Here is a 72,089-nt window from a genome sequence, read left to right on the forward strand (position 1 = left end):
AGTTTACATCCACATGGACTTTTGCATGACCTTTAAATTATCTTTAAAGCAGATTCATGATAAAAAATCTTCTTGTCCTTAGTGTCCATGCTGAGAATTTTACACAAATCTTCAAAATATAAAATTCTAAGAAGTCTTTTATAATAGTCACTATACATATGGCAGAAAAACTAAACATTAAATATTTGAGTCACTTAATCAGTCAGTGTAGTGACAGTGTCAGTATGTAGTTGTCCGTAACAGTTGACAAACTTTTTGTTGCAATATCAAAATGGTGTTAAATGATTAAGCTTTGACACTAGCAAATACGTTACACTGATAAAATATAGAAACTGAAACCAATAGTTGTTTTATTGAGAAAGCATATTGTTTTTACACTTTTTTGCTGATGTGAAATGTACCCTTCGCTGGCTTTAAACTATTGGGTTTCCCTCAGGAAATGTTTTTAGTGGGTTTCATTATTTGGTTATTTTGCTTCGTAGAAATGATTGTTCTGCTTTTTTTGGTCAAATCAAAACAGCAACAACATATTAAAGAGACAAGACAACTTTACTTAAATAAACAATTTATATCTCACATTCAAAGTTGTCATATAATTTTTTCTTAAAAAAATACCCATCCATGCAACAACAATAAAGATAAAAGGATCGTTTTCAGGATGAGGGGTAATAATATTCTTTCTTTTTATGCCAAATCTATGAATCTGTGTTCCTCTCTCATGGTTCGGCACAAAAGAAAGGTTTAGATACACAAACCAGCTACACTTTAATCATGTTAGTAATGATGTATTCTAAATTGCTCATTTATTGTGAGAGAACACATCACATCACGCATGTGGCATTTGTTCTTCAAACGTTTCCCTTCAACGATTACAGAAATGACCTGATGTGCTGCGATGACTCTGTTAAACATTAATGTACGCGATACACTCCTGGACGTCCCAGTTATGGCTATTGACCAAAATCACACGTCTAAATACAGACACATCCCTACGGCACAACTCCGCATAGATGCCATGTTGATTTATAATTTACACACCACATGTGACCAAAGTCAATAAATGTAGGACAAGACGAACGAACGAACAGTTATTACAGTATATTTGCTCGACTGCTACTACAGGCGGATGTGATGTCTGTTTCCCAGAGAATGCAGAAAAGTGTCCATGTTTCAGCAAAAGGTTGACACTATAGTGCAATAAATGATTCATCTAGACAGAGAACATGCTGAACGTGTCATTCTCACGAGGACCGACCTAGGGACGAATCTTGCTACATTTGCTGATGGCAAATGGTCACTGTGTATCGGTGTAGTTTAAAGACAACCCTTCAAAATGAATCCAAAACAAAAACAAAATGAAAAGACATGCTCTCGTAATGGTTTATAATAATTTACAGTGCAGATGTAAGTGAGCACTAAATAAAGCAAAGATAAGTTTCTTAATCAGCCGTCTGTTTTTCAGCAAAAATAGCGAAAAATGCCTGAAACAATAAATGGAGAAGAAGCAAAACAGTTTCAAATATTATTATTTTTTGCTTAAATCAAGATTTGCCAATGAGGTGAGATTTTTTTCTGTAATCGAATCTTAATACCTTACGCAATTTTGCTTTTCAATGCTTTAAGGATGTTTAAAAATTTCGACAGATTAAGAAAATTATGTTTTTTTGCGGTGAGGTTTTCACCTCGTTGCTGACAGGGAAAGACTTTGTAACACAAGGGTCATCTAAATTCAAGACTACAAATATACTATCCCAACAAATATGTAAAAACTGTCAAATTTAATGATTGCTCTAAATGTACAGAGTAAGATAGCTACCAAAAAAAAACAAAAAACATCACCTGACTGGTTAAATAGATGAACATAACTAAGCTGTCCATTCAACTATTGCCATAAGGCCAGATCCATCATCCTGTCATCAGAGAAGAGTGGTTTAAAACCAGCAACTCCTACAATAAAGCTTTAACCAGCGACTCCCTTTAAAACTCCTGGAGAAATGCTGGGAACTACAGCTCATATTTCACCCCAAAAACACCACAAGAAAACAACATTACTGCATGAACATATTTGTAAAACCAGTAAGATTTTGTTTGCATTGTGACATTATTTTCATAATTAAGCATAATTATAATATATTAATAAATGGAAAACAAAATCAGTGTTTCTGGAAGATTTGGGTAGAAATGCTCTCATGCTTAATTTATCATGAAAATAATAGCACAAAAATCTTAAAGGTCCTAAAATAGGCTTCATGATTTCTTGTGAACTTTGGGTAAAATGTGACCTGGGCATTTCGTCTTGTGATTCACCACACACACACACACACACACACTCACTCACACCCACACACTCTCACACACACTTTAAGAGAGACCCTGACAGCGGACGTGCCCTGAGCTCCTGGTTCATGACTGCAGTTCTTCAGCCGGTCACATGATGGCGATGAATCACACTGAAACATCTCCTGTCGAGGAGAGGCAGACTAGTGGCCGTCAAGAACCTGCCTCCATTTCTGGTGGACATGAATCCCTCATGGCTCAAATACTAACTGAGAAACAGAAAACACACCTTTAGGTTTGCGTAATGTGCAATCTTTATAAACATCGTTGCTTTTCTATGAAAATGTCAACAGTCTGGAGGGAGTAGCTTTGCATGTCGGACTGCAACTGAAGGGCCGACTGGTTGGCTACTGGTTCTCCTCGCGGATCTGCTGCAAAATGTTGACGAGGCTCTCGAGTCCGAGCACGTATCCGCGGTCCGGGCCGTCGTGGACGGTTTGGTCGTCCCGGAAACCCTTGAAGGTGCTGTGGGCGAAGTCTATCATGCGCACGTCCACGCTCAGCGCCTGAGGCTTGTCCTGAGAGGCCTGGCTCTCCTCCGAGGGGTCCGCACACTCCGGGTCCTTGCCCTCGTAGATGATGAGCAGAGAGCTGGAGTAGAAGCGGTACGAGGCCTGGCGCTCCAGCACGCTCTTCAGGCTGCACAGTTTGCTCAGGATGGGCTCAAAAAGGTCTTTGCGCAGCTGCGTCCCGTTGTGCATGAACTGAAAGAGTGCGTGTCGAAAGCCCTCGGTGGAAAGGCCCCGGCCGTAGTACTTGTTCCTGCATAGATAGTGACCCGTGTCCATCTGGTACACCTGCAGAATGAGCACAGGAGACAAGGACAGGTGGGTCAGGCTATCATAGTCAATGTGGCCTGTGATTCAGGAGACAGAAATCATGCGTTATATTCAGTCAAGGCTTCATCATACGGTCTTCCATTGGCTTTTGCCTTCCACCACTGTGCTCTTTGCTCAGGCCAACGTTCTAAGATACAATATGGGACTTTCTTTAACAAAAAAATATATACAAAATGTTATTAATGAGAGAGTGCAAAAACCTTCCAAACCATGTCTTATAACTCAGATACACTTGGATAAACCTATAAATGAAAACAGTAGAGTCTACAAGCAAAAAGGGAACAGAAGCCGAGTCAACCTGAATCAATATTGGCTTGCCTTTCAGAGGTTAGGAAGGATTTCAAGCAACACAGAGACTGCTTTAATCTTACTTAACTGGTGAGATATTTATTGAACCGACAGATAGACATATTCATCATCATGTTTGACCTTATCAGACTAGCAATCAACAGTGTCAACTTTTGTCACATCATTTATTTAAAAACGTCAGTGTTTCCAGTAAGTCAGAAGGACGGCATTAGATACGGCAGCCGCTCAGCCACATCTTTCTTTGATTTTTCAATTGCATTTGTCACGTACAGACAGCGTTGTCAAAACGATCCTCGTTCACAACCGATCCGTTAAAATGACTGAAAACGCGGTGTTATTCATGTCAGGCCAGTAGATGGCGATGTCACTTTGTAAAGAAAGACTACGCGTCTATAGACTGAACATGTAATACGCATGACATCACCGTTTTCACAAATTCATGTTTTTGTAGTTTACACGGAGACGATAACGGCATCGGTTTCAAAAACGTGAACACTGAAACCCGTTTTCAAAAGTTGCCGTATTCAGGCCTCCAGAACGCCATTGTCGTGTAAATGAACAGACAAAACGCATATTTTTTTTCCCATTTTTAATTGGACACAGTGTCGTGTAATCAGACCCTAAATCAAACATGCTCTCTAAAGAACCAGCGTTGATCCTCATAGGTCGATCAGTAACTGTTCTTCAGCTGCTTCAGTCTGACTGTTCGACATACATATTCATATTTACAAATTACTACAGTGACATCTGCTCTCCAGCTTCTGTGCCATCTTGAGATTCAGACTTGGGTGCCATTGTACGAATACCATGACTCAATGTGTCAACTACTAGAGTTTAATCCTGAACTAATTCAAATCCACTGCATTGTCTTAAAACCCCATTAGCATTTCCCGTTAACTAAACGCAACAATTATTGCTATATTATTGCCTTAGTCAGGGTAGAAGCCATACTGAATTTTACACGGATAAAAATGAGGCTGTGAGGGACAGACTTTCACACCAATAGATCGTTTTTTTTGTTCCGAAACACGGACTTAATTTGTTACAATGCTGCATTTTCTTGATTCGGTTCGCTTTCACAAGGAAACCTTTCAAAGGACACCAAACTGTGTTCACACAAGTCACATGTGAGTACAACTGTCTTCTTATTGGTCAGAGTTTCCTCTGCATCAATCATATTCTTGATGGATGACAAGTTCGCTTCTTGAGCTTATTGTGGCTTTATTTGTAACTGTCGAGACACACGCAAACACTACGAATGTAGCCGTCATTCCCGCTGTTATTATATACTACATTCATATTAATACTGCAGCAAATTCAAACGCGCTCTCTCTGGATCTCCCAGCGCTGTCTGGTGGTTAACAGGGAACTGTTGGTGGTTGTCTGGTGGTTCACAACACTATACGAGTGCTATAAGCAGCTAGAGCAGGAATCAAGGCTTCATCGGGACAGAGAAGAGCATACACACAACATTAGATGAAGAGCTGCTCTTTTGCTTTTCAGCTGTGATAACTAATGTGCTCACTCACAGAATCAGACACTAATGCTATTTATAAAGCGTATCAGAGCCGTACACACCTGCATGCCACACACACACTCCTAATGTGACGCGTGTCGGGTCAGAGCCGTACACACCTGCATGCCACACACACACTCCTAATGTGACGCGTGTCGGGTCAGAGCCGTACACACCTGCATGCCACACATACACACTCCTAATGTGACGCGTGTCGGGTCAGAGCCGTACACACCTGCATGCCACACACACACTCCTAATGTGACGTGTGTCGGGTCAGAGCCGTACACACCTGCATGCCAAACATACACACTCCTAATGTGACGCGTGTCGGGTCAGAGCCGTACACACCTGCATGCCACACACACACACTCCTAATGTGACGTGTGTCGGGTCAGAGCCGTACACACCTGCATGCCACACACACACTCCTAATGTGAAGCGTGTCGGGTCAGAGCCGTACACACCTGCATGCCACACATACACACTCCTAATGTGACGTGTGTCGGGTCAGAGCCGTACACACCTGCATGCCACACATACACACTCCTAATGTGACGCGTGTCGGGTCAGAGCCGTACACACCTGCATGCCACACACACACACTCCTAATGTGACGTGTGTCGGGTCAGAGCCGTACACACCTGCATGCCACACATACACACTCCTAATGTGACGCGTGTCGGGTCAGAGCCGTACACACCTGCATGCCACACACACACTCCTAATGTGACGCGTGTCGGGTCAGAGCCGTACACACCTGCATGCCACACACACACTCCTAATGTGACGTGTGTCGGGTCAGAGCCGTACACACCTGCATGCCACACACACACTCCTAATGTGACGTGTCGGGTCAGAGCCGTACACACCTGCATGCCACACACACACTCCTAATGTGACGCGTGTCGGGTCAGAGCCGTACACACCTGCATGCCACACACACACACTCCTAATGTGACGTGTGTCGGGTCAGAGCCGTACACACCTGCATGCCACACATACACACTCCTAATGTGACGTGTGTCGGGTCAGAGCCGTACACACCTGCATGCCACACACACACACTCCTAATGTGACGTGTCGGGTCAGAGCCGTACACACCTGCATGCCACACACACACTCCTAATGTGACGCGTGTCGGGTCAGAGCCGTACACACCTGCATGCCACACACACACACTCCTAATGTGACGTGTGTCGGGTCAGAGCCGTACACACCTGCATGCCACACATACACACTCCTAATGTGACGTGTGTCGGGTCAGAGCCGTACACACCTGCATGCCACACACACACACTCCTAATGTGACGTGTCGGGTCAGAGCCGTACACACCTGCATGCCACACACACACTCCTAATGTGACACGTGTCGGGTCAGAGCCGTACACACCTGCATGCCACACATACACACTCCTAATGTGACACGTGTCGGGTCAGAGCCGTACACACCTGCATGCCACACACACACTCCTAATGTGACGCGTGTCGGGTCAGAGCCATACACACCTGCATGCCACACACACACTCCTAATGTGACGCGTGTCGGGTCAGAGCCGTACACACCTGCATGCCACACATACACACTCCTAATGTGACGTGTGTCGGGTCAGAGCCGTACACACCTGCATGCCACACACACACACTCCTAATGTGACGCGTGTCGGGTCAGAGCCGTACACACCTGCATGCCACACACACACACTCCTAATGTGACGTGTGTCGGGTCAGAGCCGTACACACCTGCATGCCACACACACACACTCCTAATGTGACGCGTGTCGGGTCAGAGCCGTACACACCTGCATGCCACACACACACTCCTAATGTGACGCGTGTCGGGTCAGAGCCGTACACACCTGCATGCCACACACACACTCCTAATGTGACGCGTGTCGGGTCAGAGCCGTACACACCTGCATGCCACACACACACTCCTAATGTGACGTGTCGGGTCAGAGCCGTACACACCTGCATGCCACACACACACTCCTAATGTGACGCGTGTCGGGTCAGAGCCGTACACACCTGCATGCCACACACACACACTCCTAATGTGACGCGTGTCGGGTCAGAGCCGTACACACCTGCATGCCACACACACACACTCCTAATGTGACGTGTGTCGGGTCAGAGCCGTACACACCTGCATGCCACACACACACACTCCTAATGTGACGCGTGTCAGGTCAGAGCCGTACACACCTGCATGCCACACACACACACTCCTAATGTGACGTGTCGGGTCAGAGCCGTACACACCTGCATGCCACACACACACTCCTAATGTGACGTGTCGGGTCAGAGCCGTACACACCTGCATGCCACACACACACTCCTAATGTGACGTGTCGGGTCAGAGCCGTACACACCTGCATGCCACACACACACTCCTAATGTGACGTGTCGGGTCAGAGCCGTACACACCTGCATGCCACACACACACACTCCTAATGTGACGTGTCGGGTCAGAGCCGTACACACCTGCATGCCACACACACACTCCTAATGTGACGTGTGTCGGGTCAGAGCCGTACACACCTGCATGCCACACACACACACTCCTAATGTGACGTGTCGGGTCAGAGCCGTACACACCTGCATGCCACACACACACACACTCCTAATGTGACGCGTGTCGGGTCAGAGCCGTACACACCTGCATGCCACACACACACTCCTAATGTGACGCGTGTCGGGTCAGAGCCGTACACACCTGCATGCCACACACACACTCCTAATGTGACGTGTCGGGTCAGAGCCGTACACACCTGCATGCCACACACACACACTCCTAATGTGACGTGTCGGGTCAGAGCCGTACACACCTGCATGCCACACACACACTCCTAATGTGACGCGTGTCGGGTCAGAGCCGTACACACCTGCATGCCACACACACACTCCTAATGTGACGCGTGTCGGGTCAGAGCCGTACACACCTGCATGCCACACACACACACTCCTAATGTGACGTGTCGGGTCAGAGCCGTACACACCTGCATGCCACACACACACTCCTAATGTGACGCGTGTCGGGTCAGAGCCGTACACACCTGCATGCCACACACACACTCCTAATGTGACGCGTGTCGGGTCAGAGCCGTACACACCTGCATGCCACACACACACACTCCTAATGTGACGTGTCGGGTCAGAGCCGTACACACCTGCATGCCACACACACACTCCTAATGTGACGCGTGTCGGGTCAGAGCCGTACACACCTGCATGCCACACACACACACTCCTAATGTGACGTGTCGGGTCAGAGCCGTACACACCTGCATGCCACACACACACACACTCCTAATGTGACGCGTGTCGGGTCAGAGCCGTACACACCTGCATGCCACACACACACACTCCTAATGTGACGTGTCGGGTCAGAGCCGTACACACCTGCATGCCACACACACACTCCTAATGTGACACGTGTCGGGTCAGAGCCGTACACACCTGCATGCCACACACACACACACTCCTAATGTGACACGCGTGTCGGGTCAGAGCCGTACGCACCTGCATGCCACATACACACACTCCTAATGTGACACGTGTCGGGTCAGAGCCGTACGCACCTGCATGCCACACACACACACTTCTAGGGCCGTATTTTAACGATCTGAAATGCAAGTATCAAACGTGAAACGCAAGTGACTTTGTGGGCGGGTCTCGGGCGCTGTTGCTATTATACCGGCGGGATAAATGACTCTTGCGCCCGACGCAAATCTAAAATGTGTTGGTCTGAAGTCGCTTCATCACTCATAGGTGTGGTTTGGGCGTAATGTGAAATAAACCAATCAGAGCGTCATCTCACATTCCCTTTAAGAGCAGGCGCGCTTGTTCCATGGCGGATCGCTATTATAGCGGCGGATTTGCCAGGAGCGGTTCACAGCCGAGGAGACCGACGTTCTCGTCAGGGCCGTAAAACACAGAGAAGTGACATTGGGGATGGAGAAACACCCAAATTAGCTTCGGTTAAACAGGCGTATGATAATTTGGGTAAATGTGTAAGCTTGATTTATGCCTATTTTCACATCTTCATGGACACCACAATGATTTCCCTCGTGTGGAATATTTTTCCTTGTAATAATGTATGATTTGCAAAAATGTGAACTGCTGCATCTGTGTGTAGATGAGAGAGGCAAAGTGTGTGTGTGTTGTGCACACGCTACATTATGGCCAAGCATGCGCCCTTAAAATAGCATCTGAACGCGCCACTGACTCTAGACTAGGTTTCTCCTGGTCTGTGGCGGAATTGTTTTCTGGAACTGCAAAATAGCATCAGGGAACGTTTGCGCCGGATCACGCCTCCTCTTTTCGCTGAACTGCCCCCGGGAGCGCACGTTCATTCCCTAATTTACCGACGTGCGTCTGTGGAGGGAAAAGTCCGCTGTGCGCGGGTGCAAAATAGGAATGAAACATGCGTCGGTGTACAAAGTCAATTGCGCTGGGTGCAAGATAGGGCCCCTAATGTGACACGTGTGTCGGGTCAGAGCCGTACGCACCTGCATGCCGCACACACGCACTCCTAGCGTGGCAGACGTGCTCTGCTCGCACTTCTTCATCTGGCGGGCGGCCTTCTCCTCGGAGGCGTCGTCCCCGTGCTGCCGCGTGCCCATCTTCAGGTCCAGGATACAGGGGCAGCTGAAGTGGTGGACCACGTTCTCCAGCAGCAGGAACTCTGGAGGAGGCTCAGGTCAAGGAGCGTGACAGGGGAAACACACACACATGCACACAGTGGGTTTACCACCGCCCGTCTGAATACTCCATTCTGACTGGCTGGAATGTGTGATAAAATGGTTTAGCTCTGGATTGTGTTTCCCATCATTCCATTAACAATATTCTGCCTCTCTCAGAAACTAGTTCTCTCCTCTTAGCACCCGATCTGAATCACTGGTGATTAATGATGACTTCTGGAGCATTTCAAATGAGTGTCAGAAAGAGATGAGCATCTGCTTCCTACAGCTCAGCTTGAGGAAATGAAGAGGAAAGCTGTTTTTACAGCACTTTCCTCCTTCTCTTTGATGCTTCTGCTGTGCGCAGAAAATTTACTGTTTTGGGATAATATTTGCCTATTGTTTGGGATAATGTTTGCCTAATGTTGGGGGGGGGGGGGGGGGGTAATAATGTCACAGTCATAGTCAATGCACCTCAAGGAAGCATGACAACAGAACAGCGACTGCTAACCACAAAATTATTTTTAGTGCTGATGCATGGAGTTTCGTGTTCATTGAATTGAATGCAACAGTTTACATAGAAATGATTTTGACTTTAATTCGCTTGTGATTTGTGAATAAAGCCAGAGGCAGACTTGTTCCTGTCTGTCGGTGTGGCGGTACAGTGGTCAACAGGAGAGTCGAGAGTTTCCTTCATGGCCATCAATGGGGGAAATCAGGCACAAAATAAAGTCTCAAATGTTTCCAAGCAGCTCATGTCCTAAATGTTTAAACTAGCAGATACTTTGACCTCATTTATAAAGTGCTAATTTAAAATATAATGTATAAGGAATGTACGGAGCCCCTAAAGGGACCTTTGCAAAAATAAAAATATACAGACTTTCACATGCTCACAAGATACGTTTCTCGTGAGCACGTGAACGTCTGTATATTTTTATTTTTGTAAAGGTCCCTTTAGGGGCTCCGTAGGAGTGAATGAAGGCAAACAAGCTGTAGAGGATTAGAACATGATTACACTGATAGATAAATAGGTTCATGATTCAGAGGTCCTACTTTAAAGTAAAGTATTAAACCTACATAAAGCTTTTCAGAACACCTGTAAAGAGCAGTTTTACACCGGCCCTTTCATTACTCCTCTGCCAATGGAAACACAGTACTTTTATTGACCAACTTCATACTTCACACGAGTGGAGAGCTGTAAGTGTAGTTGGTGTGAGGATACTGTAGAGCCTCCTGTCCTTGGACTCGGAGCGCATGCGGCTGAGCTGCTGTCGGTGGCAGCGCAGACTCCAGGGGTTGTGGCTGATCTTCTCGGAGCTCAGGCCACTGTTGCTGTCCAGCATCTGGAACGGCACATCCGAATGCATCTGGAGATCCAGAAGAGGACTCTTCAACTCCTGCAGACTGCACACACACACTGTTACCCACAATGCAATGCAAGAGGGACACTTGAGCATGTTTTCTGACTGCAAACTCTTAGAAGTAATATATTTTACATGGGGATTTTTGCTTGGTAAGTCTGTTGATTAACACAGATCTACTTGATAGGAAGAACCGTGTTATTACCACATTTCAATTGTTCAAAATGGTAAATAAGTTCATACTGGTATGAACATTTCCTCATTATGACATCCCTAGTTCATAATGAATGTTAAAATATTAAACTACAAAATGTTTAAATAGTATTTCCACGTATTTTCAAATATGTATATGTTTTTTTGTTGACTAAAATTGACCAAATAAATACGACATGAAGAAATATCGGCTAAATTTAAAGGATATTAACATGACTATACAATAGTTTTATGTACAGAACAACTGTAAAATTACAATACTAATATTTATAAGTGTCTTAATTTCTTTGTGATAGAGCTTGTATTTTGGCGGAAAACCACAGAGATTTAAAGGTGTGCGTTGTGTTTTCAGCGCGTTTACTGTGAACCGAGATCCTTCAAGATGCATGTAAAGAACACTCTGAAACATGTCATGCATATCAGACTATATATGTATATTATTACATCTGAGCCTTTGTGCTTTGATGATCACATTCACGCATCCATGCATGGTTCGAATTTTTTCAAAGTTATCAGCCAATTGGCAAGTCTCACATTTGGCACTTGGCGAGTGTTACCTGGATGATCCACACACACATAAAAGCTTCTGTTGGAAGCTACCGTATACATACATTAATTAAATACATATTAGATTTACTTGAAAACCCAGCAATTTCCCCCATGGATTCCTGAAATTTCATATGTGTCAGGTTGGAAAAATCTCCTCCCTGAAGCTGTGTTTGTGTGTGGTGTTGTATGTTTGTGTACCTGTCGGTGCCGTCGCTGTCGTGCGCGGGCCGGTCCTCTTTAACCTCGCTGCTGGAGCGGTGGAGGCTCCGGCGAGAGTGTTTCCGGCGAGGCTGATCTCTCTCCGACAGCTCCTCGTGATCCAGACCCTCGCTCTCTTCATACGGGTACGCCACCAGATTAATGTAGCCGTCAGAGTCGCCCTCGAAGCACACCAGCACCACACCTGGACAACACAACACTCACAGGTCAACTACTGACAGCTGGCGTGTGCTAGGAACACAATCAAGAAGAAATCACACATTATGACTCCAGTTATAGCAGGGTTTGGACTAAATCAATGTTTCAGAGGTGATTCTCCATTAATAAACACTTGCTAAATGCACAACAAGCAAAAGAGGACACATTATTATTCAAGTCCGAAGCCACAGTCACGTGATTTTATGACACATCAACTGCTGGTACCAAAAATGTAATTGTACATTTCTACTTTGTTCATGTACACACTTCAGTTAAATATAGGACAGTTATTAAATATAGTTACATTCTGTACAAATTCAAGTACAAGCTTCAAATTTAGGCCCGAAAAATTCATGTAGCGACAACCGAATTTACCTAAAAATGGCACAGCGTACAGAACTAAGAGCGTGTGATGTCACACTGACAGCTCTTATGAGGTTCAGCCAATCAGAAACCACGGCACGCACTGACACATTCACAGATTTGATGATAGTTTATTAAGGGTAAGAAGGATGTAAATTGCTGAGTAACTAAAGAGAAAGTCCAGACGTATAAACATTGATGATTTTGAATATTGAACGAGTTTACAGAAGTGCCACGCAGAGAACCGCTAATGTAATGAAGAAGCTCAAAGCAGTGTGAGTTAGTGTGGTATGATGAATAAAGGAGCTGAGATAGATGTACAGAACGAGTCTGAACAATCCCAGCATGCCTCAGTCGTGAAGCTCATCTTTAGCTCCAGGAGACTGAGACGAGGAGCTCATTCAGGAGGAACTGTTCAACAGCTTGTTTAGCAGAAGACCTGCTGATCTAGTGTCATGCTCTCTGATATAAGATCCACCGAGATCAGACTTTCATATTTTGCATAATTAGGTCATTATTATCTGGCTGCTTCCAAAGATGTTTTGTTCAGGCAGAAGCAATTGATCTGTGACAGTGATACAGTGCAGTCAGACAAGATCTGTGTTTAGACGCTGGCCACTGGCAGACATTACGTGTGCGGCTGCTACTGTGCCTGGGGTGTGATATCTGCGATGAGATAACAAGACTGGCTACTTTAAATCAACACAAACACAGTAAGCATCTTTTCATTTCATTGTCTTCCCAACACACGACACAGGCTAGGGCTGCGGAGCTCAGTGAACTTGCACTGGAGTGAGAGGAAGAACTAAGCTACACACTGCAAAGTTTCTGGATTGAAACAATATTTGAATGACGGAAACGTGACGATTGACAGTAATAACCGTAGCAATGGACGAGACCAGAAATCTGATACTGTATGTCAGTGTGCAAAGATCTTTGCATCACGTCTTGGAGTGTAAATGCGTAAAACTCTTGTTTTATGTAAAGTCAAGTCAAGTCACCTTTCTATCTAAAACACTTTATACGGTGCATATTGTTTCAAAGCAGCTTTACAGGGATAAACTGTAAAATAATTATTCAATGATGCAAACTGAGTTCAACTGCGGCAAACCAGCTCTAAAAAGACAGCAGTAAACGATCATTATTATAGTCATTATAATGTGTTTCTTTGCTCTTCATCTGTTCTTCAAACTACTTGCTTGTAGGAAGACTGCACTTTTTCTATAATTTTCATATTTTTATTTTGGCACCTTAAAGTACATATGATTTTTACATATTTTGTGTTAATTTAGTTGAAAGCATCAATTGTGACTAAGTCTTGATTTTAGTTTTTTAACTAGTAATGATTTTGTAATACAAAAAATTGTATGTACATTATAACAATAGCTGTTTAATCCAGATCAGGGGGCTTTTTTTATTAAAAAAAGAAAGCAAATTAAAAAAAAATATCGCAAGTTTAGAAAAATCAATGAGTGTTTTCTGTGAAGGAAGGCAGGAGGCTTGGCCTGAGATGCTGGGATAGACTCCAGCACTTCCCTGACCCTGCATCCCATAAAGACAGCAGAAGAGGGATGGAGGGATGTGAAGAAGAGAGGAAGATCAGCAGCTCTATCTGAAACCACACTGTGGCTATGTTAGCTAGTTTTCAGTAAATTAGTGCCAGGATAGCATAACACAAAAATATAATAATATAAATATACTTCATTTCATACAAATTACAAATCATATGCATAATTTTCTCAAAGCTTTGTGTGCAGAGTTCTTGAATGTGTACAAGACTCAAGATTGATGTTTAGTTGGCTGTGTGTTGACCTGAGTCTGGAGAAATGTGTCAAATCCAATTAGAAAAACGGTCATTTTTTTTAATAAATGAAAAAAAAAAAAAACATTCACTAGATTTACAAATATAATAAAATATGACATATAAAAAGATTAATTAAATTGTTAATATTTTATGCCTTTATTTGATCACCACCATTTTTGATAATAAATTTGTATTAGATCATAAATCCAGAATAATTAAAACAGACAACGCAGACCCTGTTATTGTAAAACTTTAAATAAATTATTAAATTGTTAAAAAAGTGTTATGAATTTATTAGACAAGCTTTTTGATTAATACAATTGAATTAAACCATTCAAGTGCAATCCAGAAAAATGAACACAGGAAACATGGAATTTGGGGGAAAATAAACCTGATTTCACAGGGTTTCACTAATTAGAGTTGTATTTTGAAATGTCCTGGATTTCAGCATCGATGGTCACAATTATAGACAAACACAAATATGACTAAACAAATAACACACACACATTTGCTTGGAAGACAAATGGTTAATAGTGAAATGAGTGGAAAACATGTTGCCTTCTGTAAATCTCTTTGTTTGCCAGCTAAAGAGGTGATATGATTTTGTAAGCCCTAAAACTTCAGTAAAACTACCCTGCGCCAGTGTAATTTATAACACTCATCCCTCTCTGGTGTGTTGACATTTGAAAACAATGCCATGTGATTCATTAGGACAGGCCTATTAATAACCCCTGCTGTGACTCTATGAGGACACAACAAGCCTCAGTGTGTCTCTAGCATGGCCTGGAATAGTCAGTGGATGCTGCAGATGTATGGCATGCGTTTAGCCCATCGCAGGGTTCATGTGGAAGGTATGCTGTGAATCTAGAATGTGAGATGTTTTGGTGATGGGGACAGGACAGATGATAAAAGACGTGAGAGTCAGGAGTGTATTCATGTGCTGGCAGGAGTATTAAAAACTTGACTAAGACACTTTCATTGCTTTATTTTGGGGAATCTGCACTTCTTTGGCTTTTTCCCACTCAATTTAGTTAAGTATACATTACATTACGTGAACGCGATCATCTCTTCCTCTTTAATACTAGTTACAGAATAAACATGAACATCTGAAGGTGTGTTGAAAGATACAGTACAACTTACTGAAACGTTTTATATTATATGTCCAAAAGGCGTGAGTTAAATAATAACAACAAGTTACAATGTGCAATGTGTAACAACAATAACAATGGATCAGTCTGTGTCAGTTTCTGTTTTGCGTGGATTTGTCATGTTTTAGTTCAGTTTCCTTTGTTTCAGTTTTGTTTCCATGGTTTCTCTTTGATTTGATGATCATGTGCACCTGTTATTCATTTAGTTGATTCGTTTGGCTTGTGTTTTTAAACCCTGTCTAAGTTCAGTCCATTGTGCATTCCCCAATACAGTTACCCAAACTTGATAACACATACACCTCCAGTGATTCAATCCAAGCGATACAATCCACTTGTATGATGAACCGAGTAAATATGTCAGTGCCAAATGTTCAATAAACAAACACATATTGTCACAGTTATGTTCAGCTTGTCTTAGTTATCATGGACTTTTAGTTAGCTTTCATCCACATCATGTGTTCCTTTTTTCCCGCCACTCCTTTGTTTCTATGGTTACTGTTATTAGTTGATTCTGTTCAGGTGCATGTCATCAATTATCTTGTTTGAGTCACTACTTAACCCTTTATTGTACGGCGCTGCCATATGGCAAAAAATATTTTTTACTCATTTCCTTGTTTTTCAGAAAAAATACAACATATTTCACTATTGAAATTAAAAGGGCAGGCCTTAAGGTAGCCAAGGATGTGCTGTTTAAGTCACATGACATCTGAATGTCCCTCCAGAACCCTCTATCACCCTCACACTGAAGACACCGTTGAGGTGCTCCAGAAATTGCTCCATTAACCTCATTTCTAAACAACTCTTCTCAAGCGGGATTTTTGGCAGCATCTTTGATAAGTAAATTAGATATTTTTATTCACAAATCAGCTTTGTCTAACACAGCTTTACTGTAAATTGAGAAAATATCCATGTTTCCATAAGGCAACGCTGTACCACAGTGGAATTGCAGTAATATATTTCCCTATTGGGATTTTTTGTGGATAGTAGCATCAACAATATGATTGCAGTTATTTATTTATTTGAAGCGTTTATTGTAGTATATTTTAGGGATGCACCGAATATTCGGCCACCGAAATTTTTTCATCAGACTGAAAGACTTTTATCACCGAAACAATACGGCCGAAATGTTGTGATGGCGCAAACAGCAGATACCGCGACCTGCACGTGCTTGTCTGATGCAACATATCTGCGGTGTGGACATATTTCAGTATATCTTAGAGTGACCCACGGACAGCGATTTTCAAAACACAGACATCCCAAGTCTTCCGGGAGTTCCGGGAGTCTCCCGCGTATTGATAGCGGCTCCCTGATGCCCGCAAATTAGTTAGAGAGAGGGAGCGAGAGACCTTGTGTGTGTGTGCAGAGCAGCCGTCATTTCTCAGAGGTGTGTGTGTTTACCTTAGCTGTTTATGGTTTTTGCAACTCACGTCCATGAGCATATAGCTGCAGATATTATTATGGGCTATGGCAGTATTGACCTAAATGCAGTTTGTTTTTATGAGAGAACATTTCATTTTTAAACCTTTCTGCAGGCCAGTAGGCTTTTACATTATTATTTAATGTGCACATAAGTGGGGTCAAGTGAAACATTTAATTTTATACTTTGCAATGTGCTAAATAAATATTTGCATAAAATTTTAATTGATTTATTCTTTGAAACTTTAATATTAATTTATGCAATTGCAATGCCTTGATTTTAGTAAAGTTAGTACGCAGTCATAGCCATAAATGCAATGGTACTAATAATTGGCATAATTTCCTCTTTCGGTTTTCGGCCTTGGTTTCCTCTTTTTCGGTTTTCGGTTTCGGCCAAGAATTTTCATTTCGGTGCATCCCTAGTATATTTGTATTTATGTATAAATAAATTGATTTCTTCTTTTCAGAAAATGAATACAGCAATATTCAACGGGAAGGGCAATAGGACGAGTGCAGAGTTAGCTCTTCCATGGGATGAGAGTGAGGATGAGTTGGCCAAATGATTGGGAATGATAGGGATTAAATGATAGGGATCTACTTATTTTTGGTTTGCATGAGTTCCAAGTGTATAAATCTATCAATTTCTAAAAGAAATGTGCAATTAAATGGAACATAAAATCAGAAATTTATAGAAAAATTACGTTTTGGACCATGTAATAAAAACTGATTTGAAAAAATAGTTCATGGTTAGAAGAACATAATGCTCATAACCATAGAGGGTTAAGTTCTTCCCTCACAGTCCTTCAGTGTTCGGTCTACGTAACATTTAGTGTGTGTTGCCCTGCCTGTCTGAGTATTATCTGTATTACCCTTATTAAACTTCACATTGGAACTTTATTCTTCATCTTCGTCTGCTTTTCTGCAACCACACATTTCACAAGATTTTTTTAAACCTTGGGTGTGGAAATCTGCAGAACTTTCTGCGAATGGCGATTGCGCATGAGCCAGTCAAAGAGGATGATGTGACTTCTTAAAGCTGGACATCTCAAGAGAAGACAGACTGGAACAGAGCTCTAGCCAGGCTGGACTCTGGCTTTCCTCTGACATGACACTGGATGTCATAACACCACACTTCACTGCACCTGCTTTCATCAGAGCAACTCTAATATTATGATATTAAGAAAAAGGAGCTGTCTCTCATGACAGTTCACATCCCGTCTCAGACCGGGTTCTGTACAGCAGACAGACCTCACCATCTGACAGCAGACAGCTGTTACACTGAACAAGTGAGAACAGAGACTGAGAGTCACAGAGCTGGACGTGATACAGGGACATACGGATGACAGAACAGGAGATGAGAAGTCGGACGGTTTAAAGATGCAGTATCCTCCTCCCACAAAATGCTCAAACACACAATGCAAGAGTGGATGTCTCTTTATCAGAGATGACGAACAAACAACAAGAGCAAAAAATGAACATACAGTACCCTAGTGAAAAATAAAAATACTAAAATGTATTTTAAATACATTTATTTTAAGCTAAGTATACTACAAATACATTTACATATTCATGTACTTGATGTAAATACCCTGCAATTGTTCTGTTGGTATACTAAATTGATATACTTAAAGTCTGCTAAATTGAAACTATTTTTAAACAAAATGTACTTTAGTAATCCAGAATAGTGCTGAAGTTCAACTAAAGTGCAAGATATTTGAAGTGTCACACTCACCAACAATCGGTTTTGCTGTACTTTCGCTAAACACTTTTTAAGTACTTTTTCTAAAGCTGTGCCATTATTTATAAAGATGACTTTGTTGTAGCCTATTTGAAGCACACTATAATGATGGCATTAGCACACTTCAAGTTTACTTGGAATACCATTGCAATGTGTTTTAAAATCACTAAAAATGTGTTATCAGTGTAATATTAATGTATGTTTACACTCTTACAGTGTAATTTAATTGCAATTGTAATGTCACCAAAATACATTTGAAGTTTATGCTGAGCGAATTCTGCATTTCAACACTTAAACACAAGAGTATATTTAAAGTGTACTTGGAATAGTTCCACTTTAGCACAAACAAGTATATTAAATACAACTTTAGTTGAACTTCAGCGCTACTTTTGGACAACTAAAATGCATTTAGTACAAAATTAGCTGTTCCAATTTAACAGACTTTAAGTATACCAAATTATAGTGTGCCACAAATGCATTTAGTTATACTAAAGTCAAAGACTATAGAATAACACAAAGATGCGTCACTCGTATTGTTTGGAATGGGGGAAAATGCAACGCTCAATAATAAGTCCCGACTTCTAAATAAGAGCCGATTGGCGACTGGTAAAGTCACCGCGTCACTGCAGCTGCCGTTAGAAGATCCGCCTCCCATAGAAACAGTCAGATGCGCACTTTCACTGCGCATTAGCTTGATCCAGCCTGAAAAATGACGTTTTCTGTCATGATTCGAGCGTTTATAAAAAATTATTTATGAGACAGTTGTTGTCAGATTTCAAATATGAAATTTAATCGTAAGCTTGGCGAACAGTTTTGGAGAATTTAATGTTTCCCCATTCAAAAAGATAGAAGCTGCATTAGTCTGAGAGGCGTTTCAAAGATGGCCGCTGAGTGAAATGACTTGTACATAGGATTGTGCTTAAGTATACTATTTTTCCACTAGGGTACACAGGAGTATAAAGAAGCAAGAGCTGGTTGTTAGTCAGCAGCAGCAGCACAGCACCTCCAGACAAACAATGGCAGTCAGTTACTAGAGCTAACATCACAACAACAGCATATCTTGGCTCTGTGAAACAGCAAAACCAATGTTAGGCTGTACTCACACTAGGCAGGGTTTTCACCGTTCACACAGAGCAGGTTTCCGAGAATACGGTTGTGAGTCCTGATTCCTGAACACTTACAGGTGTGAGTTCAGATACAGAATGCGGTTGTCACTCCCGTAAATAACTGAACTGTGTGTAAACGTAACTGAATTAAGGGCTCAAATACAGGACTGACAACTGTATTCTGCTGCTGTGTGAACGTGGCCATAATACATTCTGTTATAGTATCAACTGAAAACAGCATAGACTAAAAGATCTTGGTTCATCAAAATGCAGATCGATTAAAATCCATATGGTCCACCCAGCTCTAGCATCCACACAGCTGAAATGTTCTAGTGGCTCATAATAGATCTTAAGACTCTGTCTTGACATAATGGCTGGTATGGGGTTAGAATTGTTGCATTATTCCAAATAAATAGATTGAGATTCACAAATTAATATAAAGTGATTAGGGATGCACCGATATGAAATACGATAACTGATAATTCTTTATATTTGAAAGCTGATAACCGATATATTGGCCAATAAATCTAAATCCAGATTTTTTTAAAATTATTTTTGAGAGCCTGATTACAAAAACAAAAGTCTCACCATTAAAATCCATGTCCTATACACATTACACACAATTATAATGATGTTCTCATTATAATTTTATGTATCCTATATGACAGACTTGCACTGCACATGTTGCACTGAACCATATTTTCCTTTTCAAAGTGATTCTAATCATGTTTCAAGCAGTTCAAACCCATCACGTTGAACAGCGCGCATCTGAAGTGTCTCAGCTCAAGGAAACAATCCAGTATTTATCAGCTTTAATATATCAGCCCAATTTTGACTCATTATTTAAATTTTGTTAATTTCGAGGAAAAAAATGATAACGTACCTTTAAGCGGAGGTGCTTTGAAGTGCATGAATTTGAAGAATCAACTAATTTAGCATGTTGTGTTCAGTGTGCTATTAAAACAGTTTGTGGGCCCTATCTTGCACCCAGCGCAATTGACTTTGTACACCGACGCATGTATCATCCCTATTTTGCACCCGACGCACAGCGGACTTTTCCCTCCACAGACGCACGTCGGTAAATTAGGGAATGAACTTGCGCTCCCGGGGCGGATCAGCGAAAAGAGGAGGCGTGATCCGGCGCAAACGTTCCCTGGTGCTATTTTGCAGTTTCAGAAAACAATTCCGCCACAGACCAGGAGAAACCTAGTCTAAAGTCAGTGGCGCGTTCAGATGCTATTTTGAGGGCGCATGCTTGGCCATAATGTAGCGTGTGCACAACACACACACACTTTGCCTCTCTCATCTACACACAGAAGCATCAGTTTTCATTTTTGCAAATCATACATAATTACAAGGAAAAATATTCCACACGAGGGAAATCATTGTTGTGTCCATGAAGATGTGAAAAATAGGCATAAATCTAGCTTACACATTTACCCAAATTATCATACGCCTGTTTAACCGAAGCTAATCTGGGTGTGTTTCTCCATCCCCAATGTCACTTCTCTGTGTTTTACGACCCTGACGAGAACGTCGGTCTCCTCGGCTGTGAACCGCTCCTGGCAAATCCGCCGTTATAATAGCAATCCGCCATGGAACAAGCGCGCCTGCTCTTAAAGGGAATGTGAGATGTCGCTCTGATTGGTTTATTTCACGTTACGCCCAAACCACACCTATGAGTAATGAAGCTACTTCAGACCAACACATTTTAGATTTGCGTCGGGCGCAAGAGTCATTTATCCCGCCGGTATAATAGCAACAGCGCCCGAGATCCGCCCACAAAGTTACTTGCGTTTCGCGTTTGATACTTGCGTTTCAGATCGTTAAAATAGGGCCCTAGAAGTGTGTGTGGAAAACAGTTACTGTGTCACAGTTTCAGCTCACTAAAACCAACAATAAAAAAACACTCAATCTAAGAAGAGTGCACAAATCCTCCATCTTACCTTTGTACTCCGGGGTGAACTCCTTCATCTCCGGGGGCAGGGACTCGTAAAACCGCTGCTCGCGGGCGATGAGTGGCTTGCAGACGGTGTGGTCATCATAACGCATCATGCTGGTGTGGCCGCCCACCTGGTGTATGAAGGGCTCCAGGGGAACCCCGTCGCGGCTGCCCGGCCCCTGGCTAGCGCTGTGCTTGCCCGCCTCCATCGTGTGCGGGACACACATGGCGTTTGAGCTGGGGGCATGGGCTCGGGCGCGCAGGCCTGGCGAGCGGGGGGTGCAAGGGGGCGGCTGAGAGCGCAGGCTGCCGCCGGGAGGGGGAGGAGCCAGCCCGCTGACACACCTGCCGACAGATCCCGCCTCAGGAGCGCTCGGAGCAGTCCTCCACGCGACCTTCTGGGGGACAGGAAGAGGAAGAACGAAATAAACACTGAGCCAAACATACTGGTGGAATCATCATGGTGAACGGGACTTGCTTGATGTGCGAGAACAGACCTCACTGGTTCCTGAGCAAGATTAAATGTGCTCGCGTGAACACCTTCTGTTTAGCGGTCGACTGATATCGATTTTTTTGATGGCCAATATCTAAAGCCAATATGATATATATGATATCACACTATTTAATTTAAATGTAGCAATAACACATCCATAACAATCGTTGAAATTAAATTTATATTTATTTTACATTATATTTACAAAATTAGAAATATGTCATTTAAAAACTAAATTACAGTACAGGTCAAAAGTTTGGAAACATTACGTTTTTTTATATTTTTGAAAGAAGTCTCTAATGCTTATCAAGGCTGCGTTTATTTGATCAAAAATACAGAAAAAAAACAGTAATATTGTGAAATATTATTACAACTTAAAATAAAAGTTTTCTATTTGAATATACTTTAAAAAATAATTTATTTCTGTGATGCAAAGCTGAATTTTCAGCATCATTACTCCAGTCTTCAGTGTCACATGACATCCAGTCTATCACATGATCCTTTAGAAATCATTCTAATATTCTGATTTATTATGAGTGTTGGAAACAGTTCTGCTGCCTAATATATTTGATGAATAAAAGGTTAAAAAGAACTGCATTTATTCAAAATAAAAAAATATTTTCTAATAATATAAATCTTCTTTACTATCACTTTTTATCAATTTAACACATCCTTGCTGAATAACAGTATTGATTTATTTCAAAAAAAGAAAGAAAGAAAATGACTGACCCCAAATTACTGACCAGTAGTGTATATTGTTGTTACAAAAGATTTCTATTTTTTTTTTAATTTGCTTCTTTTTTTAATTTGTATTTTTTTACTTTTTATTCATCAAAGTATCCTAAAAAAAGTATCACAGGTTATGAAAAAATATTAAGCAGCAGAACTGTTTCCAACTTTGATAATGAATCATCATATTATAATGATTTCTGAAGGATCATGTGATAGACTGGAGTAATGATGCTGAAAATTCAGCTTTGCATCACAGAAATAAATGATAATTTAAAGTATAATAAATTGAAAACCAATTATTTTAAATTGTAATAATATATCACAATATTACTTTTTTTTCTGTATTTTTGATCAAATAAATGCAGGCTTGATGAGCAGAAGAAACTTCTTTCAAAAACATTAAAAATAGTAATGTTTCCAAACTTTTGACCTGTACTGTATATGAAAAAAAACTGATTGAATTTAAAACAATTCTGTAAAATAAACAGATTCATACTTTAGATGACAACTTCTTGATTCTGTAATCCTACTATAGTAGGGCTGCGCAATATATCAAAATAAAAAAGATGTTGCGTAAAATTGGCCGATATATCAGTCTTGCCAATACTACTTCTTGTCTTATCTAATCTTTTAGTAGACAGGGAACTGCATACATTATTTAAATATGAATCAAACCGCACACCAGTCAACCAGCTAAAAAGAAAACAACCGAGGTTAAAACCTTCCATTACTGCACCTTGAGAGCGTTTCCCAGCATGCCGTGTAACACTACAAACACAGCTGGCATCTGCCTTTATTACATTAGTCCCATCAGCGCATAGACAAACACAGAGCGGCATCCATCTCCGACAATGTGTCCAATCTAATCCTCAACACCCCAACATGCCGCAGCACACGCGTTCAGCTCTCATTACAACAACACACACATAAATGCTTCACATGCCCGTTTGAAAATGTCTTTGAAGTCTTGATGGAAAGAGTCTGATGTCTCAGGACGGCTGAGCTGCTTCATTCCCGAATGCCTTCTGAACTAAGTCAAGTTAAACGATCCTCAGCTGAAGGATTGACCCAGCAGAACCCAAAGACGCATTCCAGGCATTAGCGATAAAACCCTGCTGGACATATTTGAGTGTGAATTCAGTATCATTTTGGAAGTGGAGGACAATTTTCTTGCACCTTCTAGAGACGTTCAATATGACATAAAGGGACTTCACCGCTGGCAAAATGGCTTTCAATAAAACCTGGCTTCCTATGTTGTAGAAAAGAGAGAGAAAAACCTGACTAGGGCCATCCTTAAAAATATTTTGGTTTGCAGTAACAGCAAAAAAAAAAGGAAAAAAGGGTCGGTAGGTAGGTCTATATTTTTATATATATAAAAAAGTATAATTTTTTTTCATTTTTCACCGATGTCTAGGGGCTGTTTACACCAGGCCACTTCATGCGTTTTCTCAGATCGGATTGCAATCTGATTTATCAAAACGATTCCATTTACACCTGGTTACATATACAAATGTGTGTTGTTGTTTTTTTGCGGATAAATCCGATCTTCAATTCCCGCTATATGCAGATTTAATGGAGTGCACGTCATCGAAAGCAACAGTTATGAGATACATTATTTTATTGATCATCAGCTAAAATTTCTGAATCAAAGCCCGCAATAAGAGAAAGCGGAAACAGCCCTGGTAAGATCATTTCGTTTCTTTACATTTAATGAAGATGATTGTGTGTTAAGCGTCTGCGACTTACTTTCACTCTGATTTGCGATAGCACGTTGATGCTCAGCTTCATCTGCGGCGATGCGTGTTGCAGTAGTGTCGTCATATCTGACTATAACATGACATATAGCCTATAACACGCTCTCACATGTTTATTTTTTAATAAACCATATTCAACAACATATAAAAATGAAATAATCCGTGAAAATGAAAATAAAAGTAAAGCCGCAGCCATCATTACCAAGCACGAACCATTGACAGTGAATGAAACGAAGCGAACTTAGCCTACAGGCCGTAGTGTGACATGCGTAAACCAATGGTGTAAACATAATCATAGATGACGCGCCACGGGTTTTTATTTAAAAGAAAGAATGTAGCTTATGTTTGTATGTAGGTCTAGGCAATTTATATTCACAATACTTAATAGGCTAACTAATATTATTTTATTGCATTTGTATTAGTTGTTTGAAGAGTTAAAAAAAAATCGGTCGGTCTTAACTTACAACCGGCAAGTCGGTCGGACTAAAAGGGGAAAAAAATAAATAATTGGGTCGGTACTAAATTGACAGGGTCGGTCGGGTTACGGCAAACAAGCATATTTTTAAGGATGGCCTAGAGAAGGTTGAGGTCTTCTCTTTTCCAAGTAGGTAGGAAAACTTCAACACCCATAATGCCCTGGCCATGTTGCCGTCCAAGGCCATTCCCACCAGTCTGCTATGGATACACTCACTAGAGTCCAACACCACCTTGCTTTAGTAGGAAGTTTACTTCTTAGCAAACTTTTTGTATTGTTTCCAGGTGCAAGGATTCAAAGAGTAAACGTTTAGCAGGAGTGAGTTACTGTCAGTCTCCAGTGAAGGATCCATCATACCTCTTAGCAAGTTCGACATTTCATTCGGTAACATTAGGCAGCTGTTTGATGATTGCGTTAGCTTACATGTGCATTAGCAATGCTTCTATCACTTGTTTCTGCTTCCTCTCCTGTGTTTTGATCAGGAGATTCTGTATGTGTAATAGCTCCCCTTCCCGTATAACAGTGAAAACATGGAAAAACATGGATGGCGGGAAAGTGTTGTCTTATAAAGAGTTAAAGAACCAGAGTGGAAGTTCATATATCAATGCTGAGTGATACTAGTATTGATCAATATTGATAATTAAGAAAAATTCTTTGTTTGATAATTAAATAACAATAAGAACACTCCAACAATTCCACCAGCAAACCTAAAAGCATTATCATAAAACAGAGACTCCAGGAATAGAGTCGTTTCTTGCTGGCCTACTAATAAGCTGCTAATTGGAAATGCTAGTCCTCATTACTGACTGAAGCCATGCAAGAAAAGTAGAACAATGCTGTCCGACGCCTCAGGCATCTCAGCAGGACACAAGGGAGAGCGACCCCATTTATAATACCTTTGTCTGGCTGCCACACACACTGAGGACGACAACTACAAGCCTGATCTGTCAGAGAAACACATATCATCTTGAGCCATGTGCTGTTTCAACCTGACTTTTCTCACATAAACTAGGCTAATGCCTCTGCTAGCCAGATTCATGATCAAAACATGCAGTGTAAAGCTTTGGGTTGATGATGTCCATATCTTGTGCTTAGACATGTGTAGGCTACATCTCCTCCTGGCGAGTCTCCTCATAAACACGGCTGTTCATGGGGGACTTCACCGCTGGCAAAATGGGCTTTCATTAAAACTCGGCTCCCTATGCAGTAGAAAACGCACCTCCTAGAGAAAACAGAGGATGAAGCTGCTGTCTTCCCACTCGCCAAATAGGTAGGAAAACTTCAACACCCATAATGCACTGGGCATGTGGGCGTCCAAGGCCATTCCCACCAGTCTACTATGGATACACTTACCAAACACTCTGGTAAAGAGTCTGACGTTGGAAAACACTGCGTCAGGATTGCGACGCGATCGGATTCCGGCATGTTACACATGTTAAGTGTTTTATTTCTCGACTGATTCGGCCCTATCACACTAGTTCTGCTAGTTTCAGCCCGACGCAGTTATCATTTTCACGTCTTACGCCATGTTGTTTAAATAGCAAATGCATTTGCACCAATTTGTGCGTCCATGGGCTGCTGGTCTGAAATGGCACAATATTTTTTTATGTTATTTAAACATTAATCTTTAATCATAAAATATGCATAACAACAAAATGCCAGGACTGGGACTGCGGCGACTGTGGCATATAAGCATAATAAAATCAGCAACATAAAATATCCCAGACTCTCGGCCCGCCCTGCTTCATACCACTGTAATGTTCATAAAACTTTAATACATAAGCTCATCCATGAACATGATTTCTGCCGAGTCCCGTCAGATTGCTTTCCATCAGCTGTGACAATCCCATGATCCTACGCTCATTCACAGCCTCAAGCTACGCCTTTGTTCTTGTTCTGAATAAGAGACATCTAGCAGCAAAACTTACAGTGAGACTTTAGATTAAGGAACAGTATTCACTATTAACTAGTTGCTTATTAGCATGCATATCACTAGCATTGGTTGTTTATTAGTTAAACTCTTAGTTAATACAGACTAATCAAGTGTTACCAAACTTACAATGTGCCTTTAAATGATTGTTCAGTGTGTAATGTGTACAGTAATAGGGGCTGTACTCACTAGTTAAATATTTCAGGGTCAAAGGAGGTCTATAATACCTTTAGATAGCCATCACATCCCGATTTGAAACTAGTTGGCTGTTCATAGGCACTCAGTTTTAAGTTGCATCCCATGTGATTTATTACTCTGGAGCCAGGAGAAAATGACTTTACACATAGTGACATAGTAGGCTAGGCTAAAAGATTACAATGTAAGCTCAGCTCGCACACTTTGAGGGTTTTTTGTTGTTGCACTAATTATTTAGTCCACAAGGTGGCAACACTGAACAAAAACAACAACAAACTACTGGAGACACAACAACAGCAGACACCAGCGTTGAGGAGCACTTGTGTGAGAGGATTAAGAGATTCACGGAACGAGTGCAAAGGCATTTTCACAGTGATAACAGTGATATTTGTGTGCACTATTAAATGTAGTATACTGTGAAAGGCTGTGCATTCGGCTGTGTGCATACTGTACACTAAGTGCTCGCGTCCAAACAGAAGTATAATTTGGGTTTTAAGGGTTATTGTTGGAAATCTCAGAAGCGAAGACCAGGAGACTTGGATGTACTGTATCTACAGTCATCAAGCCTGACTACGGCAGGCAAACACAGTGTGTCATAGGCATTCAGTGGGCAGTCCTTGACCTTACTGGCCTCACAGCCAGAGGTGGAACAGCTGAGAGAAGAGACCGCCAACTGTGAGATCCAACAGACCTTATATCCATCAAATGACCTAAAGCCTTGTGAGCACCACATGCCTGGATTCTGTAGAAGTACCACCTGGTCACCAGTGGCATCATGATCATATTGAATGCCCAATACAATCTATTTTACCTGAGATTAGCAAGTGATGTTTCGTAAGGATCAGCAGATCTTAAACATATTCTTGCATTTGCAATCCCACATTATTTTTAAGCTAGTGTGCTCCTAAACGATGACAAAACTCCCTTTTAGAAGATGTGCATTCAGAATGTACAGAGAGATTCCACCAACACGGATCCAGCATCTAGAAGGCATCAGCTTTCCAGTCCAATCAAATGCTCTCTACAATCCAGTAAACTCACGAAGGCTTGGCTGGAAACTTCCCAAACCTGCAGTTCAACATGGCAAATTATAATTCATTCAGAATTTACATTTTTGGGTGAACTCTCTCTAGCACAAGAAAACCAAACTCAGCAATATTTTCCTTTCAGTACAAGGGAACTCTGCTTGTCATGGCTGATCTGCCACATGTTGTTTAGAAGGAGACTCACAAACAACATTAATCTGCTCTTAAGACGAGCGACGTGCTTGAAAGTGGGCCGTCCCGCAGTAAATGAGATTTGCGCGGCTCGTCCGCTTACATCACTCGTCTCTGCATCAGTACACAAGCATCAGCTTTAGTGGCTATTTTAGGACTGAACTCTCATCTTCTGCTTTATTAGCCAAAACATGACGTTTCAAGGGCTGTGCACAATTCTTTAAATCAGCAAAACATGTCATTAATATAAAAGCATAAAGGTCAATTATACCCTAATTAAGAGATTATTAGACCTAGACATTGATCGGATAACCTTTTCAAGTATAGACTGTTCAAAACAAGTATAAGCTGCAAAACAACCGTCCCTGATCCCCCCCCCCCCCCACCCCCATCCCAAAGCTCGGCGCGGGACATATGATGATGCATTTATCTTTGGGGAAATTGAGTCATTTTATAGCTTTTCATATTCAAGGACTTTGTACTTTTAATGCGTTTTTGTCTAAACAAGTCAAGTGCAATTTGAGCAGTGGTAAAACTGTTGCTATTAGCTCTAGCTATTTGCCCGATGCAATCAATTTAGTTATTTTCGCAAAAATGAAGAGAGGGAAACTATTTTTGTTTGTTTGTTTAAAAGAGATGTTTGTAGAGCTTTATAACCAGACACACAATGCAGTTGAGCACCTTTTTAGCAGATTCAGTGCAGTGGAGGTCTGATGCTGTACAGATTCAGTGAACTATATGCCAGAACTGATGCACTATCTGCTCACACACACACACCTTGTGAGCTGGTGAAGTTGCAGCAGATCTGACCACAGTCTACAGGACGGGGTGGGTAATGTGTCATGCAAAATTCAGCACACATTTTTGGTGATGTTGGTTCCCTGATTTGCATCCAGTGACTCGGGCACTAAAACAAAGAGCGCCTGCAAACAAAAGCGCAATTCAGTCTTAGTGAAGATATATTTCCTTTATTTAGAGAAATAAAATTGACACACAAGTAATGAGCAATATTATCGATTTGACCGCACTGACATCATACGAGGACAACCAGACCGAAGTGAGCTGTATAATGACACATCTTCTGTATTCATATATAAGCTGCTGAACTCTTCTCTGTTGCAGAGCTGCAACATTAACACAGTTATTTCCCTTTATTACCGTGAAGCTGCTTTAACTGGTATTGGATAAAGCGCTACACATAAATGTCACACAGAACGTGCTTTTCCATTCCACTGCGCTACTTTCCCATCGTTTCTCAATGTAAACGCACTAGACAGACGCCTTTGACCATTGCGCTTGTTAAAATAAGTTCAACTTTTAAGAAATGTGTCTTGTTGTTGTTTTTGCTTCACTGACCTGCGTCTCGCATTTTTAAATGGCATATTTGAATGGCCACTTATACTTGCTTATTCTATTTATATTTAAATATTTAAGATGAGGGCATTTTTCACAGAATTCAGCATTAAGCAACCTTAGAGATGAATTATAAATCTTCAGTACCACCAAAAGGGTTTCGAACAAGTTTCCTGAACACAGCCCTGTCTGCCAATGAACATTAGTCGTTCAATCCAATCCAATCACATCTGATCACGCATGTATAACACTAGACACTCTCAGGGAGTAATAATAACATAGTCAGCCACTATTGTTCGATATAGCTTCTACTTACTGAATATGGGACTAGATCCAGAAGAAAAACTGAGGGTGCAGTTGTGTCCATTTAGGATCTGAGTCCAGTTTCGCCCATGCATGCATCGTCCTGCACGCCGTTGTTAAGACGCAATGGGATATTTCAGACAAACATATCACAGTACATCTCATTCCCAAACACACAGCAGCCGTTCAGTGTCTGGAAAAAAGACATCTCAAGGTCGGATCTGTTCTGACACAACGGTGGGAGTGGTTCAGGATGAGGACGCTCAATGGGGAGTCGACTGAGACGGAATGAAAGTGCGAGACAGACACAAGGAAAGACAGGTGACCCTCCTAATCTCCTTTGAATGTCCACCTGGGTGTTTGAGGCAGGGCTGGGCAGATTACACCGACTGCATGCCATCATACGGTTAATTTTAGCCCTCGACATGACTGGATTACAAGGACAAAGTATGAATCAGGGTTGCCATCAAAGGCTGGGAAGATTATTATGGTGCTAAAGGAGGCATGAGGGATCAGATCCAGATTAGATTTGGGAAATATGATGCCAAAGAAGCCACAATTACCATGCAAAGATCTGGTGTTTAATGTGAAGGATCACTGAATGGGCCAGTTGGACCAACTGTGTGCAAGTTACAACTTAGCCTAGTTTTGATGTGAAGGAGCACAAAGTTACAGCTTACGCTCTACTAAATGCGTGGATAATATAAACCAATAAGTACTGGATTATTTCCTTCAGATGCGCACTGTTCAACATGATGGTTTTTAATTGCTTGAAATATGATTGGAATGAATCACTTTGAAAAGGAAAATATGGTTCAGTGCAACATGTGCAGCTCAAGTCCGTCATATAGGCCACATAAAATTATAATGAGAACATTACAGTAAAAGACTGTTGTGAATTACTTGTGTGCCTGTTTTAGCGCGTTGTTGTGAGAATAGTGGATCCACAACGGAGTTACACCTTCATGACTAGCAGAGTCAAGTTGTATTTATCACATATAGGATGCCTTTGGTTAATTAGGCTAATGCGGTAATAAAGCGGTGGGTGATCATCTTTAGCTTCAGCTCAAACAGCAGTGCACAACATTAATAACTATGAGACGGTCAGAAAACATTATAAAGAGAACACTATAGTAATAAAACGCTGTGAATTCTTTGGTTTAGTTTCTGCGTTTCAATGTGTTGTTACGGTAAGAGCGCATCCACAACAGGAGTTACACATTCTGACTCGCACGCAACTTAGCTCAAGTTCACTTGTGCATCGCATCATTTTGTGCAGATATAAGTTGTAATATTAAGTTTATGTTGTATATAAATATATGATTAATCTCATTAGGATGCGTTGCGGAAATCACAGGGCCCTACATAAGGTTATTGCATCACACCAGGGGTCGTTTGCACCGTCTGAGACTAAATCTTACACTTAATCAAAGGTAGTGTAAAGTGAAAAGTCTTGACTTGTTTGGACAAGATTAGTTTTATGTCTGTGAATTTATTTTGAATTAATGTAGACATGAACTTCAATGTTTATGGTTAATTTATGCAACGTATTAAGAATCTGTCATTTGCTGTAGGCTTATTTGTAGCTCGCTCACACTTTTAATAAGCAGGGACAATAAATACTATTTACATGCTGAGGATGTTTGTGTTGTAAGAATGTGAAGAGTTCTGTACTCTGACTTGTAACGTTTACGAATTGAAATCAGATGGCTTCACTTCACATGATGTCATGAGCAGCTCAGTTCTTTATTATTAGCAAAGTTTGTAAGCATTGTGACTGGCAGCTTAAATATAGCGGCGGTAGAGCGTGTCAGCGTGGACGTGCATCACCCAGGCTGGCCGCAGTTGTGCCTGCTGGTAGTTTTAGTAGGTGCAACAGGTGTGCATTTTAATCAGAAGGCACGAGGGAGTGTAGAGCTTACATCCAACTTTAACACATCCGGCTGGAGCAACCGGCCCCAGGGGAGCACTTCCCAAAACACCCCAACCTAAAGTAGATCAGAGAGACCATTGGTGCCAATATTCTCTATAATCTATCTGAACTCATGATAGTTTTGAGGAATGCAGTCGGTAGTGGAATCTGTAGTACCTCTTAAGAAGGCCCTGCATATGAGTGTGTGTAAAAATAGCCCTACGTGTCATTGACATATCGCTGTCTTAAGGCCAAATTACACAGGATGCAGGTCAGGAGTGAATTTGCGGGTGTAGGTGCCACATGCATTTTAATATTTAACTTGTATTATTATATACAAAGTCAATGCTTTGCAAAATTTTCCACCAAAGTAAAAGCTTGACAGTTTTAACTCTTGTTAAACCCTCATGCTTTTTATTTTGGTGGAAAACTGCATGTGATGTGGACTGAGACACTATCACATATACAAAGAGGTTTAAATCCACTTTAAAGTTTAGGTAAAAGTCAATGCAAAGACTGGAGGGCTGGAGCTCTTCATTTTGTGCACCAGACTGATTGGATATAACAAGGTCCATCCCCAATAGTCTGACAGAATCCTGTGGGAAACACTCTTAACCTACATTAGTTGTGGAGTGTACAATGTAGTATGTGAGTTAGCCTACTTAGCTCTAAAGAAGATGGCAGAATGCACTTTTTGTACCTGATGGTACATTTAAATTAGGGCTGTCAAAAATAATGCATTTATGTCATGTAACATGTTAGAAAAATCGTGTTTCGAGCTCCGTCTGACAGCCTGTTTTTGATTCTTTGATTCTGAGTAATGTGCAGAAATGAGTGTTAATACTTGCTATACTGACATTGTATAATGAACAAATTGATACCAAATGTCGTTGGAAACAGTCTGTTAGTGTGTTCAGTTCAGTCTTAGAGTGTTTCAGATAGTCCCCGGCATTAGCAACTAGCTGACACATTTTACAGACGGTTTCCAATGACTGGAGCAGATTTTAAACAACATGAGTCCATGTTTTACTGAGTCCAGTAATATCCAGTTTAAAGTCACTGTCCATTATAACACCCAGGTTTTCAACACTGGGCTTCACATGTGATTTTATAGCACCCCAGATCCAAATAAGGGGCTCACAGGCGTTGCCAGGTCCAAATACCATGACTTCTGTTTCCCTTCATTGAACTTTAAAAAGGTGAGGCCATCCAGGCTCTAACATCCTCAAGCAGTCCAACAGTGGTGCTATGGGGTTTGAATCTTTCCGTTTCAAAGGCACATAAAGTTGAAACGAGATGCCATATTTCCTAAAAATAGACCCTAACGGTAGTAGCATATAATGAGAATAGAATAGGCCCAAGAATGAAACCCTGAGGGACTCCATATGACAGAGATGCCGAGGATGACACAAAATCCCCAAAGCGGACTGATAAACGTCTGTCAGACAGGTAAGATCTAAACCACCCCAACCTTAATGCCAACACAATGCTCCAAAGGAGAAATCAGGATGTTATGGTCTACATAGGGTCAAATGCAGGCGTAAGATCCAGGAGCATGAGAACAACACAATCGCCTGAGTCAGTGGCTCGTAACAGGTCATTAAAAACTTTTAACAGGGCTGTTTCTGTGATTTAAAACCAGATTGAAACACTTTTTTGCAAACCATGTTGATTTAAAAATGATTGCAACTGTGTAAAAACAACTTTCTCTAATATTTTGGAAAGGAATGGAAGTTTTGAGATTTTTTAGCAAGAGTAGAGGTCAATGCAACACTATTGCATGTTTAAATGTTGAGGTAAAACTCCTGAGGCAAGACCATTTATAATTTCTTAAATTTTGGGTTCAAGGGTTTCAAAAACCTAAAATGGGGAGAAACGATGTCTATGCAGCGGGCAGATGATTTCATTTTAACAATGATATCTAAAAAAAGAGACTCAAACTGGTGAAAACAGCAGAGCACACAGTGGTGATAGATGGATCTGCAGAGGGACGAGAGATGTGTGATGCTCTAACTGCAGAAACATTGTCAACAAAAAATTAAGAAGTTTTCACACATCTCAACAGAAAACTCCAGACAAGTTGATTGAGGAGTGTTAAAAGCAGAATAGCACTGAAGAAGAACACAAGGCGTGTGTGAGTTGTTAGAACTAATATCTGAGAAGTACTCAGACTTTTCAGTTTTGACAGTCTTTTGATATTTGAGCAAGCTATCTTTTAAAATGCCAATAGATACCTGTGACCTGTCTTTCAGCTCTCCTACACTCATGTCTTACAGCACGAGTGGTGTCATTCAGCTGTTGATTTACCACCAATAATCCTAAGCGGGGCAACAGAATGTTATGGCAGGTAGAATTAAACAATGAAGTTAACTCCTCAGTATTAAGACAAGGCGAGGACACTGAATAATCCTCATCAATACTATTAAAAGCATCAGAAAACAGTTCAAGGGTTAAAGGGCTAAAGTAACGACAATGACGAGCTGGGACACTTGGTTTAGGATTACAAGAAAGATAAACTTAATAATACAGGCATGTGGTCAGAGAAGGTAGCATCAAATACTTCAATATTACAAACAGGTAGTCCACATAATAAAACCAGATCTAATGTGTGTCCATGCTCATGTGTGTCCATGCTCATGTGTGTCCATGCTCATGTGTGTCCATGCTCACGTGCAGGGCTAGTACAAACTGTACCAAGTTTGCGAGATCTAAAAAATCTTTGACCAATGGCTTAGAGGGACAACAAATCTCCAACTATTAAAACCCTATCATATTTTGGCATAATTCCAGCCAAAAAAAACCCGGAAAAGTCATCAATAAAATCTTTAAGGGTGGAAGATAAATCACACCACTGGATAAAGTCGATCCAGAGTATGAGTAAGACGGCAAATGCCGCAGTTAAACCGTTCTCTGAAGAAAGTCGCAACTCCTCCTCTTCGCCCAGTAGATCTCGGAGAACTGAAACATGTACAGTCCAGCTGTAAAACCTCTGGAAAAGAGCTTGACTCACCAACACTCATCCAGGTTTCAGTCACACATAGTAGATCCGGGCTATTGGAGGTGAAAAAGTCTTTCAAATAAACGTTTTATTGGTTAGCGATCCAGCGTTTACTATGGCTATCCTGACTGGAACCGGGTCTTTTACTGTCGAGGGCTCCTGGTCCAGAGTCCGAATGCAAGAAGCAATCACTCCAACCTTTTCGGGAGGCGAGGTGACCTGGAACTCCTCATCCGAGCCGAGCACCGGTACGTGACACGCAGCAACACGATCCCATTCATTCCAATGGAGCGCTGGCGACTTCCGGCGTCACGAGCGACAGTGATCGTGGGCGACAGAATGTGTGTCAAGCGACGCGAGACGCGCGACAAAAGTTCAGAAATTTAAACTTTAAGCAAATGAGAAGCGATTTTCATGAGCGACAACTAATAGGAAAGAAGACTTTCAGTGGAGCTCACGTCACCGTCTCGAGTGCAGGCGAGAAGAGTTCGAGGGCGATTTCACTGCTTTATATGATTTGACTGTAACCACACACACACTGTAAAAAAAGAAAAGTTGACTTAACTTAAAATTATAAGGCAACTTGCTGCACAGATTTTTTGAGTTGACTCAACTAACAGAGTCAACTCAACTATAGAGATGTTTTAGTTGAGTCAACTCAAAAAAATCTGTGCAGCAAGTTGCCTTATAATTTTAAGTTAAGTCAACTTTTCTTTTTTTACAGTGCATGGATATAATAAAATGATGCATGGAAAAGAAACTGTCCACAGTCTCAGTGAGATAATTCATACATTTATAGTTCGAGTGTTGTAATTTTATGATGCAAGTTTAGCACTGCTGCAGTTCATTTTACAGTTTCCCCTGCATTATGTTGACTATTAGGGACAAGAAAATGTATTGTTTGTCAAATTTGAATGACGTTTTAGTGATTTATGACAGTATGAGTGAGTTTAATTTGTTGATTAATCGATCAGTAATATAGTAAATGATTTAATCCACTGAACACTGCTGTGGTAATATAAAAACACTCTCCCATACTGATTCTTTTAATTCTTTTGAGCCAAATTCCAAGTGAAATTAAAATTATATAGTTGTATATATCACTTGTGATGGCATTTTGTATATAACATGAGAGCGACAGCACTACGAACGCCCACAAGAGACAAGACGATAAAGTCGCTGGCGGTGTGAACGGGGCTTTAGGTTCACCAACCTGAAGTTTGAAAAACTAGCCTACTTCAATTGGGCAACTCTGTAAAAGCGGCTAGAGGCCAGTGGCAGCGATTACTGAAACCCTGATGTAATGACCTGTGGGACGAGTGCCTGCAAACACACACTCCAGACGGCTCTGGAGCCGAGCCATAAAACACAATTAAGCAGAGAGAATGCAAGTCTTGAATATCTGAAAGCTTGTCCACCTGATGCAGAAGCATTGGTCGTTTGATTTCAGGGGCACAGCGGATTAAGCAGATAATCAAACATCATGGTCATGGAAAATACGACACTGTGTAATGCGCTGGCTTCATCTATTCACGGGTCGACACAAACATGTGGGCTGAAGGTACTGCAGTGCTCTACAGGAGGGCCTTCCACCCAGCACGACCAAACCTTTGCAGATGATCCAGAACGAGCACCAAGAGCGATAACTATGCGATTAACTTCTCCGCAATGTCGACTGCCATTTTAAATGCGCGAGCCCTTAAATTAGAATGGATTCTGATTGGCTGTCAGTGTTTTATCGTTCAACAGCTGGGAAATAAATCTTTCCAAAAGTGATCCCAACGATATCGTTTCTCTATATCATTATCGTTATAGCTGTGGTGTGAACTCTGCGATTCTTTAATATTGAGAACGATTTTTTAAACTGTATCTTTATCGTTATCTTTATAGTTATTGTCCTTGGTGTGAACGGGCCTTAAAGGTCCCGTATTATGCCCCTTTTCACAAGATGTAAAATAAGTCTCTGATGTCCCCAGAGTGTGTATGTGAAGTTTCAGCTCAAAATACCCAACAGATCATTTTTTACAGCATGTTTAAATTGTCATTTTTTGGGGCTCAGAAAAACGCGCTGTTTTAGTGTGTGCCCTTTAAATGCAAATGAGCTGCTGCTGGACGACCCAGGGGGCGGAGCTTCATGAGCTCGCGCTCAGTCTCTCAGGACAATTTAATCTCACGGAATGATGATAATATCAGAAACTCTCAGTAACGGTGTTCATTTCGAGTCGGACAATAATGCCTACAGAGTCAGAGTGCTGTATAGAGATGGAACAGGTATAGTTTAGTAGTTTAATTACGGTTATTATAACGTATTTGTCATCTGCTTGTATGTATCCATTATTTATTAATAGCCTACAAGTCTGCTGTCTGAATGATGATCAAACATATACTGATGAGTTTAATAAAGTTTATTGTACATCACACAAAAGATGAAGCGTCAGTTTTACTTCAGAAAATCACCATAAGAGCTGAGTAAACACAGTAAGTTATAAGAAGTGCGCAAGTACATAAATGAATTTCAGTAGAGTTGAGGGAGCATTCCTGTGGGCGGAGGTTAAAAAAACGGTTCTAGTGACGTCATTAAAGAAGGAAGTAGAGGGATGTAGTCCAAACGGGCCGTTCGATGTAGGCGACTTCTGTTAAATAAAATATCTCGCTTGGCATTGAACTTTGAGCTTTATAATTTTACAGATATTATTTATACTCTAACAACAACATTACACACTAACTAAAGTTTGAAACATGGGATCACGAAGAACGGGACCTTTAACCTCACCCCTCCTGATCTCACTCCACTGCCTCCTAGTGGACAGAATCAAATGTAAAGTTCTAAGGCTGGCTTTCAGGACCGCCACTGGAACAGCTCCTCAACCCACTGCTAATGTCTCTCTCTCCAGAACCTTCACTCTCTCTGTTCCTCTCCGGTGAACGAGTGCCAACCTCCACAAGAACTGCTGAGAACATCACATCTGTCAAGAAGCTGAAGGAGCACCTCCTCCACAAGCATTTAATGACCTCACCCTCGCAAAACAATGCACTTACAGCACACACACACACACACACACACACACACACACACACACACACACATCCGCATTTCTTCTCCTCTCTTGCCGGTTTTCGGATCTAGTTGTCTCAAGATTGTTTAACGCTGCTCAAAGGTGGCATTAATGCATTTACACAGCAAAAACAGTTAACTTGATACTAAAGGCTAATTTAACTAATTTAGTCTGGCTTTTATCCGGCACTGCGTCTTTACACTGAATTATGAGCACAGACCAGCCTTAAATCGGCTGTGTAATAAACCTGGCTACCGCGATTGTTGACTCCTTGATGAATGCTTTGTTCTTAGTTGTTCTTAGCTTTGGATAAAAGCGTCTGCTAAATGCATAAATGTAAATGTTGAGCAGCAAATCAGCATACTAGAAAGATTGAAGGACCATGTGACACTGAAGACTGGAGTAATGATGCTGAAAATTCAGCTTTGATCACAGGAATAACGTACAGTTTAATATATTAAATTACAGTTCTTTTCAATTGTGATAATATTTCACGATATTACTGTATTATTTGACCAAATAGCCTAAATGCCGCCTTGGATGAGCAGATACTTTCAAAAATATGAATTAGGCCTATTACAATGTTTTGACCATTAGTATATCATGCTGTATGCTGTACTGTGATAAAGTTTCTGTGAGATCCGATGGGATTTTAGTTAGCCTATACTAACCAGACCCTAACCAGCACATCACCTACTGTACGTTTACATGCAACTAAACTAAACTAAACTAACCACACCTCAACTAGACGAGCCACATCTCAGGTTACAGGTGATGCTGGCCATGTCATGACCTGAAGGTTTAGAATTTTACACTCCACATATCAGATTTCTAGATATTTGACTGATTGTCTTGTATAGGATCAATAATGCAGGACCAATGATAGAAACTGGCTTGTTTCATCTGACGTGCTTTTAACTGAATACAGTAAGATCTCGATTTCTGAGCATCATGTAAATATGTGGCTATTGCGTTCAGTTTTAATAAAACTCAAATGTAACTGTCCAATAGTGACATTATTTCAGGTAAAACAATAATGCAAGGTGTCAACATCAGCACCAGTTTGAAGGTCTTACAGGCTTTATCTGAAATGTCCTTGAAAGACTGCAAAACCAGAAAAAATCAAAACAAACATCTCCAAGGAATTGCGCTCAAAATAGCAAACATTAATCGGCAATTAAGTGTGTGTCGACCGTTAAAAACGACCATCAAGCTAATCCCAGCTCATGTGCATTTAGCAACCTTATATTTGAGACAAACATGACATCAAAACACACACTGACACGCATAAACACACACGCAACTTTACACGCAGAGATGAAGTCACGTTTCTACTCCAATGTGAGGCTTATGTAATGATCCATCTAGTGCTCATATGCCCATCATCAACATAATCATCTATTATTACAGACACAAGGATGATGACATATAACAAAACGACATATAAAAAGAATAGACTATATCCAAAAATAAACTCAAAACCGTTGTATGTTATTATGGCAGTGACCTTTAACAAACAACATGTAATAACATCATCATACATGTGCTAATCACGCATTACATCCATAAATAAGTAATTTACCTAGCCTAAGTTACTCAAAAATCGACAACTGCAATTATAAACCAAACAGATAATGACAGGAAACGAGCATGAGGTCATTATATTTATGTACATACCTGATGTCAATTTCACCTCAAGGAAAGGAAAGCCCTCTTGTTTATAAGTTACCTCTTCCTTCTTTCACGACGATTTGATATATGTCCGTATGAATACACGAGTAAATAAATAGGTAACGTTAGGCTAAATGTTTTGGTTTAAAATCCTCCTGATGTCCTTCGTGTTAGCACAACGGCTAATGTCTTCAGATGTGTTCAACAAGACCGATGTATAATGATCTGACTACACTGTCCACTGATCATCTGTATTTCAAAACAATAAATACATGCCTGACAACAATGTTAAGATTTCAAGTACAGTTTTACTATTTTATCCGCTAAACCCTTTTTCACTCGTCTAGTGTGTGGATGCTAAAGCTAACACACACACAAAAATAGCTCACAAACCTGTTAAAAAAAATAAACAGTATATTTAAAAAATAATAATACTTGAAATAAGGAGCTGAGAAAACATTAACTGGCTTATTTAGTTAAGTTTAAATGCTGAATAAATTGCCAGATATTTATAGCGGTTATGATCTCATGTCGTCCGTGCAGCTCTGATGGCTAATCCTGAGAAATTAAATATTTCATCTAGCAAATAAAACAATAAAAATATCGATTTGCCCCTTAATCTTTATCATACCCTGCTTTATCTGTCACTTACAAATAATTTATATATTAATATTTAAGGGACTCTTTTTTTCTTTTCTATTCAATTATAACAAACCTCATCAAATAAAGGTGCAATATCGTCTTATAAACACTAACTAATTAATATTTCCGACTATCTAGTGCGTTATTCGCACGTTCAGCCTTTTTCTAGCTCAAACACGCAGTGAGTGTGTGCAGCGCCTGAGAGACTGAAATAGCAGAACACACACACACACACACACACACACACACACAGACTCCAGCAACAGCATCATATACTGCCATCTACTGACACACAACCACCTCTGGCAAGAACTTTAGAATTGCCATCGTCATCGTAAATATTTACACATACATACACGTTTACGGACATATACACGCAAAATAAATGAATAGTAATAAGATAACTAAGAGGCTCTAGAGACAAAAGTATGTTAAGTGGGGGAAGCAGTTCTCCTTAATATTTGTGTAATTACAGTCCCTTTCACATGTTTATATAAAATCTGAGGTGTAATTTAGGGTGTGATCTCTGTCTGTGTTATATATGATGAGTCTGAACTCTTAGCTCAGGCTCTGTCACTGTGCTGAGGTGTGTGTGACCCAATACATTCATATTTACTTTGCCAGGATGTTACTTTTATCCGGTGATTTAATTCAAACATTTTGGAGAGTCTGTTTAGAGCTTCAAGTGTGTTCAGTCTTTTACAATTAATGTGCAACATTCTAATAATTTCCTAATGTGCACTTTTTCTCTGACAGCAGAGAAACATTGTTTGCAGAAGAAATGGGAGTGAAAAAAAGTTTTGTTTTTGCACTTTTAAGGGTAACACACATGCTAAAGTTTAAACAACTCATCCTTATTAAGTTACAATAACATATTTTGCCAGTTGACATGGTTTTGTCATAATACAGAAGGGAACAAACAGAAGTGAGTTAAAGGGGTGGTATAATGCCCTTTTCACAAGATGTAAAATAAGTCTCTGATGTCCCCAGAGTGTGTGTGTGAAGTTTTAGCTCAAAACACCCCACAGATATTTTTATATAGCATGTTAAAATTGTAAATTTTTTGGGTGAGCAAAAACGCAGCGTTTTGTGTCTGTTCCTTTAAATGCAAATGAGCTGCTGCTCCCGGCACAGGGGGCGGAGCTTCAACAGCTTGTGTCTTTTTACCTCACATGCACTGAAAATTTCAAAAACTTTAAGCCTTTTTTTGTTCAAACCGGAGTCAGACAACGATGGAGTATGGAAGTTTGAGCATTGACTTATAGATTTAATTATGACAGGTTTATACTGGGTTGATAATGAAAATTAAAAATCAAATCCGAATGAGGAAATGAAATTGCATTTGAGCATTTGATTTATCATTTGTGCAGCCATTTTGAGAGTTTGATTTATTATTTATTATTTAATATTTTGACCATTTTATTTATCATTTGAACAGTTGTTTTGAGACTTTGATTTATTATTTGATTTTTTTTTAGCATTTTCATTTTAATTTTAATAACGTTAGGAAAAAACTTCCATAATGGAGAGACTCTAGAAGAAGTGACAACATGTAGAAGCAACAGGACATTTCTGAATGGTTAGTTGGTGAATTTATGTAGCTTATTTGTAGTCACTGATTAGCATATTCTGTCTTGATAATCTATAAATCGTGTTCAGGGGGCGGGGTTTATGTAAATTCTAGGGTTGGTGATGTCACTAACCCGGGAGGAATGTTGTGTAGTCTCTACCAGCCGTTTGTTGTAGTCCTTAAAAAGCGATTTCTTTAAAAGCAAATATCTCCCTTTGTAACTTTGCAGATGTTGTTTATGCTCAAACAGCAACATTACACACTAACTAAAGTTAGAAAAGTGAAATCATAATCAACCACCCCTTTAAATAAAACAGGAGGAGGAGGTGGGAAGAGGACAGAGGTTCAGTGTGAGGTTTTAGAAGGGATCCGTGAGGATGCTGGAAGACTGAGCAAATTGAGTAAATTGTGTTATCAAGTAGTTGACAGCTGGAACCTCCGAGGGTTCTCCGGACCAGGGGAAGAGAGGATATATATATAATATGGATGTATTTATTAATGATGATGATATATAAATGACATATAAATGATGAGTGGAGCAAGAACCGAACCTTGAGGAACACCCTGTGAAAGTGGAGCAGTGGCAGATCTATATCCTTGTAGTGATATAATACTTTCAATATAATATATTACAACAAAGTAACACAATTTTTTTTTTTCATGATTTGTCATCACAACTTTTATCTTTTGTCAGATCAGCTTAGATAATGAATGTGGTTCAGATAACATGATATTTTGAGTTTCTTTATTAAACCCATCTCCTTCATTGTATTAACAACATTTTAAATGTCAATGAACTCAAAATGTTAAGGCAACCAGGTGACTTTTTAAAGTTGTATAATTTATATACAGAGGCGATGTGTGTGAACATGATGGCTATTGTCGTTCTTAGACCAAAACACTCGCTTGCACAAAAACAGATTCAGTGTTACTCAAAATGAATAGAACCATGAAATGCAAACTCAGAATATTACACAAACCTGCAATAGTTAAATATGTCAAATAACACAATATTTTATGTATTTAATCCTACTTTATTAACCAATGTCAACCATGATGATCCAATTTAACCATACTAATAATTAGAGCTGGAAACGGCTTCCTCTAGATGGGAAGATTTTATTTATTTATTTTTTAGTATTTTTACTTTCAATGACTTTTCAGATATATTTAAATATACAATCTTCCAAAATCTATAATACCATTAAATATATTTCCTCCAAACAATGTTTTCTTGAGTTTCAAGACAGGTCAATGAAACTGTGTGTGGCACAAAGACATTCATTCAACAGAATCTCTGCACATACCAAAGCATCTGCAAAGCGTGTATGTTGAGGGAAAAAACGAAATGCAATAATGCTAATTTATTTATTTATTTATTTATTTATCATAGAAAATAGCCTATTTTGACAAAAATGTCTATCTTTAAAAATGTTTTACTGTGTTGATGACCCCCCCCCCCCCCATCTACATTTTAGATCAACATCTGACTTTGACTGTATGAGGTTTATAGTAATAATAATAATAATAGCAGCAATAATAAATTAATGGTCAATTTATAAGTTATTTTCTTCATTTTCAGTTCTCTTTTTTGTATCTATCCAATTATACTTCTTCTTGATGTCAAAATGATTTCATGCTTATCCATTTAAGCTGCGTTTTTTTAAAAACACAATTACAAATTTTGCAAAAATGACAGCGACAGCGACAGCGTCCGTGACCAGTTCCGCGCGCCTCCTGAGGAGCCGCTGAAGCGCGTCCTCGTGTTTGCTGCCCTGCTGCTCTGCTGTAGAAGAAGAGTCCGCCTCAGCCAATCAGAGGAGCGCTGACTGTTGTTTGCTGCCCTGCTGCTCCGCCTCAGCCAATCAGAGGAGCGCTTACTGGTCGTGAGCAGCAACGGACACGCTTTTCAACAGAACGCAGTGGCACCAAAACATCGGGGGCTCAAAATGATGAATTTGGGGTGAGTGTGATCTTAATGTACGTCGCATGATTTGATAGATTAATAAACTGCTCTCTTTCACCATGTTATGCTGTAATTTGTCTGCGTTTGACGCTGCTTGAGAGCACGGGTGATTAAACGATGCGATATTTTATGACATGCATGCAAAGATATCGGGTAAATCTACTATAATCTTTTTATTTTACATTGACCTTTGCAATAAAGTACAGTCGCGGTAACAAGATACACTGGTGGAATATGATGATTATCTCATGACACTTTCATATACAAACCAGAGCACTCATTTGTTGCAATAATAATCATGGTCTTCAAGGTATTAACCTTTTAACGTGTTAGATTGAGTGTGTTGTGCTAATACAGTCGGGTGTATTGGTTGTTTTGCAGGGATGGTCTGTTGTTTGAGTTGGAGAATGGCAAGCCCAGGCTTGTGTTGGCTAAGTATGGTAAGAACACGATCTTAATCACTTCATTGTCCTTGAATGTAATCCAGTAACTGTGATCCAGTACACATGCAGTTTCAAATCATCAGTGAAGTGAACTACTCCTTTAATGACACAAACATCAGAGGTATATGTTAGGCTGCTGTCATTTCAAGAGTTAATCCAGGGATCTGTTATCCTGAAACCCATCCGATTTTCCTCCAACTGTTGACGTGGACTGAAGACATCATGTCTATGTGAAGCTTTAATGTGCACAATATTAATGATCTCTCTGTGGAGACATTTCAATGGTTCACAAATCTAATATTGTCATACAGGTGCTGGTCATAAAATTAGAATATTACATGAAATCACACAGTAATTACACAGTGATACCATGGTCATTGAACCAGGTTTTGGTTATTTTGGCAGTGTGGGCAGGTGCAAATCCTGCTGGAAAATGAAGTCAGCGTCTCCATAAAGCTTGTCTGCTGAAGGAAGCATGAAGTGCTCTGGAAATGTCCTGGTCGACGGCTGCGTTGAGTGGACCAACACCAGCCGATGACACGGCTCCCCAAACCAACACAGACTGTGGAAACTTCACACTGGACTTCAAGCATCTTGGATTGTGTGCCTCTCCATTCTTCCTCCAGACTCTGGGACCTTGGTTTCCAAATGAGATGCAAAATTTGCTCTCATCAGAAAAGAGGACTTTGGTCCGCTGTGCTTTATTAAATCCAGAGTCAACGCAGCGTCTACCAGGACATGTCCAGAGCACTTCATGCTTCCTTCATTTTCCAGCAGGATTTGCACCTGCACACACTGCCAAAATAACCAAAACCTGGTTCAGTGACCATGGTATCACTGTGTAATTACTGTGTGATTTCATGTAATATTCAAATTTTCTGGGATTTTGATTTCGTGGGTTTCATAAGCTGTAAGCCATAATCATCAAAATTATAACAAATAAAGGCTTGAAATATCTCACTTTGCATGTAATGAGTCTATATAATATATTAGTTTCACCTGTTGAGTTGAATTCTTGAAATAAATAAACTTTTTGATGATATTCTAATTTTATGACCAGCACCTGTATTGCCTATTTAAAAGTGTGTACTTTCCACTTTTCAGTGTCAGGACTGCTTCTTGTTGTTAATTGTTCATAATCTGAATATTTTGAAGTATGTCTATGATGACTCCTCTCCTGTGGCCTGTGGGATAGTGAAGTGTCCATTATACGCACACTTCAGAGTTGTGGTGTTCTTCCGGTCATCAGGTGTTTTCCGCCTAATGTTTGAGCACTGCACATCACCACTGCTAATCATCTGACGTACTGCGTTTATCATACGGTGTAGTTGTGAATTAGGCATATTCAGACTGTCTGTATTTGGGCTGATGATCTCGTCTTATACAGGCGCTGAATCCTCTAATAAGAAGAGCTCTACTCGGGTAAGTAAACATCCGTGCAACCTTTGTGCAAGAACAAAAAAATAAAGATAAAATAAGTGCGTTTTAACATCCAAATTCTAGAGTTTATCAAACATGAATGTTGTTTTGAACTGTTTGTTGGAAAATTACTTTTAAAAAGTAATGTTACAATATTGTGTTACTCCCTAAAAAAGTAACTAATTGCATTACTTAGTGAGTTTTTAATGGAAAGTTATAACTTATATATGCATTTATGCATTACTTTTTCTCACCTGGGCTTGGCTAGCTTGTTTAATAAGTTGTATTTTTGGTAAATGCAGGTGTGACAGTATAACATTTTCACGTTGCGAACTTGCGATAATTGCGGAAGCTTTTATCATGGTATACGGTATTATCACGATATTGAAATAAGTAGCAAACATTTTTTTGTCATGCTATAACATGTTTAATAACTTTTTTTCTGATAACAAAAAGAACTCTGAACATATAAATACACTAAAGCAATGCACAAAAATGTATAAAGATCAAACAGATTAAAGTGCAAAAGAATTATATCGAACAAAAGGCAACACTTTACAATACGGTCCCATTAGTTAATGTTAGTTAATGCATTAATTAAATGCATGAGCCTTTGATTTTAGTAATGTATTGTTGAAATTAACTTGCATGATTAATGTGATGTGAATTGTGATTCATATTTGCTTATTAGTATGGTTGAATTGATTCATGGCAGCAAATACATTGTTTAATAAAGTGAGGTTAAATACATAAAGTATTGTGTTATTTAACATATTTGATTATTACAGATTTGCATAATATTCTGAGCTTGCATTTCACTGTTATTAATTTTGAGGAATACTGAATCTGTGAGATGAGTGAATGCTAGACTAATCTAGAACTACAATAAGCATCACGTTCACACAACACCTCTGCACTTGCTCACGATTCTCTCAATAACTCAATATTGTTTTGTAAATTCAGAAGTAATGCGTTACTAGTAATCTAATTACGTAGCTTATGTTGATTATAATATGTTACCCCCCAACACTGGTTACTTTTGTGTGATCTCTATCCTTTGTGTTCAGATTCCTCCAAGGAAAACCCCCCAGAAAATCATCAACTCAAAACCAGGTCCTCCTCAACCGGACAAGGCCGAACAGGGCAGAAAGAGCAAAGCTGTTGGTTCTGTAGGGCAGAATGTCCCACACGGACCCAGAGCGACCCACGCCAAGCACAGCAGGGCCAGCGAGGCAGTGCGAGTCCAGTCGGAGCGCAGCGGGACTGATCCCAGCACACACACACATCATCCCAACACTCACACACAGCAGAGAGAGAGCGCAGTGTGTCTGACTCAGGAGCAGCTTCAGCAGATGCTGAGCACCATCAACAGCTCATCCACTGCGCATCATCCCAACACACACACACACACTGCACATCATCCCAGCACACACACACAGCAGAGAGAGAGCGCAGTGTGTCTGACACAGGAGCAGCTTCAGGAGATACTGAGCACCATCAACAGCTCATCCACTGCGCATCATCCCAACACACACACACACACTGCTCATCATCCCAGCACACACACACAGCAGAGAGAGAGCGCAGTGTGTCTGACTCAGGAGCAGCTTCAGGAGATACTGAGCACCATCAACAGCTCATCCACTGCGCATCATCCCAACACACACACAGGTGAGCGGAAATATACGTTTTAATGACTTCATCCATAACATTCTTCAGTACAACATGTATTTTCTTGTCAGCAGAAACGGTGGCCAGCTCAGAGGAAAACTGTGGTGGAACTACAGAAGCAGCCGAAGAGCTCGTCCCGAATCCACATCATCATAAACACAGAGATTCACAGGGAAAGACCGACCGAGAGTAAGAAAAGTTACTTGCGTTAGGATCAGCTGGATCTGATGAGGGGAATCTTTTTAAATGTGCTTAGTTGCAATAGAGAATGAAAGGTCATTTTATGAAAACCTAGTTTTTTAAGGCCCTGTTAAACTCACTGCAAAGTTCATTTTCATTCTTCACTTTGGGGTAAAAAAGAGAAGATTTCCCACGTCAAAGAAGGCGGAGCCTCAGAGCCACACCCCCCATTACATCATCACCACGAAAAAGTTTGCTTCAGCGAGCCGCTTCGAACTCTAGAAACACACGTCGATTGGCCTGATTCAGTTCAAAATGGCGTCACACCAGTTTGATCTTCGACTTCGCTTGAAGTATATCAGGGCCTTTAAGGGCAAATATGACCAGTGCGTGAAATATGGCATGCTTTTGATTCTGGGTTTGGTGAGATTCATTCATTGAGGTAATTGGTGAATAGTTCTTGACCATGATTAACAGTTATTTTGCTCTGTTTTGTTTTGACTCAGGTCTCCATCAGACGGGCAGCAGTCAGGGTTTTTCAGCACGTTTGGAGAGAGGGAAAGGGGGAGAGAAAAACTGGAAGCCAAGCAAGCTCAGTGGAGGAGAGAGCTGGGTAATGTTGTGCAGTCAGACACTATAAGTAACAAGAGTTAAAATATGAATCAGGGTGGCATAGGAAGTCTAGGAATATGATGGACACATTAAATTGACATTAATGTAATGAACCCAGTCTCATGAGAAAATCTTACTAACTGGTGATTTTGTATGAATTTGTACGATGTGATTTTAAGGCCTTCTGAATGCAGAAACACTTTCCTTCCATGAAGTGCGAAACACCTCTAGTCTTGTTTTCTTCCAGCTGCGCTCCCTTTCTCATGAAGTGCTCTCTTTAATCTTCTCTAAGAGCAAAGGAGCAACTGTGTGTAAAGTGCTGGAGGAGAGAGAACTGCTTTATAGATGAAATGAGCTAATTCAGTAATTGATGATCTTTACAACAGAACTGAATCAACACTGGACTGACTTCAGCTGAACAACATCCCAAATACATCATTTTCCTGTTATCTCTGTAAAGCTGCTTTGAAACAGTCTGTATTGTATAAAGCACTATATAAATAAAGGTGACTTGACTTGATATGTACAGAAACAAGGTTTTTAGAGAGAAAGAAATGCAAGCATGAAGGCCCAACCCTAAAGATAACCATCATGCAAATGAGATTGCACAAATTCATACAAAACGTAACACAGTTATGAATTGCGACGAGAGTGTGTTGAATGAATGTGTGGCTGATCCGTGTGTTACTTTGCAGATGAGCAGATAGCTCTAAAAAGGCAGCAAAAAGCCAGTCTCAAAGATATGAAGGCTCTTGATGAACCATCTAACGTGAGACTGAAACCCCCGCCTGACTCAGTGAGTAAACAGAGCATACTCTGCATCTCGTATAACACGTTGCCATTGTTTGCCATTTCTGTGTCGTGGTGATCAAGCTTTACACTAATAGAAAACCTAATTTACACTAATTTCACAGGCATGAAAAGTCTATGGTCAGTGATGTATGAAGCACAGCAAAGTCACATTTTCTGTTGGTCAATGCGGCAAACTCGCGTGAACAACTTAACCTGTGCTGGGAAATCTTTCTCCTCCATGTGAAATCCTGTTAAAAGTTCTGGATTTCGCCTGTGAAAATGTGTGGAACAATTCGTAAATGTGACCGCACCTTAATAAACAATAAGGAATCATTCCATGACCGTGCAACATGACAATTCTGATGATTATCATTAAAAAACTTTTTGGGGTTGAAATGAATCTATGTGTGTGTATCTGGGGCTCTGTTTACACCTGGTATTAAGATGCATTTGGTTGGATCAGATGTGAAGTGGACGACACATAATACAGGTGTAAACGGGGTCTAAAACGTTTTGAGCTTGTCCTCTTTCAACTACTTCCAGAGGGAGTGGAAAACAGATTGTTTTCATAGTGTAAATGCTCATGTGGTTGAATGTGTTCAAACAGCCACGAAAGGCCGTCTACTCTCCGCCTACTGACCTAATGAGAAACTTGACTCGACTGAAGACCCAAGTTTGGTTTGAAGATGAAAAACATACCAAGCACAATGTTCTCTCACCATTCCTGATTTCTAACACACACTCAGAGCGTTCGGCTGGTCTTCGGCTTCAGAGCAGAAACTAAAGCTGATGCTGTTTTTCGTCGTCTCTGTGTGTGTTTATGTAAATTACGTGAGCTTATTTCGTTCATTAGATTTAAAGTTCTGTAAAAGCCCATACCTTTACCCACCCATAGACCCTCCCCTTGAAGAAATCAGGACAGAAGTGTTTGAAAGTGGACGGATTAAAACAGCAGGTGTGTAGTCTGTGTAACTGAGCTGTGTGTGTCTCCCGGTGCAGGATGGGACGGACACACGGACTGCGGAGAGCTCAAAGCACAGGGCTCAGTCCCAGCGAGAGCTCCCTGCCGCCATCCGCTCGGCCTTCAGAGTCGGGGTGTGTTTCAGCAGTTACTCACTCAGAACACGCACCGTAATGACTCTACGATGGATAGATTGATGAATGATGTTTGATGTGTACAGGAAGCAGGTCCTGTGGAGGACATGTTCAACGCTCAGAGAGAGGAACAGCAGAGACGATGGATACAGGAACTGGACCAGCAGAGAAAAGAGGACAAACTACGCCGACAACGAGACAAAGAAATGAACAGCCAGGTGAACTCATCCCACAGGGCTTCCAGTCGAGACAGGTCAAGGTTATTTGCATAGCTCTTTAAACAATACAAATGGCTTCAAAGCTGCTTTACAATAAAATGTAAGTATCTCGAAATTCAGTTTCGGGAATCAATCATTTTTATTTTAAGCTAAGGCCGGGTGCACACTGTATGAGTTATAAAAGACTGTTGCTTGTTTGAACATGATGTAAGTCACGTCACACTGTAGGATCTCAGCTGTCTTTAATGTTAAACTATACGGCAGTCAAGACGCGTTAAAATCAGACACACAAGATTCTAGAGTTTTACATCATCATTCCATGACGGTGAGCCACATTTACGTGTGACATTGAATGGGTGGCTAGCAAACAAAAACCATCAGATAAATCCCATCATATAGAGCCTCTTTCACCTAGATATCGTCATATAGAGACTGTGTTTGTTCCCAGAATTAGGAAATACAAAAAACTCCCCAAAAATTTGATTGTTCAACAAATAAAAAACAGATATAATACAAATGATAAATCTCGGGTTGCTGAATATTCGATCGCTTACTTCAAAAGCACTCGTTGTTAATGATATGATTACAGACTATAATCTAGATGTGCTGTGTTTGACAGAAACCTGGCTAAAACCAGACAATTATATTACTTTAAATGAGTCCACCCTGCAAGATTACTGTTATAAACATGAACCTTGTCTGAAAGGCAAAGGGGGAGGTGTAGCTGTAATTTATAGTAATGTCTTCAGAATTACTGAGAAGTCTTGTTTTAAATATAATTATTTTGAAGTGTTGGTGCTTAATATAGCAATATATAGTGTAAATGATAAATCACGTTTGAGATTTGTGCTGGCTACTGTATACAGGCCACCAGGGCACCATACAGACTTTATCAAAGAATTTGCTGACTTTCTATCAGAGTTAGTTCTGGCTGCAGATAAAGTCATAATTGTTGGTGATTTTAATATACACATCGATAATGAAAAAGATGCATTGGGATTGGCATTTAAAGACATTCTGAACTCTATTGGAGTTAGACAACACGTGTCAGGACCTACTCATCGTCGTAATCATACTCTAGATCTAATATTATCACACGGAATCAATGTTGATGCCGTTAAAATTCTGCAGCAGAGCGATGACATCTCAGATCATTATCTAGTCTCGTGTAAACTTCATTTAGCCAAGGCTGCAAAGCCGACTCCGTGTTACAAATATGTTAGACCTATCACTTCTGCCACTAAAGATTGCTTTATCAATAATCTTCCTGATCAGTTTCATCATATCAGCATCCCAGATAGCTTAGAAGAACTCGATATTGCGACATAAACTTTTGACCCTATTATCACTGTAAAGCTGCTTTGAAATATGTGTATATATATATATATGTATGTATATGTATATATATAGATATATATATATATATATATATATATATATATATATATATATATATATATATATATATATATATATATATAGATATAGATGTATATATTTATTTATGTATTGTTAAAAGTGCTATATAAATGAAGGTGACTTGACTCTCTCTTTTCCAGCACTTTAGACACAGTTGCTCCGTTGCGCTTAAAGAAGATTAAAGAAAATAGTCCAACGCCGTGGTACAACGAGCACACTCAGGCCCTTAAGAGAGCAGCCAGAAAGAGTTTTTTTCACATTTCATGGAAGGAGAGCTCGATTACTTACAGAGAGGCCTTAAAAGCTGCTAGATCTGCTTATTTTTCAACCCTATTAGAAGAAAATAAACAAAACCCTTGGTATTTATTTGAAACGGTGGCTAAACTAACAAAATATAAAGCTCCAAGCCCAGAGGTTTCCAAGCAGCACAGCAGTAATGACTTTATGAACTTCTTTACTTACAAGATTGATAATATAAGGGAGAAAATTATAACTATGCAACCGTCTACTACAGTATCACATCAGGCAGTGCATTGTAGTCTCCCTGAGGAAAAATTCGATTAAAGAGGAAGAATTTGCTAAACTTGTTAAATCGTCTAAATCTACAACATGTATGTTAGACCCTATACCGACTAAGCTACTGAAAGAGATGCTTCCAGAGGTCATAGATCCTCTTCTTAATATCATTAATTCATCTTTGTCTCTAGGATACGTACCAAAAACTTTAAGCTGGCTATGATTAAACCGCTTGTTAAAAAAACGCAACTTGATCCTACAGAATTAGTCAATTACAGGCCGATCTCGAATCTACCCTTTCTGTCAAAGATATTAGAAAAGGCAGCATCTCCACAACTGTGTTCCTTTTTAGAAAGAAATGAAATCTGTGAGGATTTCAGTCAGGATTTAGACCGTACCATAGTACTGAGACTGCTCTCATTAGAGTCACAAATGATCTGCTCCTATCATCTGACCGTGGTTGTATCTCTCTATTAGTGTTACTCGATCTTAGTGCTGCATTTGACACCATTGACCACAACATTCTTTTAAATAGACTTAATTAAATCATACTTATCTGACCGTTATCAGTTTGTAGCAGTAAATGAAGAGATGTCTCATCGATCACAAGTTCAGTATGGCGTACCACAAGGCTCAGTACTAGGACCGCTGCTGTTCACTCTGTACATGCTACCCTTGGGAGATATCATTAGGAAACATGGCATTAGTTTTCACTGTTAAGCTGATGATACTCAGCTCTATATTTCTTCACGCCCAGACGAAACTTACCAATTCACAAAATTAACGGAATGCATATCGATATAAAAAATTGGATGACTAGTAATTTCCTACTTCTAAATTCTGAAAAAATAGAGATTCTAATTATTGGACAAAAAACTTCCTCACGTAATAACCCAGAATACTGTCTAACACTTGATGGCTGCTCTGTCAAGTCTTCGTCGTCGGTTAGGAACCTGGGTGTGCTCTTACCAATCTTTCATTTGAAAGTCACGTGTCTAGTGTCTGTAAAACTGCATTTTTCCATCTTAAAAATATATCTAAATTTCGTCATATGCTCTCATTGACAAATGCAGAACAATTAGTTCATGCGTTCATGACCTCAAGACTAGATTATTGTAATGCTCTACTGGGTGGTTGCCCTGCACGCTTAATAAACAAACTACAGCTGGTCCAAAACGCAGCAGCTCGAGTTCTTACCAGAACCAGGAAGTATGACCATATTAGCCCGGTTCTGTCAACACTGCACTGGCTGCCTATTAAACATCGCATACATTTTAAAATATTGCTGATTACTTACAAAGCACTAAATGGTTTAGCTCCGCAGTACTTGAGCGAGCTCTTAACGCATTATAGTCCTTCACGTCTATTGAGATCTCAAAACTCCGGCCAGTTGATAATACCTAGAATATCAAAATCGACTGAAAAAGACACACTAACTTTGGCCTAAATGTTGGGGACTTAACATATTCCTGCAAGAAAAAGAAACGTTAGTTATTATTAATTCACAGGAGCAAGTGGTGGTTTGTTACTGTCTCACTAATACACCAGGTTCTTCTCTCCTGTTGGTTTTTGATTTGGCGTTTGGCATAGGAGAAGCCACACTGCGTCAAGTCTTCTGACGCCAGAATCACATCTGGGGTGAAATGTGATCAATCGCCTGTCGGTAAACATGTCAGACAAGTCATGGCCAGAATCGCACAGTGTGAACCCGGCGTTAAGACACGACTGGCAAAATCACTGTTTATTTTTCATGCACTTTTAACTTTTGACTTTTTCACAGCACAGTGTGTTAAATGAATATATAAATGTAAAGCATGTGCAGACAACTGAGACAGACTCGTATGTCAGAGGATAGTCTAACGCTGATGTGAAGAATGGTTTTAGTTGATGTCTTCTGTGATTCTGTCTCCACAGGCTGAGGACATGGATCGCTGGGCGGTTCACTTTGAGACTCTGCTTCAGCCCTCAGCAGTGCCTGACCCGAGCAGCGGTCCGTCTCCTCATCGCCCCCTCTCAGGAGCCCTGGCCACTGCACGGGACGGTGTGAGTGTGTGTGGAGGGGACAGTCTGGGCAGGGCCAGCGTCGACACCACTCGGGGAGTCCAACAGAGATCCAGGTCTGACAGCTGACAGCTTCATGACACACCGACAGAGAGCACAACACACATCTATACTGAGCACAGTCTTTTAGACTGTGAAAAAGTGAAAAATTGGTGAACAATAAGTTCCTTACTCCATGCGGTGAAAAACTGATCTAATAAGAACAAATCTAATGATCATGTCATTTTACTTTAACACACCACATGAATGCAACAGCCGTATATTATTTACATATGGCCCTTCATGTACGAAAACTCTCTCCTGTTTAGTCAAAGCCCAAAACAATTATGCTTGTTGTATTGTACTCCATTACATTTACATTTATTTATCAGCAAATAACTCGGCACTCTTTAGGAGTTGATCAAATTGGCTACATGCATTGTAAAGTCCAAACTCAAATGAAACCTATTTTGTGTTGATCAAGGCAGTAGTTTTAAAAAATATGATTACCCAGACCTGTAAAGAGTTGATCGAAAAGCTGAGTTTCTAAGCTTTAAAATGATGCATATTTTGTGTTATTTCATTTAGTGGCTTAGTCATTTTGATTAGGAATATTTTGGTGCCGAGAGGGTGGGGGGGTTGGGGTGTACCGCCAGTGGTCTTCTGGTTTAAGGGGTTAAAATATTGTTAAATGTACAGTTTTAGGAAGTGTCATCTTATAATTTACAGTGAAAATGGAAATTCCCAGAATCCTCAGCTCACATTTGATGGTTTTTCATTGAAATACCCTTATCAATTATGTACACCATGGTTGTTGTTAAATGAATGTTTATAGTGTCGTGTGTTTCCATGATGGTGTTTTGTACATGTGTTCTGGCTTTTTACCCGAAATTTCACAGATTCTTTAGTTTACAGTGTGTGAGGCTGTGTGTGAATCTCATTGGTCACTGCCTGCCCTAACAGAATGGACGTTGATTAGTGATGATGATGATGATGATGCTCCAAAATGATTTATTCTTTGTCGGAATAACTAAACAAATTCTACATATTCTGGCTTTTTCAAAGGTTTTCTGAAACTCAAAATGCCCTTGTGATTTGTTGTTTAGTCATCTTCGCACCATGACGGCCTTGCTGGACCCTGCTCAGATCGAGGAGCGGGAACGCCGGAGACTCAAGCAGCTGGAGCACCTGGTAGGCTTCATCCCTTGACCGAACTGACAGGAAATCACTGCATGTGCCTTTATAATATGCACACATTTCTGATGTGTAGCGAGCAATTGAGGCTCAAGTAGAGGAGCGCAGACGTCAGAAAGAGAAAGAGGACGCCACACGACGAGCACAGGAACAGGAAGAGGAGAGGAGGGTTGAAAGAGATCGAGAGCGACTCCAGCAGCAGTATATCACGGACACGGAGCGACAGAGACACAAGGAGGTGAAACTATCACACACACAGATTGCACAATCAAGCAACGAAATGGTCAGGAAATCTGAAAAATGCCTCTTTTTGCTTATATCTTCTAAATGGTTTGGTAAAACTGGTCTCTTTAGATTTGTCGAGTCAAACAATACCCAGTATTCCCATATCAGCCATTTTGAATTATGCATTGGCGTATCGTTACAAAACTTGGTGACTGTCATCAGCACCATGCCTGAAGGTACTCAAAAAGTTGAGACGGCGCCACCTTCTGGTCAAAAAAATGTAAATGGATTCCTTGGGTCATGCTGAGTACATAGATACCAATATTGCCATAGTCGCTTGACTATGAATTTGAATTGAACTATCAATTGAATTTATATTGCCCATCTTCAAACAATGTAAAATCAAGTCTATATATAATACATCATACATCGTGTGTGAAAAATGGTTTCAAATATCACATTCAAATCACATTCAAATATTTTTTCAGTGTGTTTGGATTTTACTACTGTAAAGTGATGTCACTGACAGGTTTTCCTCACACAGCACAAAGTCTACTTAGTAGTAGACCCTTCTCATACCATGTTGAACTACGCTTAGTTTGGCATTTTTAGTTGTAAAATAATTACACCGTATGTTTCAAAAGAATAAGAAAATTGGTAGGATCCATTTCAAATTGTATTTTGAATATGAAAGTTGTGTATGTATTCCAGGAGAAGCAGTCTCGTAAAACTGAGGAGCTGCATCTGAGCATTCAGAGAGCCCAGGAAGAGGCAGAGAAAGACCGACACCTCCAGAGAATCAGAGACTTGGCCAAGAAAGGCCACGACGTGTCCAAACTCCTGCACAGCCTGGACGGAGACTCGGCCTCACAGGGTACGGGACGAAGCAAACATTCGCTTTGTATTTGCAACATTCTGTATGCATGATTATAAAGTGGTGTTTTAGCCCCCAGTGGTCCAGAGTTACCAGCGGCATCATCCAAGAGTCAGACCCAGAGGACAACACCTCCTTCCACAACATCTCCCAGAAGACACACCGCTGTTCAGACAGGTTTGTTTGCCTTCTAGTTCACCCAGAAATGAAATCCTGTCATCCTTTCCTCATCCTGAGAATCTTTGCACATCAGTTTTTCAGAAAAAGACAGTTTGCAGACAATCAACGACAATGTCTGTCAAGTTTCAAAAAGGACAAAGAAATTATGAAAGTATCATAAAAGTACATTTAAATATGATACGATATATGATGCGCTAAATTCAAAACCTTCAGTGAGAAATAGACTAGAGTTTAGATTATTCATGGAAAATATCTGCAAAAGCTCTCAAATATAATGACTCATTCTTCACATTTGATCTGACGTGACGGTAGCTGTTGTCATCCACCTATTGTTATGTGAATCTTGGGATATGCTGGATAGAAACGTCCAGATGAGCTTAAATTCTGAAAATGTGCATAAAAAACACGTGCGCTCAATTGAGGCGGATACTTTTGTAAATCCGATAAGAAGACATGCTCGTAAACTCCGATGGAAACACAATTACAGAATAAATCTCTAGAAGCGCAACGATAAACTCAGGTGACTTTCCCTCAGCAGAGGCTGTGATTGGATAACTGGAGTAACCAGCGGACCAATCACATCGCAGCATCTCAGATGTTGGTTTGGTGTTTCTGAAACGCCGGAGCCGAAGTGTGTGATTATTGTAATCTCCAGAAGCGTCTCACACGAGTGTGTTCACACACACCAGCATCCCAACGCTAGAGATCATGACAGCGGTTAGTGAGTTTCGTCTGACGCTCTGAGACACACTCATTTATGATGGAGGGAAAAGAGCCGATTGCAGAAAATCACAGTTTTATTACTGATATTTTGTTCCAATTTCCAAGGAAGTGACGATTTTGTTCTCTTGAACACGTGAGATGCTTTATTCGCAAATGTTTTATGCCATATTTAAATTTTGCGCACAAGTTAAATTCACAAGACGGAAACATGGCTACTGACGACAAGCCTAACGTATTTATTAGCCATGAACCTTGTTCTGATTTAAATCACATTTCAGAGCTTTGGTGGAGGAGAACATTTTGACAATTCACAATTAAATGTTATATAAACAGGCGACATGAACTGTTGTATGGAAAGGTTCAGTGTGAGAGGTATCAGCACAGGCGTAATCTCAGTGTGTGATTTCGCAGAGGTCAGTCATCAGCCTGGGAATGATTCTGCTGGAGAGGCAGACGAACGCTCTCCTGCTGCAGTGACACACACAGCTCTCAGTGTGAAGAGATCCCATCACAGCGAGGTAAAGGATCCTCTGCGCACCGCACATAGAGACGCCGGAGCCGACCCGTACGAGGCGTACGCGCGCAGGCCGCAGAAGAGGCCCGAGTGGAACACACTGCGGCCCAGCAAAGCCTTCGTGCCGGCGTCAGAGAGGTATCCGGAAGCCCTGAAGAGACACCGGCAGGAGAGCAGGAGACAGAGGCAGATCCAGCTCATGACACTGATGGAGAGGAACACACACTCGCGCACTCCTCAGCCAGAGCCGCTGCCGCCCACACACACACCGCAGAACCACAGACCTGCAGCGCAGATGCACAGGAGCTCGCTGCAAACACAGGTGCCGGTACACTGACCTCACTGTTCACTGACCTCACTGTTCACTGACCTCACTGTTCACTGACCTCACTGACCTCACTGTTCACTGACCTCACTGTTCACTGACCTCACTGTTCACTGACCTCACTGACCTCACTGTTCACTGACCTCACTGTTCACTGACCTCACTGACCTCACTGTTCACTGACCTCACTGTTCACTGACCTCACTGTTCACTGACCTCACTGACCTCACTGTTCACTGACCTCACTGTTCACTGACCTCACTGTTCACTGACCTCACTGACCTCACTGTTCACTGACCTCACTGTTCACTGACCTCACTGTTCACTGACCTCACTGACCTCACTGTTCACTGACCTCACTCCTCACTGACCTCACTGACCTCACTCCTCACTGACCTCACTGACCTCACTCCTCACTGTTCACTGACCTCACTCCTCACTGACCTCACTGACCTCACTCCTCACTGACCTCACTGACCTCACTGACCTCACTGTTCACTGACCTCACTGTTCACTGACCTCACTGTTTACTGACCTCACTGACCTCACTGACCTCACTCCTCACTGACCTCACTGACCTCACTGACCTCACTGTTCACTGACCTCACTGTTCACTGACCTCACTGTTTACTGACCTCACTGACCTCACTGTTCACTGACCTCACTCCTCACTGACCTCACTGACCTCACTCCTCACTGACCTCACTCCTCACTGACCTCACTGACCTCACTGACCTCACTGTTCACTGACCTCACTGTTCACTGACCTCACTGTTCACTGACCTCACTGACCTCACTGTTCACTGACCTCACTCCTCACTGACCTCACTGACCTCACTCCTCACTGACCTCACTGACCTCACTCCTCACTGTTCACTGACCTCACTCCTCACTGACCTCACTGACCTCACTGTTCACTGACCTCACTGTTCACTGACCTCACTGTTTACTGACCTCACTCCTCACTGACCTCACTGACCTCACTGACCTCACTGTTCACTGACCTCACTGTTCACTGACCTCACTGTTCACTGACCTCACTGTTCACTGACCTCACTGACCTCACTGTTCACTGACCTCACTGTTCACTGACCTCACTGACCTCACTGACCTCACTGTTCACTGACCTCACTGACCTCACTGTTCACTGACCTCACTGTTCGCTGACCTCACTGTTCGCTGACCTCACTGTTCACTGACCTCACTGTTCACTGACCTCACTGACCTCACTGACCTCACTGACCTCACTGTTCACTGACCTCACTGTTCACTGACCTCACTGACCTCACTGTTCACTGACCTCACTGTTCACTGACCTCACTGACCTCACTGTTCACTGACCTCACTGTTCACTGACCTCACTGTTCACTGACCTCACTGTTCGCTGACCTCACTGACCTCACTGTTCACTGACCTCACTGTTCACTGACCTCACTGTTCACTGACCTCACTGACCTCACTGTTCACTGACCTCACTGTTCACTGACCTCACTGTTCACTAGGGGTGTAACGATACACCAATGCCACGGTTCGGTTCATATCACGGTTTTGGAGCCACGGTTCGGTTCGGTTCGGTTCTGTTTGCTGTGGGGGCAGGGTTCATGGCTGGGCACCAGCAATAATAACACTAGATTCACTTTTAACTTAATAAAAACAACAACAACAACAATAATCTAACTTATTAACTTTAACTTTATTAACTTAACTTTATACAGTGGCTTCACGTTTTCTTTAGAGCAGTTAGCACACCTGAGTTAACTAAAATGAAATAAATGCCTCCACTGACTAGTCAGAAATAAACTGCACACCTGAGTAGGGTTGCCAACTTCAGAAAAGGAAAATGCGGGACAATCGTGGTTCTTTATAGGAAAACTCAAAATATTTGTACTGTATCGCACAATGTACATAATTTCAGTGTCTGCAAACTGTAGTTAAGTATATGTTTAAAAGGTTATCAGACAAACACATTTGTATTGCTTAACCTATTTATGTACAATTTAATTCTAAAAATAATTTTAATGTCATACAAACAAAATGTCACATTACAAACAAACCACCATTCAAAATAACAGCATTTATCTGAAATAGAAAGCTTTTTTAACATTATACATAGGCCTACAGTTCAAAAGTTTGAGGTTAGTAAGATAATTTTTTTTGGGAAAGAAATTAAAGAAAGTAATTGCCTACTTTTATTCAGCAAGGATGCATTAGGCTAATCAAAAGTGACAGTAAATTATAGTGTTACACAAGCTTTCTATTTCAAATAAATCTATTATGATCTTTACATTCTTCAAAGAATCCTGGGGGAAAAAACAAAACAGTTTTAAACATTAATAATAATCAGAAATATTTTGCGAGCATATTATTCCCTCAGGTAGATTTCATGTTTTCTTGCGTGGCTGGATGTTAGACTCATGAACAATAATCACGTTGTTTGCATTCGCCAAAATTGATTTGCCGAAATCAAAACGTGGACAGTGAGAATTACCGTTAGCGCGAGACGAGTCCGGCTTGAAGCGGAAGCGACCAGACGGCAGAGGATTATGTTAGCAAATCAAACAATGATTTGTCTCAAAACGATGATTAAAAAAAGCTGTGATATGTCATCATATTGGATGATGACGGTGTCGGTGATCATTCTCAAGTGTCGTGATCAGCACTGCTGCTGTTGTATCAGTCAGTGGTTGTGACCGGAGGGTCTTCAATCTCAATATGCCGCGGAGTTGCCATCCTGAAGTGCGTATGTAAACTCCCGAGCGTGATCGATCACCCAAATCACGTGACATGCATTTTATTTAGTAAATAATATTTAGTAAAACTACAGCTCTTATTAGTTGTTAAAAGTGTACTCATTAATAACTATTTAATCAAATGTCAAGGAAGAAAAAAATAGTTTTGTGACAAAGTGATGTGAGAGTTGGGCCGGGGCAGCAGGGGGCGGGGCGCGTTCGGTTCGACATGAGAGTATCGCGGTTCGAACCGTGGCTGTTGTATTGCGGTTTTTCGGTTCGGTTCGAATATCGTTACACCCCTACTGTTCACTGACCTCACTGACCTCACTGTTCACTGACCTCACTGTTCACTGACCTCACTGACCTCACTGTTCACTGACCTCACTGTTCACTGACCTCACTGACCTCACTGTTCACTGACCTCACTGACCTCACTGTTCACTGACCTCACTGACCTCACTGTTCACTGACCTCACTGTTCACTGACCTCACTGACCTCACTGACCTCACTGTTCACTGACCTCACTGTTCACTGACCTCACTGATCACTGACCTCACTGTTCACTGACCTCACTGATCACTGACCTCACTGACCTCACTGTTCACTGACCTCACTGTTCACTGACCTCACTGACCTCACTGTTCACTGACCTCACTGACCTCACTGACCTCACTGTTCACTGACCTCACTGACCTCACTGACCTCACTGACCTCACTGTTCACTGACCTCACTGACCTCACTGTTCACTGACCTCACTGTTCACTGACCTCACTGTTCACTGACCTCACTGTTCACTGACCTCACTGACCTCACTGACCTCACTGTTCACTGACCTCACTGACCTCACTGACCTCACTGTTCACTGACCTCACTGACCTCACTGTTCACTGACCTCACTGTTCACTGACCTCACTGACCTCACTGTTCACTGACCTCACTGACCTCACTGTTCACTGACCTCACTGACCTCACTGTTCACTGACCTCACTGACCTCACTGTTCACTGACCTCACTGACCTCACTGACCTCACTGACCTCACTGTTCACTGACCTCACTGACCTCACTGTTCACTGACCTCACTGTTCACTGACCTCACTGACCTCACTGTGCAGGAATACTGGGAACTGAACATAAAAAATAGAGATCAGTTACTTGACATGTAATGGTAGAATAATTAAAGTATTAATTAAAGTATATAAGTTCACTTTAAAATAAAAATTCTGTCATCATTTACTCTCCCTCAAGTTGTCCCAAACCTGTATGAGTTTCTCTCTTCTGCTGAACACAGAAGATGATATTTTAATGAATGTCGGTGACCAGACAGTTGATGGACCCATTGACTTCCATAGTAGAAAAACTAATACTCAATAGTACTCAATAAGTCAATGGGTCCATCAACTGTTCGGGTACATTCTCCAAAATATCCTCTTTTGTGTTCAGCAGAAGAGAGAAGCTCATACAGGTTTGGGACAACCTGAGGGAGAGTAAATGATGACTAATGAATGATTTTCATTTTGAAGAGAACGATTCCTTTAAGTTCCTCAGTTCCCGTTCCTGTAAATGTGTGTAGTGCTAACGTGTTCATGTCAGAGTGATGTCGTTTCTTCTCTTTCTTCAGAGTGTAAATCACCTCCCAGAAGCATCAGTGTTCAGTGCTGAACGGTGAGTGTGTTACACACACGCAGCCGCTGTTTGAGCTTCACATTACAAAACAAGATTTCTTTTTACCTCTAAAAAAAAATCTAGTAAATGGACAGATGTGTAACTCTGCAATGGACTACAGTGACCGTTTAGGGTCAATGTTTTCAAATGTGTTTGTTGATTATTATGGCTGTATAGTATGATATAGGAGAATATGAATCTCATACTCGAAGGAAGAACACATCAATTTTGTTTCGAGGCCCAAACTGAGCGAAAATATGCAATTTCAAGCAGTTGCTGATGTTTATATGGCCACAAAGATGTTATGTGATTAAATGAGATCTTTATAACAGTCTAGCAGATACTTACATAAAATATCAGTCATAAATCTATATCTGCCAATAATTCATCTTAGTGTTATTAGATTATATTTAAATGCTTAGTTTTATGATCTGTAGTTTTAAAACATAATGCAATGCAGTGATGATTGAGAGATGAACTACTAAATATGATCCATCAGAGGAAGGCTTAATACTCACATTTGAACAAGCGTCTCATTCGAGCGAGCATTGTGAGGTCTTCTACTCCTCCAGTCCTTCTGTGAGGAACACTGACCTCTTCCAGTGTGAATGATGGAGGGTGAAGCTTCAGTACGGCACAGATGTTGTTTGTAGTCTTCCTCAGACGGTGTCCAGCTTCCAGTGTCAGAGCTTTTCCAAATCATGTCCAGTCAATTGAAATTGCCTCATGTGTTCTGCAGTCAAAGTTCAGAAACATCTCAAAGATGAGGATGATCCAGAGAAACGGGAGGAACCTGAGCTACATTTCAAAGGGTCTGTTATCACAAATCTCACAAAAGGGGTGCAGGCTGATGTGAAAAAAAGCTTTTTTACATTAATCAGAATCAGCTTTATTGCCAAGTACCATCGGCTTGTACAAGGGGTACAAGAATTGGTGCTCATCAATAACAGTAAAATACAAGAAAAACAATAATCTGAAAAATATCTGAATCTAAAGAGTCTGAATACTTTCTGAATGCATTGTATGTAATGCAATTAATATTGTAATAATGATACATTACTATTCAAAAGTTTGAAAAAACAAAAAAGGTTTTTGTTTTTTTTAAAGAAATCAATACCTTTATATGCAAAAATTCAACTAAAAACACTGTTTTAACATTTATAATGTTACTAATGGCTGTTTTTATTTGAAATATACAGGGCCCGGTTCCCCAAAACATTCTTATCGCTAAGTAGTTCTTAACCTGTTCCTTAACCTCTCTCTTAACGTTATGGCATGATTCCCGACACGTTCTTAGTTAAGTATATCTTCTGTAAGTCACACTTTCGTAAGGTTGGTCTGGACCGCTCTTAGCTTTACCTTATCACTGTTGCAGGTCTATACGAATATAATTCTGAAGTTTTAATACACCCAGACAGTATTAAATTAGGCTAATTCAAGTGTTTTCATGCAAAGAATAAAATTGTCATTACACTGATTGTGGTTAGATTTTTAATTATATTATTATACAATATTATTAATTTAATTAAAGAGCGCTTTTAAAGGCCAGTGAAAGCATAGGCTACTGTCAGTTAAGTCCTATTCGGACGCTAATATTGTTTCTCATGGGCTCGTCCGGTAATTAAACATTTATAGGGGTGAGTCGGTGATTTTAGTGCCGTCCGAATCCATAATAACAGTGTTTTTCTCACCCAACCCGCGTAAAAATCCCTGGCCAAATTATACCTACTGTTTTTTGACAAACAGGTCGTGTGGGGATTTAATTGCCGTCTGAATCCACATCTCTGAGTTTACAAGAAGAGATTCAAAATCCACTGTTTAAATCTCTTTTGATCACTGCCGAGCACCGAGATGTAGGCCTACACTTTTATTACTGAAATGCTGGAAAGTATTTCTAAGAACAATATTTCATCGCAGCTCCACCTCAGCGAACACAAATGGGAAAGAGAAGAAAGCATGTACAAATTTGAAATGGTTATTATGGCAGCAATATATGATACAATTTAAAAATATGTAGGCAAGGCTATTATAGGCTATTATAGTTTGGATTATTTTTTATAATATCCCATGAGTCCTAATACATGCAATTTCAACTATTTCTGAAGTGCTTCTTTTATAAAGAACACCGCTTTCTCACATAAACAGCCCCTGCACGAGAGAATAATTGATTCTCGAGCCATCGATATCAAACAATTCAGCACCATCGCCACGGACAGCGCTGGGTAACGTCGCACGTATAAGGTATATCTTAAGCAGCTTTCTAAGGTATGGTTCGGGGAACACGCCTAGGAACATAAACAACTTTGGTAAGATATATCTTTCGAGTCTTCTTAGCGCGCTAAGAGTGAGCGTTATCGGGGAACCGGGCCCTGCACATGAAGGATTCTTTGATGAACAATTACAAAAATACAGCATTTAAGTCAATTCAACATTATTTATTTAGTACTTTTCATGACTTTTTTTCAAAACCGCTTTAGTCAAGTCATCTTCATTTATATAGTGCTCTTAACAATATGGACTGTTCCAAAGCAGCTTCACAGTGATAATAGGAAAATAAAGTAAAAGAGATTGTTTTGGCTTTACAGCAGCTCTAGAATAAAGTTATTGTCCATCTAAAGGTAGTTTTGAATGATTCACTTCCGTCGCAGCGATCATTAGTTATGTACTTAGGGGCCGCTAACACGACACCGTTTTAACAGAAAACTCTTAAGTTCTTTCTGCGCAAACTTTCAAAAACGTGAACCCGTGAGAATGCTGATGGCGTGCACATGCGTATTACGAGCTCAGTCTATAGAATATATGTGCGCAGGCGTGTAGTCCTTCCCTACAAACCAACCCTCAACAAACTACTTGTCTGGCCTTAAAATTTATAAAACAGAATTTGTATCGCAACAGAGCCACGCGAACCAGAATTATCCCGACAACGCTTTATCTGTAGAGAGGAAAAGGGAAGGAATCTCAAAAGTTCCTCAAAATCCCTAAAGGTCAATAAAAAGAAATCCTTCATGTCTATTTATTCATCTATACTATTTTGAGTACCAGATCAGCTTATTAGAATGATTTCTCACAGATTACTGAACATACATATAAAGGCTACTGGAAAACAGGCTTTAAGTTGCCATTCAAAAGGTTAGAACTTCCTTTGAAAGTGTGTGTTTACTGTGGTCGGTGTGTTTTGTGTGCAGTGGGATGCCGTCTCCTCCCATCACCCCTGTGGTGAAGACTCGTGTTCATCAGTGCGGTCTCCAGACGCCGCAGGACACGGGCCGCCCCCTGTCCTCAGACTATGTGCCGTACGTGCGCACACACGAGGTGTACCAGCTGGACACACACAGATCCGACACACACGAGGTGTATCCGCTGGACACACACGAGGTGCATCCGCTGGACCCGCTCTCCAGACACGACACACTCGAAGCCCAGCACAGAGTCCACACAGGTCAGCAACACATGCCCTACTCAGCCTTACCCACAATTCTCTAGGACTGTCGTCTTTATAACAAAACTAATTCATCATGGATGATGAAGTTGATGAGTTGGGATGTTTTAGAGCAGATATATGAGCAGTTCACCCAGAAAGTCTAATGTGACGAGCTTTTGCACAACTAGATTTAGTTGATTTACTCACCTTTATGTTCCAAACCATGTGACTGACTTTCTTCAGTGACTCAGCCGAGACTCCGGAGAGATCTTCAGTTCTGCATATTAATGAACTAGTTTCACGGTTTGTTCACAAGGTCTAGTTTGAGTCTCAATGGGAACACGTGATATTTCTGCCTTTTGGCAGAGGAGAAGATTGTTCGTGAACAACGACATGATTCACAAGTTACAAAATAACGAATTTAGTTCAGAAATGAAGTTTCTGAAACGTTTATGCTCTGTTAGAGTCCTTTCTGGAGCTTTCTGTGCGAGAGTGATTGTTGTAGAGCAGTAGATGTGTTGTTTATCTCTGCAGGTGTGTGTGTGTGTGATCGTGTTGTCTGTCTCAGCAGGTGTGTGTGTGATCGTGTTGTGTGTGTGTGATTGTGTTGTCTGTCTCAGCAGGTGTGTGTGTGTGATCGTGTTGTCTGTCTCAGCAGGTGTGTGTGATCGTGTTGTCTGTCTCAGCAGGTGTGTGTGTGTGATCGTGTTGTGTGTGTGTGATTGTGTTGTTTATCTCTACAGGTGTGTGTGTCCCTGCAGGTGTGTGTGTGATCGTGTTGTCTCTCAGCAGGTGTGTGTGTGATCGTGTTGTTCATCTCTGCAGGTGTGTGTGTGATCGTGTTGTCTGTCTCAGCAGGTGTGTGTGTGATCGTGTTGTTTATCTCTACAGGTGTGTGTCCTGAAAGCACGGAGCGACAGAAGGCGATCCTGAAGGGTCTGTCCCAGTTACGACAGGTAACGCTCAACATCTCCACGCTTCTCCTCTTTCTGCAGTTAAAGCTCACATTTGCAAGAGGTTTTTTTGTAATGATATCTTACATTTCTTCAAAACTGTGTTAACATTCTCTAAACTGTCTGCAAAACACAGTCACACACCCACAACATTTCATTCATGCTTCAAAACCGTGTTGTCGTGTCAGTAAATTGGCCAATGGCACCAAAATAAAGCGTTTAGTCATGGTGTGAGCCACATGTGTGTCATAGTTCATGTTTTTTCCCCTAATTTTGTTGTCAGGAACTGTTTTCTATAATGTACAAGACTGTCAGTTTTGAGCATTTTAAATACAGATAGTGTGTAAAAACTAAAAGTTGTGTGTACTACAGTAACACTACATTTGTTTGCAGAAATGTTTCATGTAAACTGACAATTCTCAGTTGCTTGTTCATTTTTACACACTCTATTATGTCTTTCTCTAACACACACAGTACACATCTTCCTATTGCTCTCCCACAAGAAGAATTTTCAGTTTATATGCAACACATTTCTACAAAAATAAGTGTAGTGTATACATAGAAATGTGTTTCTACAGAGCTGATCAGAGTTGTGATGTTCCGTCAGCAAACTCAGTCTCAAACTCGATTGGTTGATTGTGATTCCCATTTCATTACAATGGCTTGCTAATATAGGAAACATTACATGTCATGAATATGTATGGAATATAGTGTCCGACAGATTTTGCTCATGAATGGATCGTTTTGAATGTGACGCCTCACATGATCAAAGAGTGTGTAGAAGCTGTGAAGAGTTTCACTGGGAATCAAAGCCGTGTGCATTTACTGTAGACAATACTACTTGCTCTTTTGCACACATGCGATTTGCTCAAATCTGATGGGAACGAGACTGAACTCTGAGAACTGAGCCGAAGCGGTGTGTGTGTGTGATTGTGTGGTATGGATTGCAGAAGTTCATGTGTGTAATGTGGATGTGTAATTTCAGGGGCTCCTGCAGAGACAGAGAGAGCTCGAGACCAGTCTATCCCCAGTCCTGCAAACACAACACCGAAACCACTTCTCCCCGTTCAGACCCGTGTGAGCCAAACCAGCTCTTCATATCCACAACCATGGAGTGTGTCAGACGCTCTTATAGACGTGTAATACATCAGTATTGCACTGGATTCTGGGTTTCGGGGTTGATTTTATGGCTTGAATGTGATGTTTACAATTTCCTCTAAATGTGAATTACATTTATTTAAAACCTCTTGAATTAAACTTGAACTTTAAATTAAGCTTGTGTCCATTATTGAGCAAACCTGGTTAAAGGAAATCAGTGTCGCAGCTGACCACATATCTCAGTAATGTGGACACATTCATTTACAGACATGGGTTGTAAAGTTGTTTAATGTTAATCGGCTTTATAAAAATAATACTAAAACCAAGGCCTTGAGCTTTTTCACAAAAGGGGAAAAAAAGCAACATGTTCAGCCCGACCAACATGCAAAAGCAAAATACAAATGTGTGTTCTGAAAAATATGAAATGAATCACTTATTAATTCACTTTCAGTGAAAAACCTGGTTTCATTTCTCTCGTATTATACAAAAGACAAACTGAGATGTTCAGTTGTAAACGTGTTGAAAACTATCTACACACACACACACACACAGTTCACCAGCCCCCGAAGCCTCCCCTGTTGGGGCGATACGCGTCTCTCTGCCAGTTCTGGAGGAACGGAGAGCTCTGGATCTGCTGGACGCCGGTGCCGAAGCGAGCCGCCCACAGGCCCGATGATGCCGTCGAGCTGTTCCACGCCATCTGCACGTTATTAGGCAAGAGCCCTCTCGAGCCTGGAGGTCCCAGCACCCCCAGGCCGTTCAGAAGCGGGTGTCCGAGTCCGACAGCACCACTGTGAGACACGAACCTCGGGCCGGTCAGACCCATGGGTCGGTGTGTGGCTGACATGAAGCCAGAGCCCTGCAGTCCTGGGTAAAAACTGTCCATGCCATATGTAGGTGTGGGAAGGAAACCGCACAGGCTCTTGACCAGCGGCTCTGAGGAACCCGTCCTCGAAGCACTGCTCCCGTTGGACGCCGGGCCTGAGCGCGTGTCTACGACCGAGATCGGGCTGGTTTGCTCCCAGGGCTCTGGACTGTTCATCACACTGCTGGCGCTCTCAGGGATTGGTGCAGCCGTCGGTGTGGCTGGTCTGAAGACGCACGCCGATCCTCCTCGATGGTCCACATCACCACTAGCTTCAACACCAGATGCCACGCTTCCAGGAGTCGGGACGGCGGGTTCGGTTTGGTTGGAGGTCTCCGGGTGAGCCGTTGAACTGTGGGTTTCCGAGGAGAACTGAGGATAGGAATCTGACAGATCGCCGAGGCCGAGGAAGCTTTGGTGAGGATCGACTCGGAAAGAAGTTTCTAGAGCTTCGCCTGCGTCGGACTTGGCGAGCATCTTGGAAGCCTTGAACTGAGAGATTGCTTCGCTGAGAGCTTTGAAGTCTAGCTCTTTGGGCGTCTCGCTGGGGTCTCGGTGTTGAAGAGCGGGGTCAGAGACGGGAGGATCCGCCGCGAGGGACGGCTGTTGCTCTGTAACAACATGGCTCAACATAGCAGTGACCGCTACACTGTTATCTGAAGAGTCCTGGTCCGAGTCCATGGACATGCTATCATCTCTCACTACAGGGACAAGAGAGAGGTTACAGGCCATCAACAGTCAGAACTTCACATCAGGAGACACATTTCAATGGCAGTCAATTGGTTTTGAACCATCATTTTAATCAAATATTTCAATTCGCTTCTACAAAATTATGACCCCCTAAAAACAGATTACAGACATTTACTCCTGATAAGCGTGTGATGAACAGATTACAGCATTAAATGAGGATTCTGGTACACAATGACAACTTTGGGTACCGGGGCTTGACTGACAGTTTTAATGATTTATTAATCATTCTCCAAACTCAATACATGGGTCTGTGCGAGTATAGACATCCCTATCTTTCCTGTCGGCTCCTCAGTGTCTATTTGTGTGTTAATGAGAGGAAACCGCTTCAATCCCTGAGTTTCTCCTGGCAGAAGTCAGGACAGCCCTGGACAAAACACTGACCAATGATGTGACTTGCATCTCCATAAATTTCATAAAATCAAGTGACTGAAAATGCCAAGAAAACCCCATATACTTTATATTAAGACTCCTTTCAACAGGCTCTACACACAGGACGGCATGAGGTCACGTATATGACGTCACTTGAAAGACTCGAGGGACTCTAAAATGGCAACGATCAAGTTTGTTAAAACGACTTGGACACATGACAAAAAAACAAAAACAAAATGGCTGCCAGCATGTTGGTGGACAAAATAAATAACATTGATTCAAAATTATTGGCCAATATTTTTACTGCGAAAACAACTTTACGAACCACAAAATTAATTTTAATTGGTTTAAAACATGTCCGTTATAGAGAGGAGTTATCGTGCTAAGCGCTAACATCGTCGTCTGCTTTAGTTCTGCTAATCTACCATAAAATACATAGAGCAAGTTTAAAGAAAAATGGAGATAAAGTTTTATCAAAATACATTTATTGGAAGAATTGTATATACACATTTGAGTTTTTTGCTAACCAGATACAAAAGATATTATTAATGCCAGTTCACTATAGTTTAGGGGTTATTTCTGTTTTGGGTTTTTGGTTGTAACGGTTACAAAGTTTTGGTTACAAATACAAATACACTTTTCTGTATTTACACACTAAACACACTAGAAACTTTTACATCTGACTAATCAAAATCTTCAGACAACGTTCTTCACACCTGCAAAGGGTTACAAGCACACACTCAAGAGCCAAACAGAGTCAAAACTGGCTTCTGACAAACGAAACAAGTTAAAAACACCTGGCTTGTGTAGAGTGTTTTGAAACCTGGCGCATTTTCTCCCTTAGTTTGGTTCGTTAATCACATCACAATAATCAGTTCGAGATGGCGGTGTGCAGTTTATCAGTCCGAGCAGAACGGCTGGACACTGACAGGTGAACTGTGTTAATGCGAGTCTCCTCATTGCTGCCCTGTGAAAGTGAACCAAACCAAAGAAAAAAACGCCACATGATAACAGTTTAAGTCTCTATTTCAGAACAAAGCAAAAGGTCTACTAAAGAAAACTTCAACATCAGTTTATCGCCACAGATTGATTTAGGATGCCGTGTTTGTCCTCCTCCAGAAGTCTGTGAATACTTCATATCTAAAGAGGCTATATTCAAGAATGTTTATGTATTAATTGCTTTTTTGTTGCCAATGTGTGAACAGCTCGTAACGAAACCTGGGTTTTCCCCGTCAAGTCTTTCACATAAAAATGGAAAATAAGCGTGCGCTCCGAGAGCTTCTCTTTCAGTCCGCTCTGTGCCGTTCACTCGCTCTGCATGACACATCGACATTACAGAAAAGGATTCATTAAACTAGTTTCACATAGCCAGATCTATAGTGTAACCATGTAATTTTAACTAACCCTTCGCAGGGTTTTGATTGACAGGCAATTTGACCAATCATAATCCGCCATCCGCCATTTTGTCCGACAAAGCAGTCAGGAGAGTTAGTAGATTAACGTTAGTGGAAAAACGGTGTGTACTGACGTCTTTCCACGGTTTAAACAATTCATCATTTGATGCTATAAATACAGAAGGAAGAGATGATCGGTTCATGAGCGGCTTTAAGAGGCTCTACAGCGATCTGTCAGACACAAAACGATATTTAATGTTTAAATTTCTTTAAAAAAATGACCAAACTTGAAAGTTGAGACTTTGACAACACACCGAAAGGCGAGAGAGACTTAGAGGTTACTTTTGATACGAAACAGTGTCCTCTCTGCTCCACGCTGTAGTTTTTACCGCGTG

The 72,089-nt window shown here is 41.0% G+C and overlaps 3 protein-coding genes across 7 annotated transcripts in view; 1 reads left to right on the plus strand and 2 right to left on the minus strand.

Moving 5' to 3' along the window:
• Positions 1 to 530: 530 nt before the first annotated feature.
• Positions 531 to 40,732, minus strand: ip6k1 (inositol hexakisphosphate kinase 1). 3 transcript variants are annotated; one of them, XM_084117319.1, is made up of 7 exons: positions 30,206 to 30,488; positions 29,314 to 29,459; positions 21,745 to 22,138; positions 12,005 to 12,209; positions 10,906 to 11,087; positions 9,513 to 9,688; positions 531 to 3,134 (listed from the first exon to the last, which is right to left on the minus strand). In XM_084117319.1, the coding sequence occupies exons 3-7, from the start codon at positions 21,965 to 21,967 to the stop codon at positions 2,685 to 2,687; spliced, it is 1,236 nt and encodes a 411-aa protein (XP_083973445.1). In that variant the 5' UTR covers positions 21,968 to 22,138; positions 29,314 to 29,459; positions 30,206 to 30,488; the 3' UTR covers positions 531 to 2,684. The 3 variants fall into 3 exon arrangements, with proteins under 3 accessions (XP_083973445.1, XP_083973444.1, XP_083973443.1); XM_084117318.1 differs by lacking the exons at positions 29,314 to 29,459; positions 30,206 to 30,488 and adding an exon at positions 39,836 to 40,732; XM_084117317.1 differs by lacking the exon at positions 29,314 to 29,459 and having other exon boundaries at positions 30,206 to 30,530.
• Positions 40,733 to 43,921: 3,189 nt separating this feature from the next.
• Positions 43,922 to 68,492, plus strand: ccdc66 (coiled-coil domain containing 66). Of its 2 annotated transcripts, none has more exons than XM_084116620.1 (19): positions 43,922 to 44,004; positions 44,389 to 44,447; positions 45,838 to 45,872; positions 46,937 to 47,540; positions 47,612 to 47,729; positions 48,227 to 48,333; positions 49,028 to 49,128; positions 50,124 to 50,219; positions 50,306 to 50,437; positions 54,287 to 54,489; positions 55,519 to 55,603; positions 55,683 to 55,844; positions 56,543 to 56,705; positions 56,778 to 56,882; positions 58,020 to 58,444; positions 62,801 to 62,844; positions 66,030 to 66,283; positions 67,157 to 67,221; positions 68,204 to 68,492. In XM_084116620.1, the coding sequence occupies exons 1-19, from the start codon at positions 43,991 to 43,993 to the stop codon at positions 68,297 to 68,299; spliced, it is 2,868 nt and encodes a 955-aa protein (XP_083972746.1). In that variant the 5' UTR covers positions 43,922 to 43,990; the 3' UTR covers positions 68,300 to 68,492. The 2 variants fall into 2 exon arrangements, with proteins under 2 accessions (XP_083972746.1, XP_083972747.1); XM_084116621.1 differs by having other exon boundaries at positions 47,615 to 47,729.
• Positions 68,493 to 68,586: 94 nt separating this feature from the next.
• Positions 68,587 to 72,089, minus strand: part of tasora (transcription activation suppressor a) — a 39,075-nt gene continuing 35,572 nt past the window's right edge. For both annotated transcript variants that reach the window (XM_084116609.1, XM_084116610.1), the window contains exon 23: positions 68,587 to 69,882. In XM_084116609.1, the coding sequence (XP_083972735.1) occupies positions 68,870 to 69,882 (1,013 nt within the window). In that variant the 3' untranslated portion in view covers positions 68,587 to 68,869. The remainder of the gene's footprint in view (positions 69,883 to 72,089) is intronic.

This window comes from Abramis brama, assembly GCF_963993115.1.
Source record: "Abramis brama genome assembly, chromosome: 6".
In the NCBI taxonomy this organism is placed as follows: domain Eukaryota; kingdom Metazoa; phylum Chordata; class Actinopteri; order Cypriniformes; family Leuciscidae; genus Abramis; species Abramis brama.

What these genes read in the sequence shown, in the direction of transcription:
- ccdc66 (XM_084116620.1), top strand. An exon ending in ATAAGAAGAGCTCTACTCGG is followed by an intron (nt 45,873 to 46,936) that starts GTAAGTAAACAT and finishes CTTTGTGTTCAG; the next exon opens with ATTCCTCCAAGGAAAACCCC. An exon ending in TGAAACCCCCGCCTGACTCA is followed by an intron (nt 49,129 to 50,123) that starts GTGAGTAAACAG and finishes CTCCCGGTGCAG; the next exon opens with GATGGGACGGACACACGGAC.
- ip6k1 (XM_084117317.1), bottom strand. Translation starts at nt 30,256, where the DNA reads ATGGACACAACTGCACCCTCAGTTTTTCTTCTGGATCTAGTCCCATAT. An exon ending in GTTCACCCCGGAGTACAAAG is followed by an intron (nt 12,210 to 21,744) that starts GTAAGATGGAGG and finishes TGTGTTGTCCAG; the next exon opens with GTGTGGTGCTGGTGTGCTTC. An exon ending in GACAGCGACGGCACCGACAG is followed by an intron (nt 11,088 to 12,004) that starts GTACACAAACAT and finishes GTGTGTGTGCAG; the next exon opens with TCTGCAGGAGTTGAAGAGTC.